At 34.2% G+C, this 72089-nt stretch overlaps 6 protein-coding genes and 1 pseudogene across 10 annotated transcripts; 5 read left to right on the top strand and 2 right to left on the bottom strand.

The window, feature by feature from the left end:
* Nucleotides 1-613, top strand: part of LOC120151649 — a 4912-nt pseudogene extending 4299 nt beyond the window's left edge.
* A 1044-nt stretch (nt 614-1657) lies between these two features.
* LOC120151639 (guanylate-binding protein 3-like) lies at nt 1658-7267 on the top strand. The gene is made up of 14 exons (XM_039164022.1): nt 1658-1906; nt 2549-2710; nt 2802-2867; nt 2956-3099; nt 3224-3337; nt 3512-3613; nt 3767-3952; nt 4031-4120; nt 4204-4338; nt 4441-4563; nt 4886-4971; nt 5071-5683; nt 5801-5878; nt 6156-7267. Exons 1-14 carry the CDS (start codon nt 1658-1660, stop codon nt 7194-7196), a joined length of 3189 nt encoding a protein of 1062 aa, XP_039019953.1. The 3' UTR covers nt 7197-7267.
* A 3618-nt stretch (nt 7268-10885) lies between these two features.
* LOC120151658 (NAC domain-containing protein 73-like) lies at nt 10886-12482 on the bottom strand. The gene is made up of 3 exons (XM_039164035.1): nt 12109-12482; nt 11839-12028; nt 10886-11728 (listed from the first exon to the last, which is right to left on the bottom strand). The coding sequence occupies exons 1-3, from the start codon at nt 12280-12282 to the stop codon at nt 11193-11195; spliced, it is 900 nt and encodes a 299-aa protein (XP_039019966.1). The 5' UTR covers nt 12283-12482; the 3' UTR covers nt 10886-11192.
* Nucleotides 12483-16913: 4431 nt separating this feature from the next.
* Nucleotides 16914-17557, bottom strand: LOC120151656 (putative EG45-like domain containing protein 1). The gene is made up of 2 exons (XM_039164034.1): nt 17378-17557; nt 16914-17194 (listed from the first exon to the last, which is right to left on the bottom strand). Exons 1-2 carry the CDS (start codon nt 17475-17477, stop codon nt 16914-16916), a joined length of 381 nt encoding a protein of 126 aa, XP_039019965.1. The 5' UTR covers nt 17478-17557.
* A 6276-nt stretch (nt 17558-23833) lies between these two features.
* LOC120151665 (homeobox-DDT domain protein RLT1-like) lies at nt 23834-32770 on the top strand. 5 transcript variants are annotated; one of them, XM_039164043.1, is made up of 18 exons: nt 23835-24058; nt 24148-24540; nt 24762-24832; nt 25273-25557; nt 25640-25729; nt 25823-25987; nt 26107-26329; nt 26874-26974; nt 27140-27226; nt 27311-27463; nt 27538-27693; nt 28201-28419; nt 28503-29171; nt 29264-29824; nt 29929-30537; nt 30630-30734; nt 31246-31476; nt 31724-32770. In XM_039164043.1, exons 1-18 carry the CDS (start codon nt 23920-23922, stop codon nt 32396-32398), a joined length of 4932 nt encoding a protein of 1643 aa, XP_039019974.1. In that variant the 5' UTR covers nt 23835-23919; the 3' UTR covers nt 32399-32770. The 5 variants fall into 5 exon arrangements, with proteins under 5 accessions (XP_039019975.1, XP_039019974.1, XP_039019972.1 ...); XM_039164041.1 differs by having other exon boundaries at nt 31246-31491; XM_039164042.1 differs by having other exon boundaries at nt 23920-24058; nt 28210-28419; nt 31246-31491; nt 31724-32398.
* Nucleotides 32771-58888: 26118 nt separating this feature from the next.
* LOC120151638 (protein DEHYDRATION-INDUCED 19 homolog 4-like) lies at nt 58889-61069 on the top strand. Its single transcript, XM_039164021.1, has 5 exons — nt 58889-58995; nt 59113-59252; nt 60312-60389; nt 60486-60769; nt 60924-61069. The coding sequence occupies exons 1-5, from the start codon at nt 58905-58907 to the stop codon at nt 61042-61044; spliced, it is 714 nt and encodes a 237-aa protein (XP_039019952.1). The 5' UTR covers nt 58889-58904; the 3' UTR covers nt 61045-61069.
* A 5003-nt stretch (nt 61070-66072) lies between these two features.
* On the top strand, nt 66073-66869 carry LOC120151668 (ethylene-responsive transcription factor 4-like). The gene has a single exon (XM_039164049.1). The coding sequence runs from the start codon at nt 66117-66119 to the stop codon at nt 66831-66833; it is 717 nt and encodes a 238-aa protein (XP_039019980.1). The 5' UTR covers nt 66073-66116; the 3' UTR covers nt 66834-66869.
* The last annotated feature ends 5220 nt before the right edge of the window (nt 66870-72089 follow it).

Raw genomic sequence — 72089 nt, 5'->3', positions numbered from 1 at the left:
ACGAACACAGCTGGAAGCAATTGTACCAAAGCAAGCAACCTTTACGCTGTCAGAGATATGATCTTTGATGTTGCATTGTAATTTAGTGATGGAGGTGCGGAAGTGCGGGTCTGGAGTTCCGTCTACAGGGTCTCTAAAGACCGATGAATACGATACAATGGTGCAATCAGAAAGCTTAACTTTACTAGGACTGCTTATTATGGGGGAGAAAGGGTTAAAACTTATTCAGGATATGATTATTCAGCTGGTGGTTGGAGATTACTCACTGAAGTTTTAATTTTCTATTAACAATAATATTTGTTGTTTCGGAGAATTTTGTGTCGAAACCTCGAAGTATTCGGTTCTGGAGTGTTGATAAAGAGATGTTAATCCAGTTCCACACAACTCGGAGAGTAGTTTGCTTGAAAAATGTTGCATTTCGTGTGGTATGATATATAACTTGAAGGACATCCTGCTGGGGTGTGATTATTGCTATTAAAACAGAATGCATTTTGAGTTTCAAATTGTTCAAGTTAATCTGATATATATGTATACTGATGAAGATGATGCAGAAGCTAGTTGCTGATGTTGAGAAAGAAGATGCATGTATTTGCTGGAGCTGCATGTGTATTCTTTTTTCACACGTCCAATATATTATTCGAACCGGATATAAATTTTTACTCGACTCGTCCACAAACCATATAGCGAGCTTATTACACAGAATTCCAAATAGCCTCCTTCGATAGAGCCTCCTCCCCACACCAAGGGCCACGCCAATAGGAACACCTTCGATCCACTACCAACCTTCTAAGAGAAACACGACAGTCCTATGAAACCTCACACATTACCATCCTCAAATATATTGACAATCTATCTACTTCCACACGCACGACGTGATACTCGTCCCAACAGCGCTAACATGCCAAGACGAGCACTAACATCGTACTTTGATATGATCTGCCGACACGAACACGGCGACTCCCCATTTTCATATTTCCAAGCTCAAAACATCGTACTTCGATACAACCGGCCGACGGGAAATCGAGGAGTCCTCATTTTCATATTTCCAAGCTTACTTGGCCATCAACGTCTTCACCCCAAATACACAATTTCATTTGCTAACCAGCCACACTAGAGACACAGTTGAGACATTAGTGTCTCTCTCCCATAGTACCACACTTAAAACGTTTATTGTCGATATTATTACATCAATATTAGTCAAAGAATTAAATTGATCTAATTCTTAAATTTGAGGATTAAATCGATGAAATTAATTTCATTGGTACTGAAGTCATGAAGTAAGAATAAACTCTATACAAAATGGAGTAAAAGTCAAAGGGGAAATCCGTAAGGCAGCTTTAAAACCACGCAGCCGTGTACATTAACAAAAGAAACCGCGTACATCAGCGAAACTTAACGCCATTTCTCACCGCCTATATATATATATATATAAGAACAAAGGGCCAGATTGCCAGATACGTTTCCTTTCGCCTTTTCCCTCCCCAAATTTTAAACCGTTCTTTCTGTGGTGTAGAAAACCCAACGAAACATTACAAAACAGTCTTCCAAAGGGGAAAGAAAAAGAAATCTAAAGCTAAAATCAAAAGAAAAGAAAAAGCGAGAAGAGAAGAGAAATTAGAGAGAATATTAAGTGAACCACGGACGATCTGAGGAAAAGATGATGAATTTTTTTGGTAAAGGAAAAGACTCCGTCGTTGATGTGTCGCCGCAGTCGTTTGGTCATTCGGCGTCGGGGCCTCCGGTGAGCGGTCCCGCAAGACCGGTTCGGTTATTGTACTGCGACGAGAAAGGGAGGTTTAGGATGGATCCGGAAGCGGTCGCGGCTTTGCAGCTTGTTAAAGAACCAATTGGAGTCGTTTCGGTTTGTGGCCGGGCTCGTCAAGGCAAGAGCTTCATTTTGAATCAGGTGATTTTGTTTCCTTTTTCTGTTTTTCGTGTTTTGAAATAATTTGGAGGCAGTTTATGTTCTTTAGGTGTTCCCATAGGCGAAACTTTAGTAGTAGAAATGTTGCAAATTTAGGGTTGGAAGGGGACCATGTGTATAATGTCGAATATTTTGGTATAAGTTTGCTGTTTGTAGAAACCTTCATTGATTATATTCATAATCGGAAACTATCAACATCAAATTTAAGTTTCCATAAGTGCATTTGAGTTTAGATAAATAAACCTAACGTGATTGAGTACTAATGTATGCTTGCTAGAAACAACTTAGGTAGAGGCAATTATATATAAGCGAGAATGAGTAAAGAGAAACTCTTAAAAGTGTCCAATGCGAACATATTCTATCCATTAATGGGAGTTTCATGCGAATGTTATTATAAAACTTATTTGAATGAAACAAGTCTGACCAGCTGTATATCCTTTTTGAGAGACGAGGATTTAAAATGCATTATCTTGTATCCTTTTATTCTTCTTTTTGTAAAGCATTGGTTGCCATGAAATGATTGGTATCACCATTAAATGTTGTCTACTTACAAATATTTCCCCCAATTGATGCTTGTTTGATATGTTTTTTCGTCAGCATTTAATTTCATTTTTTGTGCTATAGCTTCTTGGAAGGAGTAGTGGATTTAAAGTGGCACCAACTCATCGTCCGTGTACGAAAGGCCTTTGGTTGTGGAGCGCACCATTGAAGAGAACTGCTCTTGATGGAACTGAGTACAACCTTTTGCTATTAGATTCTGAAGGAATAGATGCTTATGATCAAACGGTTTGTTTTTTCTATTTTTTTGTGGGAACAGATTGATTCTTGAGATACATTGGTTATTTTGACTTGTGCTCTTATCTTGCAAACTTGGCAGGGAACTTACAGCACTCAAATATTTTCATTAGCTGTACTTTTATCTAGCATGTTCATTTACAATCAGGTTGGCTTTTTTCTTTTTGTTTGGCTTGTTAGTAAGATGATTGTTTACCATGTTCCCCAAATTTTGACAGTCTACTTCTGATATTTAGATGGGAGGTATAGATGAAGCTGCACTGGATCGTCTCTCTCTTGTCACTCAACTGACAAAACATATACGAGTCAAAGCTGGAGGAAGAACAACCTCAGCTTCCGAACTTGCACAGTTCTCTCCAATCTTTGTTTGGCTTCTGAGGGTAATATTTGATTACAAACAAACACATACAATCTTTCTTGTTTATTTTCACGTGTTTAGTTCTTTCTTATGATTGTAGAACATGTTTTGTTCAAGTTCTCTTTTGTAAACCATTCATCTTGCAGGATTTTTATCTGGACTTGACAGAAGATAATAGGAAAATAACTCCCCGTGACTACCTAGAGCTTGCTTTACGGCCAGTTCAAGGTAGTGGGAAAGAAATAGCTTCCAAGAATGAGGTAAGTCTTAACATGGATTTTAATTTGGGAAACAAAACAAATCAATATTAGTTCTTTAGAGGCTTGATGAAAACTGAAAACAGTGTCTTATTGAGTGATATGCAAATTTCTTTGCATGGTTAAGCATGCAAATTATGTAATAGACACTGATTATGCATGTTTAACTGTTGATAGATCCGAGACTCTATTCGAGCTTTATTTCCTGAAAGAGAATGCTTTACTCTTGTGAGGCCTTTGAATGATGAGAAGGATCTGCAAAGGCTTGATAAAATTTCGGTTAGTATCCAACTGTTTCCATATGTACTATTCCCCCTCTGATTTTCAGTCACTCTTTTTGCTTCCTCTCTCTCCTTCCCTCTCCTACTCCTGATTTTCTTTTCTGTTTAACGTGTATAATTTGTTTACTAAGACCTTAGCTTTATTATGTAGCTTGAGAAACTGAGGCCTGAATTTCGAGCTGGGCTTGATGCATTGACAAAATTTGTTTTTGAGAGAACAAGGCCGAAGCAGGTTGGGGGTACAGTAATGACAGGGCCTGTTCTTATTGGTATTACACAATCATATATGGATGCTTTGAATAATGGTGCAGTGCCTACAATATCTTCCTCGTGGCAGGTTAGTTACTGTTATCTGGAAATGTTTTGGGATAAGTCATTCAGTGGAATCAAAGAGTGTTAATAGTGTTATTTTCAGAGTGTTGAAGAAACCGAGTGTCGGAGGGCATATGATTCTGCTGCGGAGATTTATATGTCAAGTTTTGACCGTACAAAGCCACCCGAGGAAGTAAGTGATATGTTTTTATGATAATTGTTGTGCGGCTATTTTGATATATATTTTTTATACAATTCAAATCCTGATGATCCTAGGTGGCATTGAGGGAGGCTCATGAAGAAGCTATGCAAAGAGCGATGGCTGAGTACAATGCTAGTGCAGTTGGGGTTGCTGCAACGAGAAAGAAATATGAGGAGCTTCTGAAGAAATTCTTCAGAAAGGCATTTGAGGTATGGAGTAACTTGAAGGCTACATATGTAGGTTAAGTCTATTTTTCTATGCTAACCAAATGCATGGTTTGCTTTGAATTATGGGATTGTTCATTTATGCAGGACTATAAAAGGAATGCATTTATTGAAGCAGATTTGCGATGTTCAAATGCCATAGAAACCATGGGAAAGAGGATGAGAGCAGCATGTCATGCTTCTGATGCAAGTATTGATAATGTTGTGAAGGTAAGTGGTCATTATCTACTTGTCCTTATTCTTCATGGAAAGGACTGCAACCTAGTTGTGCTACTTTGTTTCTTCTCATTAACTACGATTGAGATGATATTCCAGATTTAAATTTTACATTGCTAATATTGTAATGATGAAAGCTAGTTAATAATCCAATTTAGGTATAGCTATCTGCTTTTGGCTTTCCTTTTCAGTTACTATTTATTACCTCCATCTTGATTCTACGGAAAGTTGGTTATATGTTATCTATGATAGTATGTGGTATTGTCATTTACCAAAGGATACAATTCACTGTGTTTGATTAGAATGTTATTTGCAGGTTCTTGATCCTCTTCTATCCGAGTATGAAGCATCATGTCATGGCCCTGGGAAATGGCAGAAACTGGCTGTATTTTTACAGCAAAGGTTTGTACCAATATTTTTATTTATTTTCATTAAGATGGTTGTATCAATTATTCCGGGGCTTAAGTCCCTATTAATATTTACTCCCATCTTTTCAAACAGTTTGGAGGGGCCATTGCTGGATTTAACCAAGAGGCTTATAGATCAGATCGGATCAGAGAAGAGTTCCCTTATGTTGAAATGCCGTTCAATTGAGGATAAGATGAAGTTACTCAGCAAGCAACTGGAGGATAGTGAGAAATACAAATCTGAATATCTGAAGCGATATGATGATGCTATCAATGACAAAAAGAAACTTGCTGATGAATACGCTAGCCGTATGAATAATTTGCAAGGTGATAACAGTTCACTGAAAGAGAGATGTTCCAGTTTAACAAAAGCACTAGATTCTGCCAAGCAAGAAACATTAGACTGGAGAAGAAAACATGATCAGGTCTTATCAAAGCAGAAAGCCAAAGAAGATCAGGCCACCTCAGAAATTGAAGTGCTCAAGTCCCGGAGCACTGCTGCTGAAGCTAGGCTGGCTGCTTCTAAGGAGCAAGCTGAATCTGCACAAGAGGAGGCAGAAGAGTGGAAAAGGAAGTACGACTTTGCTGTTAGAGAGGCCAAAGCTGCTCTGGAGAAGGGAGCAATTGTGCAAGAGCGGTCAAGCAAGGAAACTCAACTTAGGGAAGATGCTTTGAGAGAAGAGTTTTCGCATACATTGGCTGATAAGGTAGTGCTCACTTTCTCGCCTCACATTCATATGAAGATTCCTTAATCGTGCTTTTGCAACTGTAATATGCAGTGAAAAAAATATTAATTTGTTTATATGTTGATGAATTTGTTGCAGGAAGAGGAAATAAAGGAGAAGTCGGCAAAGATTGAACATGCTGAGCAGTGCTTGACAACTCTAAAGTTGGAGTTGAAGGTTAGCTTCTTATGTATGTGCATATATGATTGTGCATTTTTATCTATGTATTCCATATTCGATGCATTGGAATATGATTTTACTTGATGAATTGTTAACTATGATTTACTGTGATCTTTCTATCAGCAACTGCATTTTAATAACTGATTTCGTAGGCATACAATTTTCTCTTTCTACTTTTATCTTTTGAGTTCTGTTGCTCGTGACCTTTGTTTCACCTTGGTTAAGTGCATTCTCAAAGGTTGCAGTGTTTAACGATGGGAAATGCTCTGTACAGGCTGCTGAGGCAAAGATTAAGAGTTATGATGTAGAAGTATCGTCTCTAAAGGTTGAAATCAGGGAGTTAATTGATAAGGTAGAAAATGCTAATACCAAGGCCCAGTCATTTGAGAGAGAAACAAAGATTTTGGAACAGGAGAAGATCCATTTGGAGCAGAAGTATTCTTCTGAGTTCAGGAGATTTGCAGAAGTAGAAGAAAGGTGTAGAGCAGCTGAGAAAGAAGCGAAGAAAGCAACAGAATTGGCTGATAGGGCACGGGAAGAAGCAGTAGGTGCCCAAACGGAGAGAAGCGAGATACAAAAGTTGGCAATGGAAAGATTGTCTCAGACTGAAAGGGCCGAGAGGCAAATCGAGAACTTGGAGAGACAGAAAACAGACTTGGAGGATGAACTGCGTAGAATACGTTTGTCAGAGATGGATTCAGTGTCGAAAGTTGGATTATTAGAAGGTAGAGTCGAAGAGAGGGAGAAAGAGATCGAGTCATTATTAAAAGCAAACAATGAGCAGAGGACTAGTACAGTTAAAGTCCTTCAAGATCTTTTGGACTCTGAACGAGCAGCACATGCAGATGCAAATGAAAGGGCCGAGGCACTCTCTCTTCAGCTACAAGCTGCACAAGCCAAACTTGATTCACTCCAGCAGGAGTTGACTTCCGTCTGGCTCAATGAAACGGCATTGGGTGGTAAGCTCAAAACCACTTCCCATGGAAAGAGATCAAGGGCAGATGATGTGGAAATGGGCGTGGGATCTGTCCAAGATATAGACACGAGTGACAGAATCAGAGCAAATAAAAAGTCCAGGAGCACAACTAACACCCACTTGTACTCGCAATCAGGTGATGGCGTGTCAGTATTCAAAGGCGGCGATGACAGCCAGAATCAGCAAAACAATCAAGAAGATTATACGAAGTTCACCGTGCAGAAACTTAAGCAGGAACTCACCAAACTAAACTTTGGTGCGGAGTTGCTTGCGCTGCGGAATCCGAACAAGAAAGAAATCCTCGCACTGTATGAGAAATGTGTTCTGCAGAAATCATAACCGTTGTAAGAGGGTATTGCATGTATTCTACACTTTGTCCATAATTTAGAGTGGTAGTTTCTTTTGTTTAATATTGATTTTAAACCGACAGTTAGGATGATGCCTTTTCTTTGGAATGTGTAATGTTATGTAACGGTGTGATTTTAGCAGTTGAGAATGCGTCCTTGAACGTGAGAAACCTATCTGAAGTAATATTTACAGTTTGGTGATGTTTTGTTGAGAATGCGTCCACTATACCACTCTATGTACATTATGGGTGTCTGGCTCTACTGACCAGCCATAAATTACATTATTTGTTGGAGTTAGTTTGACGACATCCCCAGCTGCTTGACATATTATTTTAATTTAGCCAAGACTCTTAAAAATTTAAAGAATTAATTCTACTTTTATCCAACAACTCACATAGCTTAGATGCTTGGCTAACCAAAAACTCTCCCTCCCTACAATCTTACCAGCCAAGGCATGGCAACCATCAATGGCTAACTTTGTAGAGACTAAAGGTAGCCCAAGATGTTTACTAGGTAGATTGCCTACTTTAAACCCAATATTTAAAAAGTCAATTTAGAAAATATCCCAATTTTGATAGCACTGAGCAAATAATTAAAATCATTGTAGTATGCACTACATCCCCTTACCTAATGCCTCCAGCACCTTTCAATTAACACATCAATCCTCCATTAAGTTCAGCCAACTGTATCAAAGGCTTTTTTGCAGGGTCTATTTATTATTATTATTATAGTATCTGTTTAAAAAAAACTCTCAATTATCTGACATCGAACGTTCAAATCTCTGACATTCATGGTACCCGAACCCGGGACCTCAAGAAATAACAATAATTCATTTACTATCGAGATTACTTGATTCGTGCGCAGATCTATTTTAAATGTGCTTCATGGAGAGATCTTCCTAGAATACATTCAAACTAGTTCATGAGCCAGCAAGAAGCCATCAATGATATTCCAGCTTGTATAAAAGCTGACTGGCTAAGATAGATTACATCTAGCAGAAATTAAGTTTTCCAACAATAATTTCCTTGTACACTTGCAAACTGTAGAGCAATAAGATATACAAAGTAATACGTTTAAAATTTTTATTAGCTTATAATTAGAGCCATATCGGACACTTTTGGGCCTTGAGCGGAACGAAAATATAAGTTAGTATAAAACGAAACTATATTCTATTACTTTGAATAATTAATTTAATATTATATTAATAAAATATAGAAAAATGATTAATTAGAGGTTTAGATTATAAAAGTAAAAAAGTACGATTAAAAAAAATTAGAGTCATCAATTATAAAGGTAAAAATTGCGATTAAAAAACTAGGGGCCTCAATTTTAAAGTAAAAAAATGAAATTGAAAAAAATTAAGGGCCTAAATTATATAAGTAAAAAGAGGGATTAAAAAAATTAGGTGTCTCAATTATAAAGGTAAAAAGTGAGATTAAAAAAAATTAGGTGCCTCAATTATAAAGGTAAAAAGTGAGATTAAAAATTAGGGGTTTCAATTATAAAGGTAGAAAGTGATATTAAAAAAAATTAGGAGCTCAATTATGAAGGTTATTGAAAAACTTAGAATCATCAATTATAAATGTAAAAAAGTAAGATTTGAAAAATTAAAGGAATCAATTATAAAGATAAAAAATATGATTATAAAAATTACGAACCTCAATTATAAAGATAAAAAATAAATTGAATAAAATTAAAGGATTTAATTATGAAAAAAAAAAGTATCATATAAAAATGAAGGGTTCTATAAAAGATGGGGCCTGAGCAGTTGCTCAAGTATGGTCTTTAGCACTCCCCATGGGTGTTTTTGTCAATAGGATAAACAATTTTATTAATTAGTTAAATAAGGTATATAAAAATTTATTTTTGAGATCTACGACATTTATTACAGTAATTTAAAATTTGTTACGTTTTGATGTATCGTGTTTTAATAAAAATATTTTTTTATTCAAATTTTTTACTTTGATATGATAAAACTTAATAAAAAAATATATTTTATTAAAACTCGTTACCTTGAAGTGACGAATTTAAATAAAAAAAATATTATTTGGATAAACTCGTCACCTTATCATTCCTTTAACACTATAATAAATACTGTAGATCTCAAAATAAACTTCTATATATCTTATTAGACTAATTAATAAAACTATTGGTCTTATTGGGGTGTGGGGGTGGTTTGGTGTAGGGGAACCTCCCCTATGAGAAAATGAGTTGCTTGACTTTCTCTTTAGCGACTCTTCTAACCAAATCATCCTTAGCCACATCAATAACAACAACAAAATCATATTCCTATATACAATAGGGTAAGGAGGAGGTAGGGTAGTAGGCTAACTTTAACGTCAGGTTACGAATAATTTTCATGGAAGACCTCCGACAGTCAGAAAATTACAAATAAAGATAAAATGCAATGTATGCATAAATAAATAAATAAATACATAGTTAAAACAGTCTTCAGATGCAGTGTAGCCACATCAATACATCATTTAGTTCAATTTGAAGTATTCCCTTAATGAAATCAGTAGAACAATCAATGGCAGTAGATTCGGGTTAACCAAGAAAGTCTTTGTAAATATTAACAACTTCATCAGAAACATCGTCAAAAGAATTCAGCCGCCGTCCACTTTCAGAAACCACCAACTTTATGGTACATTTATGCCTCTTAGAAACAACCAAATCGTGAAAAAAAATATATTTAAATTTTACTAATAAAATACTTATTAGATAAATTTAATTATCAAATGATCTTCGATTAAAAGAATTAAAATAAAATCTAACTTTATTTTCAATTAAAACTTGAATTAAAATCTCCCAATAGGACTCGAATATATCTACATCATAAAAGTATAGTTATCCAAAAGAAAAAGAAAGACGAGTGCTGAAGAAACTTGGTTAGTTCCAGGAAAAGATTGTAAGGTATCGTTGATTAAATAATCAATCGGACCTCCGACAATCAATGATATTGATGTCCAGAGAGATTTGACCCATACAAAATGTGGACATTTCCCCAAGGGAGCTTGAGCCTACGAAATATAGGCCATCACTTTACAAGTATGGTACCACATGGATGTAGGGTTCTTGAAAAAATATTAATTAAATTAAAATATCTTTTAAAAGAAATTAAAAAATATGTGAATGTTACAGTAATTGAAGAGTAACCAAAAACACAGTGCGCCTTTAACGTTTGAAGTGAGGATCATCGTGCTACTTTGAATAATTTTGAGGAGACACCATGATCTCAATGTGTCCTCCCTGAAATTACTTGAAATTGCATCATGCAAATTGCAATTTTGCAATATGTAAGTTGGAGGGGATTGAAGTACGACTTAGCTCAGGTTGTCCGAAGATACACTGTATTCCCTACGACTTTTTAAAAATATATTGTGTTTTCGACGACTTTCGACGAATACTGTAATATTCATACTGGACTCGAAAATAATTCTGATAAGACCCTATTTCAACCAATATTTTTTTCCACAACACCATAACAGCAAATCAGCCTGGTTTTGTTCAGTTGTCTAAAATAAAAATATTTCACAAATTTCTTCTAAAAAGACTCGGAAATTCTCTCGTAAAGAAAAACCTAAAGATGATCACAAATTTGATTGCAATTCATAAGTGATAAAACATAATACATCCATAGTCCTATTAGCAGAAAGTTTATAAGAGTCGTATATCTTGGTACAATCCTACTATGAATGACATCAAACCTTATAATAAATGACTAGAATGAATATAATATATGATTGTAGTAAAAACAAAGTTCTGCCAAATGACTAGTGTAATATATATCTCTATAGGGCAGCTGCTCCCTTGTCACAGACCTTGGTTCAAGACCATGCATGAAGACAACATACGTTCATCTGAGTTATTCTTTCATTCCCTCCTTCAATTCCTGAGCAAAACCACAATCCGATAATTAAGTTTGATTATTACAGAACAGCAAAACCAACAGCAACCAAATAAGTCGTCGTCTAAAAAAATGTTCTTTTCAGATTGATCTCCCTTTCCCTTTGCTTGTACCAGAGGCTACCCTAAAAAACGATGACCCATCACCTCGAACAACAAAATTAGGGATTATCTGAGGTGGGTTTTCTCTACAACGATGACTTCCATGATAAGATGAAACAAAAGGTTGATTGTAATACTCGACGTTAGGACTTTGAATGTTTTTTCTATTACCACTTGGACTGCATTGTCTAGGCTGAGTTTGGTAAAATACTTTGGAAACCACCAACTCGCCATCTTTCTCATCTTCCTCGCTCCCAAGGTGATATTGATGCATCACCCAGTTTGTCTTCTCCGGCTTCCTTTGCCGACCGTAGTTCGTGTAGAGCACTAGAATCTTTTTGAACCCTTTCACTGTCCCACCGACCAAAACTGGTCTGGTTTTGCCTGTTTTATGCCACCTCGTTTCGCTTCCGCATTCCTCATCGGTGTGTACTTTTCTTCTCTTCCTGGTCCCTGTTGTGTACGCCTTGGATGGTCGATGAAAAAAGTGTCGAATTTGGCCATCTTTGCTTACACCTGCACCATCACAATGTTAACAGATAAGAAACACATATCATACACAGAAACGGACGTCCTGCGAACTTGAGAATTTATATTAAAAATTTAGAGGGTGCGAAATTAGTTACCTGGAAGCCTCTCTGGGTGCGTATAACAAATCCCATTTTCTCCTTCAAGCGTTGGAATAAACTCATCGATCAATGGATGAAGCTTGTGCTTGTCCAATATTACCTTTGCTCCTAAATGCTCTAGAATTTCCTGATCCGTGGGATCAAATTTCACTCCTGCTGGTAAACCGGGCAGATCATGAATCCCCGCCTGAAATCACATAAAATTAGACAAAGCATCAGCTCATAAAAGGGCTTTACTTGTAGTGTAAGTTATGGTTCTGTATGAACCTGATCATGATAGGGCATGTTATGGCCACATGAAGGGCATGTCATGGTTGGTGTTTCGTTAATTTTGGTGGCTGAAACGTCTGCTTCTGAGGCGACGGCGGCGGGTTCATTGCTGGCGGCTGAAGTGACAATCTCTAGAGCCCTATCATCAACAGTATTATCGCACCATGTCATCTCTCTCGTTCTTCTGATTTTATTCCCATTACAAACCCGAGTTTCACTTCTTGTTCTTCCTCCACTTCTCCAAACACGTAAAACGCAAAAAATTCTAACAAGATTGACACGAAACAAAAGAGAAAAAAAAATTAAAACAAAGCTTTTGACTTGTAGAACACGTTTACAGTTACCCACTTTTCGTTCTCTTGATGTTTGGCAATGGAATTTAATTCTTCAAAGTTGTTTACTCTCCTTTTTTTAAAGAAAAAAAATTTTCGCTTATGATTATGTATAGTTGCAGCTGTGTGCTTAGATACAGTAATCAACAGAGAGAGAGAGAGAGGGGGGGGGTTTGAAAGGAAGAGCATGAAAGAAAGAAGAAGCTTTGGATTTATTTAATTTCAGTAATTATTTTTTCGGTTACAAAACATTAATAAATAACAAATTCTGGATAATTGTTGCTTGGACGTCAAGTTGAGTTATGTTATTCTACGTGCGATTCTATGATATAACACATGCAAATGAAATTATAAGTAGCGGACAAAATTCGACTCGACTCGAAAAATCGATTTTTTACTCGGATCGACTTGAAAAAATTTCAAGTTCAAATAGAGTTGTAAAATACAATTTGAATAACTCAAATTTTTTAGTAATTATTAGATTGATTTTCAAGCTTGAGTCGAGTCTCTTAATTTTATATAATATATGTGAATCATATATAAACAAAATATAAAAAATATATATATATATATATATATATTGTATATTGTACATGATTATAAAATATTATTTCATTGGAATTAAATAATGTCATAATATTGTAAATATTTGTAATTAAATTTAAATGGGAATTCAAAAAATCAACTCGACTCGATTTGACTCAAATTTTATAAACTCGACTCTAGTAAATTTTAAGTTAACTCCGAGTTATAAAATAGCACTCGTGAACTTAAATAACTCAAAAATTTTTTAACTCAACTTGACTCGACTCGATTGAATGCTCGCCACTAATTGTTGTTTTACCAAACCTTTCTGCTTTATCACCGTTCACATACTCATTAAGGTGGTGTTTAATTTTAAAGAGGTAAAAGATCTGCAGTCTGCGGACCACATCTGCAGCAGAAGAGGTGGACCAAAAGTCTGCAGTCTGCAAGAAGAAGACTGTTTGTTTTTTAACGTCTGCAGACTGCTAAAATAAACTGAAATATAAAATAAACTGATTTTTTAAACTTAAAAGAGTTTTGCAATACTGAAATTTAAATAATTTTAGTTTTATAATATTGAAATTTAAATAATCCATACAACTACAATAATAAATTTTTTTAAAAATAAATCAATTCATATTTTAAAATAAATCAATCCATATTTTAAAATAAATCAATTCATATTTTAAAATAAATCAATCCATATTTTAAAATAAATTTTTTCATATTTTAAAATAAATCAATCCATATTTTAAAATAAATCAATCTATATTTTAAAATAAATCAATCCATATTTTAAAATAAATTTTTCTATATTTTAAAATAAATCAATCTATATTTTAAAATAAATCAATCCATATTTTAAAATAATTTTTTCCATATTTTAAAATAAATCAATCCATATTTTAAAATAATTTTTTCCATATTTTAAAATAATTTTTTTCATATTTTAAAATAAATCAATCTATATTTTAAAATAAATTTTAAAATATATTTAAATGATTTTAATTTTCCCGCAGACTTTTGAAGACATAAAACCATGTCTGCACCAAGAAGAGCTCGCACAGACGTTTAAAGAGCTTCTGTCTTCTAAAAAACAAACGGTCTGCGAAGCCTAATGTCTGCACGTGGTCTGCGCGACGCAGACATAAGATGTTTGTAGAGTTTGCACAGTAAAAACAAACTAAGCCTAAGTGTCCATTTATGCATGTGACGTCTCAACTTGGACCACGCCTCCATCCTGGCATATTGTGAGCGAACTTGCTCACTCTGCACCCTTGGCTTGACGACTTTATCTCTCACTATCGCATCAGGTCTTTTCCTGTGCTCGACTACTTTGATACTTGCAGTCTCGTTACTTCTCGATCCTAGATTGATTACTTTGGAACTTATAGTCGCACCATACTTCCTCTTTGATTCATTTACTTTGAAACATGTAGTCTCACTAAGTCTTTCTCCTGACTTGAGGGTTTGGTTCTAATCTTGGTGAGTTTGTATGCTCACTAGGTTTGGATAAGACTTATTTAGTAGTAAAAAAGACCCAAAAATATCAAAAAGCGTTTAAGATAACACGTTTTATCATACCTTAACTCTGTCTAACCCCATAAATTGGGATGAATTTGTACCACCCAACACCTAATCCGACAATGAAATTTTTTTTCATATAAAGATTGTAATTATAAATTTATTTATATGATATCAAATTAATTACTACTCGAATCAATTCTATCTTTCTTTCTAAATCACAATCTTTAACGTAACTAGGACATATAATAAGACAGCCGACATGACATGTTAAAGGAGTCTGAAGTCATGTTGGAGAACTTCACTCATAAGCCACGAAACAACAACTACATGAAATAACTTCTCCATTAAGCTTTCAAGTTTCCCCCTTTTTTTGGGAATATTTTTTTTTCATAGTACGGAAATTTAATCAATAATTGATAAAATTATCACATAAATTCTAAAATACAATTTGATTTTGATCGGACAAAATTGAACTCTTACAAATACAATAAACAAACATTATAAATTCTATATTTTAATACTTATTATAAAATAATATGATACATATAATAAAAAGTTTTCTATAATATTTTTTTATGTTTTCTATTAACTTTATGGAATAATTCGATATAATATTTCGTTGTACAACTCATACATGTAACATTAATAAAATAAAATAAATATAGTACCTAATATATACTTACATCGGTATAAGTATGTACATCTCTCAATATCTTAGTACCTAACAATAAACACATAATTATATTGATGTAAGTATGTTCATGTGATTCAAGTGACCTAATTAACTAATCAAACACAAGATTCAAGTGATTCATAACACGAATTTGTAACATACAAATGGGATGAAAGAGGCTTGGAATAACCCTCATACCTCAAATCCTCTCAAAACCTTCTTAGCTAGTATAGCAAGCAAAGAGTGCAACATAACATAAGCATGAAAGTTCAATGTCTTCTAGCATTCAGAAAGGCAACATGAAATAAAGATGTCTTTGAGTTCAATGTATTTTCATTTTTCCCACTAAAATTTCAAAAAGTAGCAAATTGGTCACTGATATTTTCGATTTGTAATAAATTAGTTACTAATATTATTAATTTATAATAAATCGATCACTCGACGTTAATAGTTGTTAACTTGTGTGACGAAAAAATGATATGGAAAGTTAAATTGGTTGACTTGATAATGTTTGGTCGTACGAGACAACCACGTTGATTGACAATTTGACTCATCTTTTTGAAAATCCTTAAAAACTCATAACCTCTTACATCTTCCCTCTTCTCCGGATGAAAAAGATTGGATGGCAATAAGTGCTACAGGTTATGAACTCTCTTACTTACTTCTAACCGTGGGAATTGCAAGGGCAAGATACTAGGTCATTTCCCCTGATTGTCTCAGTGTAAGCATTGATGCTGGACTTTGTTCACAAGTTAGTGGATGCTTGCATTGAGACAATGGAGTCAGGGAAAATGACCAAGGATCTTGCCCTTTCAATTCCCATCGTTAGAAGTAAGAGAGTTCACAGCCTGTAGCACTTCTTGCCGTCCAACCTCTTTCATCCAGCGAAGAGGGAAGAGGCTATGGATTTTTAGGATTAAGGATCTTTAAAGAGGGGAGTCAGACAATCACCATGGTTGCCTCGTGTGGTCAAATATTGTCAAGTCGGTTAGTTTAACGCTCCACATCAGTTATTTGTCACCCACGTTAAAGACTGTTAACGTCAAGTGATAGATTTATTATAAACCGATAACGTTCATGACCAATTTGTGACAAATCAACAACATTAGTGACCAATTTGTTACTTTTGAAACTTCATTGGAGAAAACAAAAACTTACTCAACCATTAGTGACCATTTGTGTAGATTACCCTTTTTAAATTATAATTATATCTGTACTTGCATCTACTTAAGAAAACACATGAAACCTAAATCAATTCCTACAACTTATAAATTAGAAAACAAAATCTTGCAGGGTAAGCTCAGATTTTGCAGATCTGATAACTGCACCTTTTGCCTATGCTTGCTTCACTTCTATTCTGAATCATAGATTTCATAATAATTTTGTAAATTTAAATGTTATTTTATAAATTTGAAAGTTAATCTAAATAATTATTTGATCTTAATAAATTATTAATGTATTTAATATATTGCAAAATTCATTATTGTAATTAAATTTTAAATATAAAATTCATTACTATATAACTCAGAGATCTACAAGCAAAGCGAAGATATATTACTTTTCATCTCACTACTATAAATTTATTAAAAAAACTAAATATTATTCCATTGTAACAAAAACTTTGATACTCAGTCCATGCATTGCCAAAATTGATCAAATCCTACAAAACCAGAGAAAATGGTGTTATTGGATAACAAAGGAAGTTCAAACTAAGGAATCGATGGATATGTGATAAAGGAAATGTGTTATTCATACTGTTTATAGTCTATATTAATGATGCCGGCGACCGGGTCAGCAATAGTAGCAAAGGCTTCCCGAGAAAGATCAATGGTTGAAGGGCATCCCGGACAGTGATCAACGATCTTGACGGTAACACTCTTGCCGGTGCATGGATGCGGCACGGGATTTCGAGGTCCGGTGCAAGTCACGGTGAACATTTTTCCGCAAACTGCTCCGTTATTCCACAGTGCATCGCCGGCTGCAGCAATCATGTTACCTTGGGGCTTGTTTCCGTAGCATGCAGAAGCTACCAACAATCACAATATATATCATATAGTGTTCCAATTCAAAGTATTTGATTAAGTAAAGTTCTCTCGACACTCTTTTCTCCTTCTGTTGTTCTAATCGAGCCTCCATTCGATAGAGATATGAGAGGATTTTAACGAGGCCCTAATTACATTTTAAAAAAAATTGAAAAAAAAATACGTACGAACATAACTTGTATAAAATGTGGCGATTCCTGCTGTTGCTGAAGCAATGGAGACAAGGCAGGCAAAGATACCAACAAAAATCAAACTAGTGTTCCCCATTTGCTTAATTAGGGTTTCAAATTCTAAGGTTGTTGTCGTAGTGAGTACTTTAACATGTATGTATGGTCCAATTTTATAGGCTAATTGCCTTCCATATTCATTTATTGTAATTAATTCACCTTTAATGCTAATTCATAATCTTTTATATAAATGAGAAATCCATAAATACAAAAAAAAAAGACAAAAATGGATTTCCTACCAATTATTTTTTTTTGAAAATAAATGAGATTCAAACCAATTATATATTAATTAAATGGGGTTATATTGGTTTAGAGTTAGAAAATTAGGGTTTTGAATCATTTAAATACGTTAGATAACATTCAAATAGATATATTTGTAGAATTTAATTTTAAAAAAATATTCTAAAAATCTCATTTAAAAAATATTTATAATGGCCATTATAAACCTAAAACATGTTTCTTAATTTACTTAAGATCTAAATGCAGGAAACAAATTAGGAAAAATTAACAAATTGTGGCATAGAATGAGCTCGGTTATATTTCCAAATTTTAAGGGTTTATTGATCAAATATATATTAGTTTATACCCCTTTTTATGATAATAAATTCATTGATAAAATATCGATTTATCTTTTCGTGGTTCAATTTGATATTTGAAATCTTTTAAATAGCTCGAGTTAGAACATTGGTAAATTACGAGTTTAGTACTCAAACTATTAGTTTTAGTTCATTTTAATATCTTAACTTTCAGTTTTTTTTAAAATTATACTTAAAGTTTAGTTTTTGTTTCATTTTTCAAAATTTTATGTTAAATTTTGATTTTTTTTTTTTAAGTTTAGGTACAAAACGAGTCAAAACTGATAGTTTAAATACTAGATGCGTTAAGTTTTTAACGGTGGAGTACTAAAATGAGTGTCCATAACTTTACTTAATCAAATACTTTGAATTGGAACACTATATGATATAATATTGTGATTGTTGGTAGCTTCTGCATACCACGGAAACAAGCCCCAAGGTAACATGATGGCTGCAGCCGACGATGCACTGCAGAATAACGGTGCAGTGTGTGGAAAAATGTTCACTGTGACTTGCACTGAACCCTGAAACCCTGTACTGCATCCATGTACCGGCAAGACCATTACCGTGAAGATCGTTGATCACTGCCCAGGATGCCAATCAACCGATCTTTCCCGTGAAGCCTTCGCTCTTATCGCCAACCTGGTCGCCAGCATCATTAATGTCGACTACAAACAGTATGAATGACACATTTCGTTTATCATACCCATTGATTCTTAAGCGTAAAGTTCCTTTGTTCAATGCGATAACATCATTTTCTGTGGTTTTTGTAGGGTTTGATCAATTTTGGCGATTCAAGAGCTGACGTTTAAGTATCAAGTTTTTAGTGTTAATGGAATAGTATTTACGTTTTTAATAAATTTATAGCAGTGTGTAGTAATGAGATGAAATTATAAATTTTTGTTGGCGTAATGTACCTTAGCTTTGCTTCTAATATAGGAATTAAAGTGTAGTTGTTAAAATATAGGAAAATAAAGATGGCTTTTGGAAGTTAAGGGACAGAATATTCCAAAAACAAAAAAAATTTAGAGGGCAATTAGATAAAAAGGGTATACTTTAAAAGAGTTGAACTTTTTAAAAAATATTGATTTTTAAGCTCAACCGAATGTGCAATGGTGATCAATGGTCACACACATAATGGTAGATTACTTTGGTAATTACATAAGTGGTGTAGGAGCCATCTCGTGGTTATACACTTTATATACAATATGAGTTTATATTTTAGGGGATAATTTAATAAAAAAAGATATAGTATTAATTTTGAAGCTCAACCGGAGTTTTTTTTTATTGTGGCAAAAAAATGATTTTATTATCGTAATCGAAAAGTAATGACCAAAGTAGAATGATTCGTTAAAAACCTTTCTAACCCTAAATGGAAAAAAAGAGCATAATCTATACAACTATACAAAAACTAGAAGCTAGAAGCTAGAAAGATCAACATGAAGCAAAATAGCATCCAAATCCAACTGATTCGACCAAAACCCTACAATCTACCCTCTTGATCAGCAAAAAACACCAAGGTTACATAACATATCCTTACTAAAAACTCTCCAATCGACTAAGAATGATAATACTGCACGAGAACCCCACCTACGAAAACAAAAAGGATAATCACCAAGTAAAACCTATTACTCTCATGCTAACTATATACCATGGAAACGAAAGGCACTCTGGTGCAAAACAAAAGCCATTCAAATAACACCTCTAACTAATGCAATAACGAATTAAAAATTATCAAGATCCTAACGAAGAAATCAGAAGACAAACCAGAGGATAAGAGACGAAACAATTTCCATGGCCATCAAGACCTAACCTACCCAAACTGCCTCGTGGAAACTTCCAAAGATATCAAAATTGCTTGTAAATATATTGTTACCACCATGCATATTACAAAGCTTGTCGATGAAATCCAACTGAACTTTGATAATGTTCTTCACCAACCCCGACTACACAACATATTTGGATCCTCAAAACCAACCAACCCAGTTCCCATATTTGAATTGTAAGGACCCAAAATTCACATAAAAAACTCTCTTCCAACCATTACTGTTTGCATATGAGACTCAATAATGCAAAATGAACACTGCAACCTTTAAAACCGAAGGCCATCAAATTTGTTCACCAATTTTTGTGCGCAACTTTTCCCATAGAATTAACAGTTGAGCAGTGTTAAAGTACAATGCAAATTCTAGAGTTATTTAGTTTATATATATTAAGAATACTTTAGAATAATATAGAAATTATAGATGTGTAAAAATATCCATATAAAAATCTAGATAGATATTTGTAATATTTAATATTATATTTAGAATGATATATTAGAAGAATCTAGATATTTATAATATTAAATGATTAAGATGTTATCATGTGTCAACAATCTAATGGCTACTAGAATCTATAAATAGGGGTAAGATTTACCATTGTAGTAAGAGTGAAAAAGTGAGAAAAGTGTGCCAAAAGTGTGAGATAGAGAACGAGAGCTTAGAGGTAGAGAAAGTAAAGTAGTGGGGTAAGTGAGTAATATTGTAATTGTATTTTATATCAATAAAAATATTATCTTCTCTTAAGTTTCCCGATTAAGCCTTAGTTATTTCTAAGTTCTTAATGCACTTGTGTTAGTTCTATTATATGGCCGGCTCTGCCACCTGATTGATATATGGTCGGTTATACCGCCTGATTGATATATGGTCGGTTCTGCCGCCTGAGTGATATATGGTCGACCCTGCCGCCTAAATATTATTGTGCACTAAGAATTTTTAAGATAAAAGGCTAAGCAACATTAAAAGTGTTGGTGTAGTGTGAGTGGTATATCCTAAGTCTTCTATAGTAAGTGGGTTGGGCTCGTCAAAGTTTCCAATAAGCATCACTCAAGCAACCAAGATCTTTAAGCATCCTAAGGAATGATATATTGTAAAAATTTAAAAGCCCAAATACATTTCCCCTACACTGATCAAGAATTTTACAACACTCTTCATGAACTTGGTAAACACACTTAGAGAGTTTCTCAAGCCTCACTTTTTTTTTGAATGTAAAGGAGCCACCAGCACTAGTTGTCAGCTTTCGCTCGGATCACCTCTTGCACTTCAACGAAAGGAGTGCTGAATGTGCGTAAGCCAGGAGTCATCGATCGAGCCATTTTCGCCATACAATCAACTGTCATATTCCTCTCTCGAACTGTATGAGACAATTGTACAACCCAATCTCGACTAACAAAGATTTAATCATGAGAAAAATTAAAGCCTCATATAAATATATTTTAAGAATTATACCATTCATCAACAATGAATCGTAATTAGCAGATTATCACGTTTTGCTTCAATATAATATTAAAATTTATCGCATCTTTAATATATATATATATATATTAAAAAATATTTATAAAATATCATGTTATTTTTTATTATATTTATAATATTAATTATACTTTTAAAATTTATAAATTATAATTTTATTTTATAAAGTTTTAATATTTTAAACTAACAATATAATTCGGACTTATATATTTCTATTATATATTTTGTTAGATTTACCTATAAGAAGTGCTCAATATTTTGATATAAATAAAAAAATAAATTAAAAATGTCAGCTCTTGTGATTTGAGCCCATAAATAAAGAAAATAAATATATTATATAAATAAAGAAATATAATATATATATAAAATATATAAATCTATATCTAAATATATAGATAATATAAATATCTAAATTGCATATAAAATTTTAAAATTAAAATAAGATAAAGTAATAAATTATTAAAGAAATGAATACATAAAATAAATACAATAATAGATAAAACGAAATGCGACTTCCCCCTACATATTTTATACTTTCTCATACCAAAAAACTTGTAATGCCTACTCCATTTGTAATTCCATCGATTACTCGCCTATCAAAAAAATGAGTTAGTTCGGCTAATATTATAAACATAAAAATTATAACATAATAATATTATAAACATAAAATTTATTGGTTTAGTGGTAATGCATATTAAGATTTTTGGTATCTTTATTTTTTAAAAGAAACATTAATAATAAATTTATTATTATGATTTAATTTTAAAGTACATTGAAGGGTTTTAATCTAAATTCATTGAGTATTGAGATTATTTTTAGTGAAATCAAACACAAAATTCGTGTTCAAAAGGTTAAAAGGAGTGAAATACAAATTTTAGGATTCAAATATACTAGAGATGACAACATTTGATTAACCAACGGTGGCCGGTGGTGACGGTAGTGAGTGACAGCCGACGGTGGAAGACTGATTGAATTAGGGGTCATATTAATGTTTTATCTAAATGTTAAGGTTAAAATAATATTTTATCTAAAGTTTTAGGATAAAACTTAGAAATCAACTCTTTTTACTCACGTGTCACGCCGTCAAATTAACAAGAGTTGTCGATTCAGTGATCAAAATATAAAAATCAATAATATAAGTTTTTAAAATTAATGATAGAAAGTAAACATAACTAAAATGTAAATTATCATCTAGTAGTTTATCCAATATGATGTTAATCAATAAATCTCAACTATCATTATGTTCCTCTATGTTTAGGAAAGCTAATTTAATGTTTTGAAATAATATTTGTACTAATCACATTGATGTAGTTTAAAGGTAGGTGTAATAATTCTATTATTAAGCAGAAGTTTCATAACATCTATTAAAAAATAAATTTATTTATTGTACAGGTCCTTCTCATGCTAATATGAGTTTATTCTCAAACACATTTTCAATATAATCATTCATACACCAAAGTAATTATCTCTTATGAGGTTGATATAATGACAAAATTACTATTTAATATTTGTACAAATTGTCACTTTGTCATTTATTCACTTTTAAGAGTATTTTAATCATAACGTTTTAATTTTTGATCAAAATAGACCACGTTAGATAAAAACAATTAGTTGAGTGATAATCAACCTATGTAATTGACGTGGTATTTTCGCATGTATCCAATTCCTAATATATCACATGACATGTCATCCCTTTCGGGTGATATGACACATATAATATTATTACCTTGAATGACGTGACACATGTTATGTCATCGATTTGGATGATGTGACACATACTACATCAACAATTGAACACATAGAAAGTTATTACGTCAGCAACTTGAGTTGATCGTTAATAAACTAACGGATTTTATCCAAAAAGTATAGAATAAAATAACTATTTGTACGAATGTTAGGGTAATTTTATCATTATACCTAATTAGAAAAAATAGTCTCCAACAAATTAAAGCTAATGAATCTTAGTTTGCACCTCTATTTTTTTTTTTTTTTTGCTTTCAGAAGCAACCATCATAATAACAAGACAACATCAATTTGAGTTAGGAGTGTAGAAATTATTTTAAAGTGATTCGAATATGTTAAATCTTTAGAAAGCTTGTTAATGGGATGAAATCGTCATTTGATATTTTGTGAATAGATATGATCGAATATTTTTAAATTTGATCATCATGTATCTTATTATCCATTATTATATTATCATCATACTTCATCATTTATCATATCAATATCATAAATTATCACGTAATATCGTAATATTTAACATCAATTTTTATTAATAAAAAATAAATTATTTTTTATCAATTAAAGTTTACATTAAATACAATATAAGTTTAAAATCAAATTAATATTTTCTTAAAAATTGAAGGATCTTATATGGCATTAAACCAATGATTAATTAGTAGTTGACACAAGTCTTTGTTCCTGATTTCCCTATTTTATTTTTGTTGATTTTTTGTTTAATATTTTGATTATTTCCTTTAATTCGATAACAATCCTCGTCCTTTCCCTTAATTCAATTTCACGATGTCTCGTGTTTTTTAGGGCGAAGGAAAGCGGAAGTCCTTTCTGTAGCCCTAATTCCTCTTCTTGGATTCTGGGAATTGGAACTCTTCCAATGGAGTCTGGTTCAGAAGGAGAAACTAATCCAAGGAAAGTTTCAAATAAAAATAACAGTTCTAATGAAGGTTACGTTAAGCCTAAACGACAGATGAAGACTCCGTTTCAACTCCAAACTCTCGAGGATGCCTATGCTTGTATGTTTCTTCATCCGCCTTTTCTACTTATTGATTTTTCTTCTCACTTTCAATGATTATTATTTGTTCATTTTTTTTAAATGTTGTAGTGGAGACGTACCCGTCGGAAGCGACGCGAGGTGAATTATCGGAAAAACTAGGATTAACGGACCGGCAGTTACAGACGTGGTTTTGTCATCGGAGATTGAAAGAAAAGAAAGAAACTCCTTCCAAGAATCCTCAAAAAGGCACCACGCTGCCTCCGGATTCCCCTATTGATGATATCGGGGTCGGGCCGGATTCAGACGAGGGCTCCGAGTCTGGCTCAGATTCTGGATCCAGTCCGTGTATGGACTTCAGGAAGTTAGGGGGTAGTTCTTCTCGGGGCATGATGGAGTTCAGAGCAATTGCTTGCGTGGAGGCACAGTTGGGGCAACCATTGAGGGATGATGGGCCTATGCTGGGAATGGAGTTTGATCCTTTACCTCCCGATGCATTTGAAGGTAAAAGTACTTTCTCTTCTTTTAAAAGTAAGATGTCTGTCTATGTTGTTTAATAGAATTTATATTTTTTTGCAAAATGTAGACTATATTTGTGCTGTATTTTCATGGATTGATATATTAGACATGTTGTTTACTGCAGTTTATAATTTTATACAGTCGGCCATGTAGATTGTAATGCACGTATTTCTTTCTTTCTTTTTATTTTTATTTTTTTTGAATAGCTATTCCAGAGCTGCATAAGAGGTCTGGACAACCTTATGAGAGCAAACTATATGATCGCCACACAAGTAAAGTTGGTTTCCTGAACTCACATTTACATTTAACTGTCATTGTATCTAGAAATTATAATGCTTTGTGTGATTGTTATGGCGATTTGTGATTGATAGTTCGCTTAGGACTAGTTAGAGTCGCAGATTTCTTTAGGGTTTTTGATAGAAATTCTGCTTGGGGTTTTATTATTCTATATGTCCCTTTAAATATGGACCAGTTTAGGATGCGTAAATGGATATGCTGCTACTATTAAAAAAAAGAATATGCTGCTGGGATTACAATCTTTGGTATATATATATATATATATATATATATATATATATATATATATATATATGTTGATCCAGAAATTTTATGTTTTTAAATATTTTAAATGCTTATTTGTTGTACTTTGATGGGAAGGAAAAGTTAACATGGTTTATATGGGTTGACTTATTAAAATCATCTAAACTGTAATCCCAGGCTGCTGTGAGTGCTATTCATGAGTATCAGTTTCTTCCACATCGTTCAAGTCTTAGATCTGATGCATGCGGACAAGTTACTCATTCTCATTTTTATGACTCACCAGTCAATGGTACAAGAGGTGGAGCTATATTATTTGTGCATGGAGAGGAACCATTGTCCAGGGTTCATGGTATCCAAGGTCAAGGATCTCAAGTTCCTCAGTTACCTCAACAACACAATACGGGAATCATTTCTTTATCTTCTAAAGTGTTTGATGATCCACGAAACAATAGGAAGCGCAAGGTGCCTATCTTGTTAGCATATGTATAATTTATTTCTGTATCCTTCCATGAATTCTAATTGTATATCACCTTTCTTCTTGTAGAGTGATGAAAATAGAATTGCTAGGGAAGTTGAAGCACAAGATGACGGCATTTGTAAAGACCTTGAGAAACTAGATAATAAAAGGAGAAAGGTTTTCTGATTATTAATTTTTTATTTGACCATGAATTTGGCTTCATAGGGATTCCTCTTTGTTGTCTCATATTATGAAAATTGTTTTTATCAGAGTGAAGAAAAAATGAGAAAAGAAGTTGAAAGGCATGAGCGTGAAAGAAGGAAGGAGGAAGAGAGGTTGATACGTGAGAAGCAGCGGGAAGAAGAGAGATTGCAGCGCGATAAGCAGCGGGAAGAAGAAAGAAGACAAAAGATTTTGCAGAAAGAATATGTTAGAGTAAGCTTGAGAACACATTAGTCTGAGTTTTTGTGGATAATGTTGTGGCCTTGATCATAAATGAAGAGAACTCTCTCTTTTTTCTAGTCATTGGTTTTAGTTTGAGATTTTCCTTATAGGCTGAGAAAAAGAGACAAAAGGAAGAGCTTCAAAGAGAGAAAGAGGAGGAGAGACGTCGGGTTGCCAGGGAAAAAGCAACTGCACGAAAAATTGCAAAAGAGTCGATGGGTCTTCTCGAAGATGAACAGCTAGAACTCATGGAGTATGCTGCTGCTAGCAAAGGAATATCATCAATCGTTCATCTTGATCAAAATAATTTGAAAAATCTTGAGTCATTTAGAGGTAAATATCTGTTGAAATTTGTATTTTTTGCCTTAATTTAATTTTTACTTGATTGGTGCGTCTTTTGAATGAGAGGAAGAAAAAGCTAAAATTGTCACAATTTTTGCCTTTTTGAAATAATTGGCTCTAACTGAAATGGATTCCCTGATATCGAGTATTTTAAGTTAGTTGCTTCACAGTTTAAAAAGTACATTTGTCAGATACCCTTGACCTTTTCCCCCTTAAAAAATGAAACATGACAATCATAATATTGGATGCCACTAACATGATAAATGCTTTCCATTAGATTGGTTGGGAAAAAAATTATTGTCTCTTTATTTAAATTATTAGAATTAATTATTGGTTAGGGGGATATGATAATGTACTAATTGGTATATCTTTCAGTTGGATATGTAATAAGATTATTTTATGTTTCTCCAACTGTTTCTGATTCCTTTTCAAGAACTATTTGATTTTTACATTGTTTTGGGTCATGTTCTTTTGCAATCTATTTTGTTTCTTTAGTGCCTTCAAGTTGATAGTGACACCAATATTTCTGTTTTAGATTCTTTAAGCCTGTTTCCCCCCAAGTCTGTGCAACTGAAAAGACCATTTGCAATTCATCCGTGGATCGATTCAGAGGAGAATGTTGGGAATCTTCTCATGGTAGGACATACTTATCAGTTTTCATGTGCTTTAAGTTACAACCCTAATGCTCTTTCTTATGCACTTCATATTTTTGCAGTTTGTTTCATAAATGGTTTAAGCTAAAATTATACATATTCTAAGTTTCTAAGGTACTACTTCTGATGCTACGGTTTCTGTCATCAGGCATGGAGATTTTTTATTACTTTTGCTGATGTTCTTAGACTATGGCCATTTACCCTTGATGAGTTTGTGCAAGCATTACACGACTATGTAAGTTTCAAATGCAATATTTTGATCTCTAGCTTTGTTTTTATTTCGCTCACTATTTTGATATTCTTACCATTTTGATATCAGGAGTCAAGGTTGTTGGGTGAGATTCATGTTGCCCTTTTGAAATCAATAATAAAAGATATTGAGGATGTTGCAAGAACAACTGTGACTGGATTAGGGATGAATCAGTACAGTGCTTCCCATCTTGAAGGTGGACACCCTCAGATTGTTGAAGGGGTAAGTGGTGTAAAGATTTGTCATGGTGTTTAGTTTTGTTGTTGCTGAGCCATTTCACATTTGGTAAATTCTAGGCATATTCCTGGGGTTTTGACATCCGCAGTTGGCAGCATCACTTGAATCCAGTGACATGGCCTGAAATTTTCCGGCAATTAGCAATATCTGCAGGCTTTGGACCACAGTTGAAGAAACAGAGTGCTACATGGACATACACGGGTGATAACCATGAGGTTTAATCATCTATTTCTACTATTACATATTCAGCGTGCATGTTTGCGTGTATGTGTGTATTATCTGTGCTTGTATATATGTGTATATACACACACACACATATACACCTCTGTCTGTGTGGTGTTTCACAATGGAAATGCTTAAAGGCTGGATATATTGCTTGGAACTCTCCTCATAAGAATACCTGTGTCCATGATTCTTACAAATATCACTTCTGATGGTTAAGATGGAGATAAATATTTAATAGGTGATGTAATAGGAAAGCAACTTAGATGGCCTGTGTCATTGTATTTGTGGCAATAATTATTTTACATGAATTTGAATTGCTTTTTTGCTAATGTATTTTGTATCAGCTTGCTGTCGGGATATTACTTAATCATAGTAGGTTAGAGTTCCATGCTTATTTTGTATCATCTTTAATAGTTATTTGCTTCAGTGATTTGTACCGTCAGATTTTAAACAGCTTATGGATATTGGCTTATTGTCCGAGTTTATTATTGCGTCAGGACCTTCAGAGAAAAGGTTGTGAAGATGTAGTTTCTACTCTACGCAATGGTGCAGCAGCTGAGAATGCTTTTGCATTGATGCGAAAAAAAGGTCTGTTACTTCCAAGAAAATCAAGACATCGTTTGACACCTGGAACTGTCAAATTTGCAGCTTTTCATGTTCTTTCGCTTGAGGGAAGCAAAGGATTAACAGTGTTTGAACTTGCAGATAAGATTCAGGTGAGTTTGGATTGTGTTCCTTAAGGTGTCAATTTGGTTTTTATGGTTTACGCACTTGTTCCTAATTACATGTTTCCTACAAGAAATCTGGACTTCGGGACCTGACAACTAGCAAAAGGCCTGAAGCTTGTATTTCGGTTGCTTTGACGAGGGATGCTAAGCTTTTTGAAAGAACAGCGCCTTCAACTTATTGTCTAAGATCTGCATATAGGAAAGATCCTTCTGATGCCGAGGCCATATTTGCAGCTGCAAGGATGAAAATTCAACAATTTGAAAGTGGGCTTTTAGGTGGAGAAGATGCCGATGAAGTTGAAAAAGAGGAGGTCGAAAGAGATGAAGACTCTGAAGGTGATGTTGATGAGGATCCTGAAGTTGATATTGCTACTCCCTCAAATGCTAATAAGGATGAAGTAAACATTTGTTCAGGAAGTGAAAAAGTCCATACTTCATCAGATGATGCAGTAAATGTTCCAGGTATATTCGATAAGGATCTTCTATCTGTCCCTTCGAATAGCATGAAGGATTCCAATGGTACAAGTAATACTGCACATTGTGTTATTGGTAAGGAGAATGGAACAGGCGATCCCGATCAACAGAATATTGAAATTGATGAAAGCAAGTTTGGTGAGTCATGGATTCAAGGTCTTTCAGAAGGTGAATATTCTCATCTTAGTGTTGAGGAGCGCCTTAATGCCCTTGTTGCTTTAATTGGTATCGCAAATGAAGGGAACTCTATCCGCACTGCCCTTGAGGTAGATCTTTAACTACAGTTTAATTTGATTGTGATGTTGCTTTGACCGGCACTTGCCATTTTCCTCGCTCTAAATTGATTTATTAATTACAGGATCGTTTGGAAGCAGTGAATGCTCTTAAAAAGCAAATGTGGTCTGAGGCTCAGCTGGATAGAAGTCTAGTGAAGGAAGAAACCATTACTAGAGTGGATTTTTCATCCGTGATAGGAATGAAGCCCGAAGCTCATTTGCCTAATTATCCTATGGAGGGCAGTCAAAGACAATTTCCTTCTGCTGATAATAAACATGACGAGTTATCTCCAAGCAATCCAGAAGACCAAAAACCCTTTCCATGCTCTCAAAATTTTCTGAATGGCCTCAATAGACATCCTGCTGAAAGGACTATGGTACTTCAAGAGGCTTCGATGGGTCCAGATGATTTTTCTGCTCAGCAGCACGGATATGCTTTGAAAAGATCACGCGCACAATTGAAATCATACATTTCCCACAGAGCAGAAGAGATTTATGCGTACAGGTCTTTGCCTCTTGGCTTAGATCGTAGATGTAATAGATACTGGCAGTTTGTTGCTTCTGCATCTAAAAACGATCCTTGTACTGGCCGGATATTTGTTGAATTACATGGGGGAGTTTGGAGGGTGATTGATTCTGAAGAGGTATGCTTTAAATACTTAGAAAGGGAACTGTGTTTATATATATTGGGATGAATTATTAGAACGAGTCAAATAATTTCTTGTGTATCCAATCAATTTTTCTGTAGGCCTTTGATGCTCTCTTGTCAACTTTGGATGCACGAGGAATCAGAGAATCCCAGTTAAGGATTATGTTGCAAAAAATTGAAAGTTCCTTCAAAGAAAATGTTCGCAGGAACTTACGGTGTGTAGCAGCTATTAACCGAAGTGGAAGCTCCACTGAAAATGAGGCTTCTGAAATAGATTACAGTCCTGACTTTTATGCCAGTTTTAACATTGCTAGTGATGCTATATGTGGGTTGAACTCTGATGCATCAGAGGCATTATATTCTTTCAAAGTTCAGCTTGGAACAAACGAAAATGAGATGAAGTCAGCCTTGGATAGGTACCAGGATTTCCAGAGGTGGATGTGGAAAGAATGTTATAATTGCTCAACTTTGTGTGCCATGAAATATGGGAAGAAAAGAAGTGTGCAGCTGTTTGTTGTTTGTGATGTCCCAGAGGAGATGCACTGTTCTCACTGCCACCAGACTTTTGGCTCCATTAACAAGAATTTTAGTTTCTTGGAACATAAATGCAATGAAAACAAGAAGTTACACACCGAGTATACTTGTACTCTTGATTCCTCTATTCCCTCTGGAATTAGCTTGCTCAAGTCCTTGTGTGCTTTAGTTGAGGTGAACTAGCAACATCCCAATGATGACTTCCCTATATAAATTTGAGTTTTTGGTCTTATTATGTCTTTTGGTTTCAAAACTTCTCTTGGCAGGTATCTGTTCCGCCAGAAGCCCTTGAATCAATTTGGACTGAAGGCCATCGAAAGATTTGGGGCATGAAACTGAATGCTTCTTCTTCTGTGGATGAAATCCTGAAGGTTATCATCATTTTTAGTCTGGATATGTGCGCAAATTAGTATATGACGTTTGCACTTAATTTCATTTGAGGATCTAACCTATTATTTTGATCACTCGGGGACCTTTAGTTTATTAAATTTGTCTAACAAAAGAAATTTGGCATAGATGTTATTGGTTATATTTAATGGTAGATAGTTTCACTCGACAATTCCAAGAAGTTAATATTCCATATAGATCAAGGAATATAGTATATTCTCAAATGAAAAGTTCTGTAAATATAGGATCCTAAGTCGAGAATTTAGCCTAGTTTGTCGCATTTACCTAACCAATTTGTCACATTCTTTGCTCATGTTTCTCATTTTAATCATTTTTATTTTGCTGAGGTTCTCTTCTGAAAGAAGCTATAGCCTTTTCGTATGAGCCTGATACTATATGAGACCTTAGTTATTAACCTATGATGTTGCCCCTATTAAATGATCAAATATATAGATCTGATTTTGGTCTCACTCAAATGTCATATTGGTGTTGCAGATGTTGACTCACCTTGAGAATGCCATAAAGCAAGATCACTTATCGCCGTTCTTTGAGACAACAAGGGAATTATTGGGTTCTAATCTTCAGTCAGAGAGTGATGATTTTACTGATTCTGTCCTCCCATGGATACCCCAAACTACCGCAGCTGTAGCTTTAAGGCTTCTGGTGCTTGATGCATCCATCATGTATATAAAGCAGGAGAAAGTTGAACCAGCTGAGAACAGGGAAGCTAGAACACATATAGTGAGTATTTTTAATGCCTTTTTATTCCCCTCCTTAGCAAATGGGTATAATTTTGTTATTTTCTATTAACAGTTAAATGTTGGTATTTCCAGATGTTGGCATTCTGTGAATTTGCCTAGAATCTCACTAGCCACCTATTTTTCTCCAGTCATTTTACCATGTGTTTGCATCTTATTCGACTTGGTCATTTATTTTTTGAAATGTAAGCCAACTAATTTTGTCAAATATGTAGAAGCTTCCTTCAAGAACCTCTCTTTTCATCAAGAACAAAGGGCCTGTATCGAAAAAACTAGACCAAGATGAGCCTGTGAGAGCAGAAAACTTTGCTGACCTGAATAACAGTAAGTGCAACAAATATAAGCGGGGAAAAGGGGGTCGTGAGCGGGGATCTGGTAAAAAGTCGAAGAGGAGAGCTTCTAATTCCAAACATCGTACTAGCAAGCAAAGTACTAGAGAAAAGAATACTTTGAGTCTCCACCTGAAACAACACGACCAAAGAACACTTGGTCAGAATTCTGGAAATCATTGCCGGACAGTTGGAAAGAGAACAGAAAGGAGAGCTTCTGGTAATACAATGGTGGCTTCTCTGAGTGAGGTGATTAAACCTAAGGCCAGTGATGTATCTGTTGCAAGAGACTTGGATGAAGAATGGAGAGCTGAAAGATTCAAAATGACGCAAGTGGTAAATCCTCCTGATAGTAACAGCATGGAAGAGGAGTCGGATGATAATGCCCAAGGTGAATGCCATGAGCAAGGAAACTGGGAGCCAGATCTTAATGGTGCTTGTAATGACCGGAATGGAGGATCAATGGAAGCTTCTGATGAAGATGATGATGCATATGAAGATGATAACGGCATTAAACTACAAGAAGACAGAAGATTTAGATGGAGATTTGAAGGTCATTGATGCATCGGATGAAGTAGCGGATGATGATGGCTAGGAGCTCACAGCCCTAGAAGGGAGTGATTAATATGTTACGTTGGAGTTGCATCATGGTTTTAATTTGAGGTTGCAGCTTCGAAGGTTGGCAGCTCGGCCACCTTCTTTTCGATCGTGATGGCTGAGTCGAAGCAGATTTCGTATGTAATCGATGCAAAAGGATTGGCACAGCTTCAGTGGATGATCAATGAGAAATCCCATTGAGGCACCCTTTCCTTTTCATATGCATTTTTCCCTCTCTTTCTTGGGAATGGAAAGTTTATTTCAACCCATTCAAATCGTACCATGGAATTTCATTATCGGGGATATATTTAAAACAATAAATATTAGGTTTAAAAATGTTGTTTTGAAATTTAATTATTGCCTTTTTAGACATTGGCTTTCTATATATTTTTATTTGAAAATTATGGTCCTTTCGTCCAATTGGACTAGAGGTTAGCACGTAGTCAATTAGATTGAATAAATAAAATCCATTTAATGGAAATTTTGTAGTTTAATCCGCTTTTAGTTTATTTGGTTTTAGCGGTTAAATATAGTTTTATTTAAAAGTTACGGTTCATATTGGTATTACTTTCGAAAAACTAAAATGATTTTTTTTTTTAATTTCGAGAGCCAAAAATATCATTAAACTATTTCTTCAATGTAATATTTGTACTTTTCAAAAGTACAACACTCAGAGCCAATTCGGTATTACTTTCGAAAAGTAAGTTGAAAAAATACGATAAAAAAATTACTTTTAAAAGTGTTTTTAAAAAGTATATTTTTAAATTTAAATATCTAGAATTGTTAAAAAAAAAGTGATTTTAGAAAGATAAAATGTCAATTTTAGGTATTATGTTATAAATTAAAATTGAATAATTTAGGATAAAAATATAATTTCACTCAAAAGTATTTTCTACAGTAAAAGCTAGAAATTTGAGGTTAGATTGAAAATCATTTCACCAACCATGATTTTAAATGAAAAATCACTTTCCCAATACCAAAAGCATTCTAAAACTGGCCCTGAAGAATTAAATGATAAACCTAATGGATCAAATCGGTGGAGAATTTTGTTACTATGTTTTGAGGGACAGAATTGAAATATTCAAAAAGGTTAAGGGGTTCAATGAAAAAATCCAAAAAATTTGGGGCCTAGTCAAAATTTTGAAAAGATTTAATGAGATTTTCCTTAGAAAAATTGGTATCTAATTAAAATATTTATAAAAATTAGTATTGATGAGAAACTCTTGATTTTTGAATGACTTCTCCTAAAAAATTAAGGCTAAATTGATATTTTATCTAAAATTTAGAAGTCAAATAAGAAATTAAACATTTTAACTAGCATAGCATATCATCAAAGTAACGAAAAATAATGGCTCGATAATGAAATTGTAACAAATTGGCAACTTACATATTTTTTTATTAAGTTAAGGTGACAATGAACGCACAATCATCCTGCTGCAGTCATTGGTGCTCGAATCCGTGACCACTAGGAACAACAACGATTTCTTTAACCACTAAGGTAAGTTGGTTCGTGCGCAACTTACGTGATTAAAATATAACTTTTTGAATTTCGATGATCAAAATAAGACAAACCAAAAATAAAAATAACTTCTGAGATAGACTACCACTTTTATTTCGAAGAAGGTGAAAAATGAATTAGACAAAAATTTAAAGTTTATATTTTATCTCGTCAATATAACGAGAAGTAATATTTTAATAATTAAAATATAAAAAATTCATTTTTTTATAAAAACAACTAATTTTATTAAAAATAGAAAATATCCAAATTATAATAAAGGTTTTATGATCATAACCGTAAACTAGGCACATAATAAGAACATTTCCTTAAATACAAGAAAACTAATCACTTAAGATTATACAAGAAACATACAAGGAAAATGTTAAAAAATTAACCAAATAAACTCGAGCAGAAGGTAGATATGAACATATCTGACTGTATCGGAAAACAAACCATAAAAGGGAATGAAGCTATTGAAAGACTACCGAAAAATTACAAATCAAAATCGAGCGACGTGAAAAATACTATCCACGAACGTAAATCGTGTATCCAAATCCAATTCGAGAGTCCAAAGAAGAAAATATCATCATAATAACAACGCCAAATAGTAACTTTTGCCCCTATAGTAGAGCCACTTTATCATTTTCGTCCCTATCATATTTTTGCATCGATTTAACCCTCAAAGTTTTTTAATTGTATCATTGTATATCATATCTCCAACTTATATCTCTAAATTATAAACCTTAAGTTAGGATTTAGGGTTTAGGGTTTACAATTTAGAGACTGTGAGGTTATGGTTTATAATTTAGGGTTTTAAGTTAGAGGTAGGGTATAAAATGATGCAATTGAGCAACTTTGAGGGCTAAATTGATGCGAAAATACGATAGGGGCGAAAGAGATAAATTGGACCTGCTACAAGGACAAAAGTTACCTTTTTGCCTAATAACAAATAAGCGTCATGTTAATCACTCGTGACGATGTCGAATCCAACCCTAAAAAAAGATAAATGAAAACTAAAACCAAATAACCAAAAACGTGCCATAAAGGCAAAAGTAAACGTGTCATAAATGCATAACTATTAAAAATAAAAAAACAAGAAAAAAACAAACATACGCTATGATAAAGAAAAGGAAAAATAATTAATACCAACAGTCGACGACCAACACCAAAATTAATGACGCCGTTGATCATAAAGATGGACAAATTAATTATTTAAGGATTAATTTTTTAAAAGTTTGATGATCAAATAATAAAACCAAATTTATTATCATTTATTCTAAAATCTTTCTAAACTAGTGTTGTAATACCCTGAATCCTGGGTGTTGAAAACATTTTGATGTTACGATATAACAAATTAAGTTAAATGAATTTTAAGATTTTACAAAAGATTTTATAAGTATATTCGATGTAATTATTCGAATATCAAAATATTACTCCAAGTCTTTTAAAGTTCATTTTAATCCTTACTAAAGTGTAAAATTATGTTTTATACTTAAACTATTTTAAAACAATTTTACAAAGTATTTCGAGCTTTAATCGAGCCGAAAATATTTTCTTTTTAAAGGGTTTCAAGAAAAATCAGATTGTCCAGGGGTACAGATTCCCCCCAGGGGGAACAGATTCCCCCTCAGAGGGTACCGATTCCCCCTGTCTAACGGTCAAAAATAGATTGCACTTAGGGAACCGATTCCCCATGAGGGGGTACCGATTCCCCCCACGCTCCAAGTTGTTTTATTAATTTTATTAATTGTTTCTCATCCCTAAATGGCTCCAAAACATCCCCAACGACTATATACGACTTCAAACACATTCCAAGATATAAATACAAGCTAAGGACACTTGAAGAAGTAAGAGAACAACCATCCAAGCAATCAAACACAAGAGAAGAGTTTTTCATTCTTATTTCCTCTTTCTCTTGTAAATATTTTGTTCTTGTGAGCTTAATTCTTGTAAACACCTACCTTAGAGAGGTTTTCTTGTTTACATCTTTTATCCTTTTGTAAAGGGAAAAAGTTCTAGCTTAGCCCGGAAAAACTAGGGAGTTTGTAAGGTTACTCTTTATCCTTAAAAGAAAGAACAAATTAGTGAATTTGTTGGAAAATCCTTGGTGAGGAGCTAAGGTAGTGGATGTAGACTTTGGTTGAGAAAGTCGAACCACTATAAATCGCTGTGCAATTCTCTATCTTTCAATCTCCTTACTCCCTAAACACAAAACTGTTCCGACCCCTCTTTGTAAACCGTTCCGGTTATCGATTCGAGCTTCCGAAAATCCCAACACTGGGTCAGCAGTTCGAATCAACCCGAGACCCATTAGATCTTCAAAACTAGTTAAAAGGGGTATTGAGCTTAAGTTGGCCCAAGAGTAAGGAGAAGTGATGATTTTAATTTAGGATTAAAGGAGAGAGACTAAAATAACAATTTGACCATAGCTTGGTTTAAAGGATAAAAACCCCTTACCTTAAGTGTTTTCACATGTAACCTTACCCACCCAAAATATATTCCCCTTCTCCTCTTCTTTTCTCTCTTCCTTTCCTTCTCAAGAGCAAGAAAAAGTTGAGAGCCTTTGAGATCTCAAGATTAGTTTGAAGCAACCAAGGTAAGAGTCTTAATGTCCAACTCTCAAGCTTCATTTCAAGCCTCAAATCTTAGGTTTTGAGCATGGTTTCAAAATGGGTTTCTAAGAGTTTTAAGGGAATCAAAGGATTTAAGCTCTTTTTTAGTAAATAGTAAATTTAAGTTGAATATAGTGTTGTTAACATATTTTCAAGCCCTATACAAGTTATTAATTTCCTTATCTTGCTTTGGTTTAGTTAAAGAGGTGGGAGAAAGCTCAAAAGTAAGGGGTAAAGAAAAAAGTGTCTTCTAGCTAATTTGAGAGAGATTTTAGCATCCAAGAAATCAGGTAACACACTTACAACCTTTTCATACCATTTGTGAATCCTTAGAATACATTCAAGCTAGAAAAGATAAGTTGTAAAGCATGTATAGTTATCAATGGTAGATTTTAGCATTTGGTGTTATTTAACTTGTTTAAAGTCTCTTTATGACACATTCTATCATGTTTAAACTTATATTGGTCAATTAGAAATGCTGGAATGGTTTTTTTGAAGGTTTTGAAATGTTTAAACGCTTGAAATTTTGAAGTTACATAAGAGATTAACCCCCCATGGATGGTTTTGAACCTTTTATCCAGAATGTAAATTTTCACAAAGGTTTCGAAACCTCTACAGTATGTTTTGAAATCCCTGCCCAGACCCTAAAAATTTACACTGAGGTTTTGAAACCTTTACAATAGGTTTCAAAACCCCTACATGATTTTGGCCAAATAGGCCTAGAATAGTACACGGATGGTCGTGGACTTCTAGTATGCTTCTAAATAAGTAAACTTCTAATAAAACTTCAAATGAGAACAAAAACAATGTCTAATTACATTAGAAAATAGATAAATTAGGGTGACATAAAACTAGCCTTGCTTGAATACTCGGGAAAATAACCAGGACACCCGAGTTACTTTCGTAGGTGATAATAGAATCGATGTTTAGAATTAGTTTGGATATCCTTAGGTAGTGCACAAGGTACTTTAAACTGACTAACTATGGCCAAGGCCCGACACTCGTAAGGGATGGGTTAGTCGAGGGTGTTGACCGATAAAGAGTTTCGGGCATCATCCTCGGTAGACTATAGGGATGTGTGAACTCCGAGATGCAAAACCCTCAGCCACACCATGATGTCTACCATAGAGTAGAGAGTGAGTACACTAATGCAATATACTGTATAGCCTGAGCATTTTATTGATACGCTTTTATTATGTTCTAGTTGTTAGCGTGGCTCTGAGCTAGTTAGCTCAGCGTTTGGAATTTGTTTTCTTACGAAAATTAGGTGGACCAGTTGAGGAGCCGTAGAGTGACCAAGGTCCAGACCAAGAGCAAATTAAAATACATCTCAAGTTTTTTAAAGGCATGTATATTTATAAACCTTGTTGTAAAGTTGAGTCGTAAACTTATTTAAGAGTTGGTATGTATTATTTTTGAATGTATAAATTTATTTTTGGAGCTCCCTCGATGTAAAGTCTTCAATTATATTTATGGTTGAATTTATTTCGAAAAGGATTTTAAAATGGTCGTTTTAAATTAAAAGAGATAGGAAAAAGGTTGGTCCACTTCGGTGGTTTCGTGTAGAATCCTAAACAGTCGTATGAGTATCATACGAGTTTAGGGTGTTACAGATGTTACACAATAAGTATGGGTCGGATCGAATCAAATTTTCTAATTTATTTAAACTTGATTTAAATATTATAACTTTTACCCATTATCAAAAGAAATATTATATCATTAGGATGATTCTTATACGCTCGACGAGTAGCGATGAGCAGCACTAACAACGAGCACCATTAATTTAATTTATAAAAAAATAAATTCTAAAAGACTCAATGTAACACCCATAATCTGTATACGTTTCGAAATACGAATTATAGATATCACATCAAACATTCCTATTTTCTTTAAACTGAAACTCTTAAAATTTTGATCTATTTTAAAAGCTCAGATTAATAAATTATATGTCTCGATAATCGAGTAATGTTGTAAAAGAATAATCTATCATTAAAATCAAAATCGATTTTAGACAACAATTAGGCAGTGTAGTGCAGTTTCACAACACTTAAGGAATTGTATAAATGTTGTTGACTTTAAAATCATTGGGTTTTTTCTCTTTAAAACATTTATGATATAATACTATTCGATCATATTATCATATATAATTATGCTAAATAAAATAAAGTAGCCTTACTTTATTATTACATACCATTTTAAAAAGAAATCTATCAGAGCTACCAAATAGATAATTTATACATGCCACTAAAAATTAAATTAATACTTGAGATGTCTTACTGATAAGGTAGGTAGGTTAATTACCACAAAGATGCATTAGAAGCTCCACACTTCACGTCCTTTCCTTTATCTAAACCTACATTTGAAACCATCACATGCTAAGCAAACCTTAGTGAGGCAGTATAACTATTTAAGGTGAGTTAAATTAAAGTATCATAATAATAATTCAAAACATTAAAATTTAAAATTCAAACGAAAACATTAAAATTCTAAACCGACTTATTCAAGCCGCTTTTGCTCGTCAAAAACCTAAAAACCATAATCTCATTATTTTGTCAAAACCATGAAAATCAACATCAGACATAAAAATCATATTATATTATTTTCATTCGTATGTATTTCATGATTCATATCATTTACATATTCCTTTCTTTCATATGTATCATAACTTTCACATTTACCATTTATAGCCCAATGTATATGTAAGAGAATGCAAGGTACGTAAATCAGATGAGTGTGCGCAATAAGCACTTTAGTGTTATCATCAGAATCATAATATGCACGTGCACTCATATCATTTGCACCCACGGTACCAATCATAATGTACACTAATGTACTAGATCAGAATCATAATATCATAATCACTCCACCGTATGGTATGCCAATTGTACCTACAACTCTCAATGGAGCATACAATGGGCTTTCAGATTATATCATATTCATTTATAGATCAACATTCCAATTCAGAACCATTTTCCAATCATCATTACCAAAAATCATTACTTGGGCAGTTCATACCCAACAATCATCTGTTATATAAAATACTTTAGGCAATTTATGCCCAATAGTTTCTTTAGAATTTCATTTGAATAACTTCCATAAAATATTATATATATACATCTTGGGTAATTCACAACCAAAAATCTTTCATAAAATATTCATAAAACGTTATAGAAATTATTCCATAATCACAATTAAATCATACTTCTTGAAATAAAACATATGAGGTTGACTTATCGCAAGTTTTTCTCAATCAGAATAATTAAATAAATAAGCTGTACTCACCTTTGCCTAACTATTGAATCTTTCCTACGATGTTATCTTTTTCTTTTCGTGTACTTTATTCTTTACTTTCGAATCGCTAAAATCGGAAGATTTAATGTAGTCTGTACGACATCACATATATGCATCATTTTAAAACTATATGTTAGTATTTCACTAACATAATGTTATTCCGATGAAAATATAAATTATATAAAAGTGATCGATACTAAATTGTTACATAAACTAAATCATACTTCTGTCATAATTTTAAACTTCTCAAAATACTCATTCAATTCCATAAATATTTATTTTTATCATCAACCCTTCAACTTTTGCTAATTGCACGATCAAGCCACTAATTATGAATTCTTTCTAGAATTCACCTTAACTTTTCCATTAAATTCATAATGATCATACATCATTATGATCATTGCATATTAATTACGAAAATTTCCAGCACCAACAAAATATTCAATTTAATACTTTAACATTAAAAAACTAGCAATTTCACCCTAAACATTCTTAGACTTTTCAAATTCAACCTTCCACCTTTATAAACTTGCAATTTATCCCAACTTCATATTTAAACTAAAAAATCAGCATACTACTAAAATTTCCAGCCTTGCAATATTTTACCCAAATGACAGACAATCAAGCCTAAAACTTATAGGACCTTTTGGATTCCACGTTTAAATTCTTCCTGTTGGGATTTAAGAAGCTCAAAAATGACAACCGAAAATGTGCAAAGAGGGGTGAATTGGCAAATTGTGATTAGGGAGTAAGGAAAAAGAAAGTATAGACAATTTGGCTCAAGAATTTATAGTAGTTCAACTCCCTCAATGAAGTCTACATCCACTACTTAAGCTCCTCACTTAGGATTTTCCAACAAATTCACTAATTTGTTCTTTCTTTTCAAGAACAAAGAGATAACCTTTACAAACTCCCTAGATTTTCAAAGGCTTAGCTATAACCAAAACCCCTTTACAAAATGAAAAAGATGTAAACAAAGAAACCTCTAAAAAGGAAGGTGTTTAAAATTAAAGCTCACAAAAACACAACTATTTATAAGAGAAAGGAAATAAATATTGAAAAGCTCTTCTCTTGTGTTTGATTGCTTGGATAGGTGTTTTAACCCTTCTTCAAGTGTTTTGAACTTGTATTTGTATGTTGGAATGTGTTTCTTGTCTTTTCTAGCCGTTGGAGATGTTTTCTCTACAAAATAAAACTGCTCAGGACAGGGAGTATCGATATTTCATTAATGAGTATCGATACTTCCTTTAATATATTTAAATAAAACTAGTCGTTACTAGCCGTTGGGCTTGACGACATCGATACTGTAACCATGGTATCGATACTACTATGTAAAGTAGTGTCGGTACCCCTTTGGGTATCAATATTTATTTTGCATTATGGAATTTGAGCAAACTGGTAGTGTCGATACTACCTAGAGAGTATTTGTACTTCTCTTACCTTTGGTATCAATACTTCTCTTACCTTTGGTATCAATACCATATGAACAGTCTCGATATTGTTCATACAATATCGATATTTTAAGAACAGTATCGGTACTTCGTATGTGAAAAATTGTTTTTGTGCTCAAATTCAAGTTTTAACGGACTTTGAATTATTTTTGAAAACTTTTGAAAGCTTTGAAAATTTTGAACAAATTCAATTCAAGTCCAAAAAATATTTTGCCTTAATTTTTTATATCAAAACATTATAAAAAGTGGTTCAACACTTCCAAATTTGGAATTCAATTTCAACCAAATTTCTATCTTAAAATTTCAGCATTTCAATATCAAAACACCCAAAATATCATATTCTTGCTATAATGTCCCATAATTCTCAAAGCTTGCAAAATAGCCCTTTTTCTATCTCAATGTCCCAAATTGATCCAATTCTATTTCCAAAGTATGTAGAATTCATCTAATATCAATTCTAGACAATAATAAAATTTTCAATATTTCCCCCCTAATTTTCCCTTTATGGTTGAATACCCTTAATGCACAAGGACTTGATTTTCATTCAATTTCAAGCATGAATTAAATCTCCTAATCATTAAATTCATGCTATTCTAATCATCTTAACATCAAAATAAATCAAAATTCAACCAACCTCCACCAAACCCTAGCTTGGCCAAATCTTATATATATGTTTCCAATCAAATTTATTCACCACATAAGTTTGGAAATTAATCAACAACCTTAATAACATAAAAATCAAGCTTTAAATCACCAAAATCAAACTTGTTCATGTAAGCACGCTTCCATGATCTATTTATACTAATTGATAGAGAATTGCAAGTAGATTAATTCTCTATCTAATAACTTACCCCAAAAATCGATCGAATAACCTTAAAAATCAATTTGAAAATCTTACCCATTTAACTATGGAAGCTCACGACAGTAGCAGAAAGAAGGGGATGATTTCCTTGGTAATTATCAACTAAAACACTTGTCACCTTTTAATTTAATTGAAATTTAAATTCAATTAATGAGAAATTCTAATTTCACTATGATGAATTATGATAATTACCAAATGTCATTGATAATATCTTCCATTAAAATATTCATGGTCAAAGATGAACCAATATGAAATTGACTTTCCACTTTGGCCATGCCATTTTCAAAAATTTCACTTTAGTCACCAAGTTTCCCAATATCGGCTAAATAAGGTAAATTGACTTCAACTCTATTGATCCACCTTGAATTTCAAGGTTCTAAAATATAGAAATAATATTTTCATCCTTTATCTGGCATTCTTCAAATTTTCATGAAATTCTAGTTCGATCCGATTATCCGATTTCTTATCGGACTTTACTGCTTTATAAATTTTAATACAAATCCTGAATCAAAATTATGATTCACACGAAAACAATTTCTTGTGAACAAACTATTTATTTACTAACAAAAATATATAACTTTTAAAATAACATTTTTGGTCCCTGAACTTTTCAAAATTTATACCTTGGTTACAAAACTTATATTTTAGTCACTAGCTAAATTTTGGGGTAATACATTCAACTTATAATTATGAAGGCAAAAGTGTAACTTTTGCCCCCGTAGTAGACTCAATTTATCACTTTCGCTCCTATCGTATTTTCGCATCAATTTAGCCTTCAAAGTTTCTCGATTGCATTATTCTATAACCCTACCTCTAACTTAAAACCCTAAATTATAATCCCTAAACCTTAAACCATAACTCTATTACCTCTAAATACTAATTGAGGATTTATAATTTAGGGTTTTAAGTTAGGAGAAAGACATAGAAAGATGCAATTAAACAAATTTGAGGGCTAAATTAATGTAAAAATATGATAGGGGCAAAAATGATTAATTTGGTCTACTATAGGGACAAAGTTGGCCCTTAAGCCAATTATAAATAAGTTAAAAATTTAAAGATAAATTATTTAAAATAAAGGGTAAATTATACTAGTGACCATCTAACTATTGCCCATTTTTATTTTGACCAATATTTTTGAAACTTTAGGCAACTCAACTATTTAAATGCATTCAATTAAGCCACTTGCCGTTAATATTTAACGAAGAAACTGATGTGGCAGTTAAAATATTTGGAATAATTACACATTTGGTCACTGCTACTTATATATTCTATCAATTTAGTCTTAGTTTTAATAAATTAAAATAAACTTAACCCTTAAATCAAATGGTGTTATGTATAATGATGAATGCAACAACAATGATGAATGCAACGGCTGATCTAAGGGGCCAATTTGTTGACGAAGATTAAGTACAAGACATGGGGCATAAAGAGTAAGCACCACGGGATGAAGAGGGAAGGGAAGATTCGTATAGGTAAAGATGGCAAGATATCCAACAAGAAGAAGAAAGTTAAACTTGGACATACGTCAAAGAAGTGGAAATTGCAGAGTACTCGATATCTCTCTAGCATTATTGTAACATGATGATTACTTTAATCGATTAAAAATCAATTGTATTTAGATTCAGAAAATTAAAAAAAAAACACTAAATTGATTCTAGAGAGACGTACCCAATTAATAGGTTTAGGTAAGGATTCGAAGATACGCTTAATCGGCCTCAAGTATGACTTCCGTTGAAATATCTATGGATGCATAGATCTTTGTTATCTATAATAAATAAAATATTAACTGATTGAGCTAAAAAAAACTAAATTGGACTTTGATTAAATTAAACTAAATGTCTAAATCCAGTCCAATATATAATTAAACAAAAGAAAGTCTATTGTGTCGTAGATTGGTAGGGATTGATCAACTTATTTATAGTTTCCCAGTTCTTTCCATTCAATTTACATTCACGGGCTTTCATTTTTGTTTTCACTACTAGCACATCGTAATTGTAAGGACCAATTGGCTTATACACAGACAATTTAAAAATCAACTGGCTTTCCTCTGGTGTTTTTCTTGGATGGTAAGGATCAATGAATCTTCTACAATGGCAAACTGCCTTCTCCTATAACAATAAAGTTTAAGCCTCTGTTTTCTTAAGATCAAAGCTAAAAGGAGGACCAAATTGAGGGTTAAGTTTTTTTTTTTTTTTTTGAAAGAGGGTACTTTGTATTATAAAGGTTAACAAAGTACACCACCTCAAGGACCTCATTAAAAAACCTCCCTAATCCTAATTGGAGGAAAAAGAGTGTACGTATACACAAAAAGCTTACAACACACAATCCAATTCCATCCCTACAACAATCCCCCCAGTAGTACAAAAATAAGCTAAACCAGACAAACCATTATAAGGAATAGAGAACTAAAGAGGGACCAAACACAGACAACATAACCAATGGAACGGGCCAACACCTCTAACTAAACATCAACAGCGACCAGAGCATGAAAAAAACAATCACTAAGACCTAGAGAAACTCACTTAGCAGAAAATATACCACATCTCTCAGATTCCACAAGCTGCCAAAAACCTCTGACAAGAATAGATGAATAATTCCAGAGATCAAAGAATTCTGAAGTCTGCTCAGCTAACCCGATTCAAACTAAGCACAAGCGCAAAGGACTGAAATAAACACCACGATTAGAAGCATTAACAACTAACACCAAAGGAGAACGATTTCTACCAGGTTACACACAAATCGAACACTACTAAAATCAACAGAGGCCAAATGAAAATCGTCCAAACTCCAACCTACAACTTAACATTATGTAATATCTGATCAACCAACAAAGAAACCCCATTAAATCTGAAAGGAATACTATATTTCCAACAAACCCACACCATACCAAAAACTAAGATTCCAAAGATTCTGAACTGGCCTCCTATTTTCTTGTCGAAAATCCTTTAAAATCTTCTAAGGAAAAGCCCTCACAATTCAGAAACCATAATCCCCAGAATCATCATGACAATAACCATAACTCAATTCTATTAAGTACAAGATAGATCTATACGGGTTTCCTAACCCTCAGGCAATCCAAAATAAGACTGATAATGAAAAGTCCATAAAAAGAACAACCACCTACACAAGCAAAGACAGAGAACGAAATCATAGACTTCACTAACCAGATATCACAAGAGATTCTAACCTATGCAACGAAACGCTTCTCAGCCCTGCAAACTCCACCCCAAAGCAATGGCAACCGCAAGAGCCATCTCCTCTTCAATAGAATCGCCTTGAAGTCCCTCATAAAACACTCCGCCTCTGTCTCCAATATGATTGCGTCTGCTTCTAACCTTAGGCCCACCAACCCGACCACTATGATCATGGATTTTCCTCTTCCCAAAAATGAGTCTCGATGACTCTTTAAGATTTACCCGACTCGCCCACTCATGTTTGCCTTTGAAAATCTATCAACGTTCGAAATCAGAGGGATTATAGGCCTCTTCAAAGAATGCCCAGAACTGATAACACAATTACAGCCGAATGTTCCTTATCCAACACAAAGAGAGAAGACACCTCATCAATTGGCACGTCAAACAGCCTAGAGATGGTGGTGATGCATTGGGTCGCCCAAGCTAGATCCATATCCCTATTAATTATAATTAACCCATCACTTTCGTCGAAAACATGCTGCTCACCTGGCCCATTATAAGAAGAGATAGACACATCGTGAAACCCTGCTGCAAAAGCATCCTTACAGACCACTATATCATCTGCATGCTCCCACCCACCTTCTATAAAGCCATTGAAATTATCACACCTCTGACACACCACCTCGCCCTGTTTTTGCTCGACAATTCCCCCTTGAGACCACCTCCTGCATCACCCTCAACCTCGAAGAATGAGGAATTTGTTCCTTCTTCAACATCCGCACACCACGCTCCACCATCCACCTTGGTTCCATCGAAAAAATCTCTCGCCTCTTCCTGAATTTCGGTTTGAACTTTAATAGAGAATAAACGACCTTCAACTAAAATGAAGAATTTTTCTGGTATAGATGATTTGGACTGAACTTCCAATAATACTCTAGCAACATCAAACCTATCTCGATTGGAAGTTTCTTCATCTATCTTAACAACTCTTCCCCACAAGCTTCCAATATCATTGAAAAGCTGAACACTCCAAATAGAAAGAGGAACATCTTTCAGAGAGACCCAAACTTTAATTTTAAGCCTTTTTTCATAACCCTCCAATAATTCCAACTCATTAAACCATAAACGAATCCAATCATCTCTTTTTAACTAATAAGCCTGACGATCTTTGACATTCTTGAATTGGATAATCAACAGCAGGTCATGCCAAAAGCTAACCTTCACATCCAAGCCTTCTGCTCTGAACGCTGATTTAATAACATTCTCGTTAAACTTGTTCTTAACTTTTCAAACCAAGCTACTTTCCCTCCAAGATAGCTCATTCTTAGAGATTAGAACACTCATACTATCCACAGAAGGTTTTGAAGGAAAGCTTGCTTCGCAGTCGTCAACAACCCTAACATGAACAACTACAGTAGAACCACTATGAATCCCAGCCTGCTGACCAACATACTTCTGAACAGGTATCCCACCTATTACCAACGCACCTCCCTCAACCTCTTTAAACGACCTAGCGTCCCTTAAAGCTGGCTTCCAAACCTTATTAATACTTCTTTCCACATCTACCTTCTTGCTAAGCCTTTCAGTATTATTGTCATAGAAAACACTGATCTTGAAACCATCCAACACCCTACCATCAACTCTCCTAACCACCAAGTTGGGTTCAAATCTATTACTGAACCTAACGAAGCAAAAGTAGAGCCCGTGAATTTTCTTTTCAAACTCTTATACGCAATGAACACATCCAAAACAACACCATAGACCTGAAATACTTCATTAAGAGAAGAAACGTGAATCATCTTGCTAATAAAATTAACAAAAATCGTGAAGCTCGTATCTCTCAAGGTTTGGGAGCTCATCTCACACTCAAGTGAGTGTTAAGTTTATTTTAATTTATTAAAATTAGGACCAAATTGATATAATATATAAGTAACATGGACCAAATGTGTAATTATATCAAATATTTTAACTACCACATCAGCTTCTCCGATAAATATTAACGGCAAGTGACCTAATTGAATGCATTTAAATAGATGAGTGACACGATTGACAAAATTTCAAAAATATTGGTCAAAATGAAAAAGGACAATAGTTAGATGGTTAATGGTATATTTTACCCTTTATTATAAATAATTTATCTTTAAAATTTTAACTAATTTATAATTATACAATGAGTCTTTTAGAATTTAATTTTTTATAAATTAAATTAATTGTGCTCGTCGTTAGTGGTGCGTTATAAATTTTAAAAAAATATTAATATGAGATGGAATTGAAACTAAAATGTTGAATCCCATGTGAATTCATATGAATGATTAGTGATTCTAATTTCATGGTCACCCCTCTAACCCTTTAACTTAATTTCCTTTGACCTCGTTTGTGATGTCTCAGCCATCCCCACTCTCTTTCAATTACCCATTTTTTAATGCTCAAAATCAATCCAATTGCTCTAAAATTTCTCTTCCAATTTGTTTTTCCCCAATAACCTATTAATATTTATTTTATCTTTTACTCGATGTCACATTTTAAATTAATTAATTTTATATTGTGTAAATATTTTATATTTTTAATAAGATTATTAAAGAAGTTAAAATAAATGTACATTAATTGTAGGAAATAAAAATATAGGGTAAAGTACATAAATGGTCCTTTGGTTATAGGATATTGCTTTATTAAGTCCTCTAACTATTAAAAGTTACAAAATAGTCCTCCGACTATCGGGAGTTGCTTTGTTGAGTCCCTTGACTTTTAAAAGTTACAAAATGGTCAGTTGACTATTTATTATGTTCCAGACTCATCTTTTTCCGTTAAAAAAATTGACGAAAGTCTGAGATGTATGTTAACCTCCTGACTGGGGTATGCTAAAATCTTATCTCATAATCTCAAACGACTATCATATCTTAGTTAGCATGTTAACATCCAACTCAGATGACCGTTAATTTTTTAACATAAAAGGACGAGTTTGGAACATAATGAATAGTCAAGTGACCATTTTGTAATTTTAATAGTCGAGAGACTCAATAAAACATTATCCTATAGTTGATGGATCATTTGCGTATTTTACTCAAAATATATTAACCGTAAAAAAATAAGCTTTTTACATTCTTTCAATGATTCTAAAAAAATTTATGAAATTTGAAAGGTTCAATAAAAATATAAATTTAAAATTTTACAGTAAATATAAGTGAATTCAAACTCTTTAATTATTCATAAATTTTACTCTCTCGTCCATTAAAATTATTTCTTTTGTGTTTTAAATTTGTCCAATATTAAATTGTCTTTTTGAAAAAAAATCAATAACTTTTATTAGACACATTTTCTATCGATGATTTTCCCTAAAAATCACCCTAGGGACCTTTATTTCCCTGTCAGGCACCGTTCAGACTATATTTCCCGATCTAAGACTCTTTGCAGAAAGGCGCGCCCCTTGCAGTGCGCTTTACGCTGATCTAGCGCCACGTGGGGTAAGGCGTGCCCCCTGAAGCACGCCTTATGATGAGTTGGATACACGTGGCTAATGCGCGACCCCTGGGGCGCGCCTTACGCCACATAGGGATATAGCGCAGGGCAGGGGCCGCCCCTTTCAATTATCACACATGCATAATGCAAGGCGCGGTGCAGGGATCGCGCCTTGCATAATTTACCTGAACTTCTCGGCTTTTAAGCATTGTCTCTCCGCTATAAATAGCCCCCTCCCCGTGAACTTTCTCACAACTCCCTCTCAACCGAGAAATTAATACAAAAATCCTTTCAACCAGTAAATAACACCGACAATCCTCTTATATTTGATTCAGAAGTTCGTTCGATCTTTCGTTATAAGGTAATTTTGTTATAATATTTTTTATAATTATATATGATTATTTGAAAAAAAATATTATACTAATTGTTTTCAATTAATTTCTGTGTTTGTAAAAATGGAAAGCGGAAGCATACGTCGAAATATTTTTACGGTGCAGGTAATATTATAAAATTATATTATTTAAATTATTTACGTTTATGTGTAAAAATTTTATTGTGTTATATTTTCGTTCATATATTATTTATTTAATTAGGTTTGTTTTAGTTGTATTTTTGCAAATATAATATTGTCGCACTTTTAAACTCTACGAATGGCGCGACTTTCAGCTATTGTTTATTATGATGAAGAAATTCGAGAAGATGAAACCGATGTTGTTTTCGTATCAAATGAGCGTGTTAAAATATCATTTAAGAGAAACATAACTCTTGAGGAGCTGATAACGAAGATTTCGAGGAAGGTTCATGTTGAAAGTAATAGAAGAATGTTGTTGTTGTAGTAAATATTTCCAACATCATTGTTGCCATTAACTTATAATGCGTTCGAACTATCGAACAATGATGATGTTGAAATGATGGTTGATTCTCAAAGTAATTATTCAGACGGCGATATTCATATGTATGCAAAGTTTGTTCAAGTGCGTGCTAGTCGGGGTCAGTCATTAAGCTCCCACAATGGACTGGCTGAACAAGTTGATCAAGTTGACAGCCTGACTACAGTAATCTGTAATGATTTTAATGCCATAATGGAAAATTCGCATCATTGTTCCGTCACATCAACTTAAATGGGGAGACAGTCATCGGTAACTCCATATGATATGTACCGAGGTGGGTCCACGAACAATCTATATGGCAACATCGCGTCCAGTTCAAGGGGAAGGCATTCATCTGCAAATTTCTTTGACCTTAATATGGAGATGCATCGACGCAACAATCTGTGCAGTTTCTATTTGACACGATGGCTCAAGCTCCAGGGGGAGGCATTCGACTGCGAGGTTTTTCGATCTCAATGTCGATATGCCTTCTAGTTCAAAGGGAAGGCGTGCAAGTAGTAGGTTCTTCGACCTAAATGTGGAGAGCATGGAGGAACCATTATCTCCACCAGAAGAACCGCTTCGTGAGCCTAGTGCAGATGGTGCTGAGACTGGAGTATTCATTCAGCCAGAATCACCGCAATTCAACTCCGATGATGATGATGATGTAGATTGTTGAAAACATTTTGATGTTTCGATATAACAAATTAAGTTAAATGAATTTTAAGATTTTACAAAAGATTTTCTAAGTATATTCGATGTAATTATTTGAATATCAAAATATTACTCCAAGTCTTTCAAAGTTCATTTTAATCCTTACTAAAGTGTAAAATTGTGTTTTATACTTAAACTATTTTAAAACAATTTTACAAAGTATTTTGAGCCTTAATCGAGCCAAAAATATTTTCTTTTTAAAGGGTTTCAAGAAAAATCAGATTGTCCAGGGGGTACAGATTCCCCCCCAGGGGGAACAGATTCCCCCCAGGGGGTATCGATTCCCCGGGAACAGATTCTCCCCCAGGGGGTACATATTCCCCCTGCATGGTTTGGCTACGAGAAATAACAGATTACTCGAAGGGAACCGATTCCCCCCTTGAGGGTACCGATTCCCTCACTGTTCATCAGCCCAACGGTCATAATATTTGAATATTATGAAGGGGTATCGATTCCCTATGAAGGGGTACCGATTCCCCCCATTCTGGGCAGCCTATTTTTACAGAAAAATCATTCTCAAACGGCTCCAAAACATCCCCAACGGCTAGATATGACTTCAAACACATTCCAAGCTATAAATACAAGCTAAGGACACTTGAAGAAGTAAGAGAACAACCATCCAAGCAATCAAACACAAGAAAAGAGTTTTTCATTCTTATTTCATCTTTCTCTTGTAAATATTTTGTTCTTGTGAGCTTAATTCTTGTAAACACCTACCTTAGAGAGGTTTTCTTGTTTACATTTATTATTCTTTTGTAAAGGGGGAAGGTTCTAGCTAATCTCGTGTAAAAACTAGTGAAAGGTTCTAGTTTAGCCCGGAAAAACTAGGGAGTTTGTAAGGTTACTCTTTATCCTCAAAAGAAAGAACAAATTAGTGAATTTGTTGGAAAATCCTTGGTGAGAAGCTAAGGTAGTGGACGTAGACTTTGTTTGAGAAAGTCGAACCACTATAAATCACTGTGTAATTCTCTATCTTTCAATCTCCTTACTCCCTAAACACAAAACTGTTCCGACCCCTCTTTGCAAACCGTTCCGATTGTCGATTCGAGCTTCCAAAAATCATAACATAGATGAAGTTCCCTCAAATGTGGCACAAACTGACACTCCAGCACACATGTATGAAGTTGATTATGGTCCAATGTACGGGCCAGAATTTACGGATATGCCTCATCTCAGTGACTATGGATATTACTCATCAATAAATAATGGTGAGTTATCTTTAGGCATGGAGTTTTCAAGCAAAGAAGAAGCGATGATGGCTATAAAAATTTACAATATCCGTAATTCTGTTCAATCCAAAGTCGACCGCTCCACGACAGAAAAATATGTATGTCACTGTGCCCGACATGAAAATGGATGCAATTGGATGGTTCACATATCGAAGAGGAAGAGGAAAAACAATAGATGTGAAATAACAGTATACAACGGTCCTAACACATGTTGTGCTGGAGGGATCAACCAAGATCATCCCAACTTGGACTCTGAAGTGATCTGCCAAGCCATCATGCCCATGGTAAAAGCAAGCTCTTATATAGCTATTGTTGTGTTGATTTCAGCTATACAATCACAGTATGAGTATATTGTCTCCTACAAAAAAGCTTGGTTGGCAAAACAAAATGCCATTGCCAAACTTCATGACGAATGGGATACATCTTACAACGAACTTTCAAGTTGGTTTAGGCTGGTGCGGAGGTTGAATCCTGAGACAATTGTGGACTTCGAAACCTCCTATACATACCATAATAATCGAGTTCTTCGCGATCGATGCCAATTCTACCGGGTTTTTTGGACTTACCCTCAGTGCATTAATGTTGTCAAATACTGCAAGCCTGTGGTCCAGATCGATGGGACTTTCTTGTATGGTAAATACAAGCAAGTTTTATTATTGGCAGTTGTCCAAGATGGTAATCGCAACATTCTTCCAGTTGCTTTTTCTCTTATTGAAGGAGAAGATACAAATTCTTGGGCTTTTTTCCTCCGAAACTTACGTGCACATGTTATCACGATGGAAAAAATATGTGTCATTTTAGATCGCGGAGCTGGGATCAAAGCAGCAATGGAGTCTTTGGGTCCAATGTGGCAACCACCCCTTGTCCAACATAGGTATTGTATCCGACACATTGCTGCGAACTACCATCGAAGGTACAAGAAGAATGATGAGCATCAATTACTTGTGTGCATGGGTAAGTGAAATTGATGTAGTTTGTTTTCATTCGATCATTTTAATTTTGCAAAGAAACAAAGTTAGTAAGTTCTACATTTTTTGATCGGGTTACGAACTACTTCCTCAAACATTTGAATCCATGCTTCAAGAATTACAGGCGGAGAACGAGGAAGGATACGATTACATCAACCTCATCGATAAAGAAATGTGAACAAATGCATATGATGGTGGATATCGATATGGACACATGACGACCAACTTGGTTGAGGCAATCAATTCGACCTTAAAGGGTGCACGTCACTTACTTGTAGCGGCTTTGGTAAAAACTACATATTTTCATTTGGGCCGCTTTTTGCAAAGCTCGGGGGACAAGCTCAAACCTGGATACAAGGCGGTCATGTCTATCACCCTAGATTAGTTGCAGATCTACGAAAAAATTGTTGCATCAAATGGAATGTCTGTAACAAGCTTCTCTAGAACACATGCAATGTTTAGTGTCACAGAGTTACCGCGACCTCTTTAAGGGATTGAAGCTACGTCGTTAAGAGTAAATCTACAGGACAGAACGTAGGACTGCGGGTTTTTTCAAGCTCTGAAGTATCCATGCTCTCATGTGATAGCAGCTTGCTCGCATACCCATCAAGACTATAACCGTTTTTAGGATCCCGTATACCTACTATCATAAGTTTTAACGAATTTGAGTTCCCCCCATAGGTAATATCAAAGACCCTGATGAGGTTCAGAATTGGATTCCGATTATACCAAATTCGAGTTTATTGAGGGAGCGTTGTCGTCCAAAATCCACTCGAATTCATTGTGATATTGATATTCTAGAAACAAATAGACACGACAAAAAGTGTGGACATTATAGAATCTCAGGATACACTAGGAGAACATGTCCACTTCTGTTGTCATCAAGTAACAATTGATGAGGAACTGATGTAGTTGTTTATCAAATAATAATTCGTGTACTTTAATTTGTATTTACTTAAAGTTAATGTCATTCGATAACTGCTGATGAAGATTAAAAAAACGATACAAGAAAATGATATTGGACGTTGGCGTTATATGTGATTATAATAAAAGAGATAATAAGTGACAAACTTAAGAAAGTTATCGAACAAAATTATTTAATTTTTATCAAACTAATAATAATTCGGTATTTGAATATAATTCTAACTACAACAAACTTAAAATAAGTATTAAATGGTAACTAATAACCAAATTACAATAACTGATATTAAATGGTAATAAAAAAAATTATCAAAATAAATTAATAAAAAGTCCAACAAAATAAACAAAATAAAATTTAAAATTATCAACCAAATTAACAAAATAAAGTAAGTATTTAATGATAAATAATAAAAAAATTACAATACAAAAAGTCCAATAACCAACTAAATACAAATATAATAAAAAAATAAAATATATCGATGTCTGCGGTGCGAATGTGTTCTGCAGGGCGGTGGTTGTCGGTCTCGAGGAGGATTTCTTCGTATAACTGGTTGTGAGTCCTCGATGTCATCATCATCATTATCGTCGTCGTCGTCGTTGTTGTCATGAGCATATACATTTTGTTGATGAGGAGCTGATGACGATGTAGCACCTCCATAGAATAAGGACCCTGGAGGTGTATGACCGACTATCCCACCGCTTATAGATAACTGCGAAAACTCATAAAACCCAGACATCGCGCTGTGTGAAAACTGTACATGAGGTGTCTACGCGGCGACCATGGGTGATGAGGCTGCACCCGCCAAATAACCAGTATATGAACCCCAAGTTAGATATACAAATATAGACTCATAATATCCTCCATGAGGGGTCATATAACTCTGTGACGGTAGCGGCGGCGACATCGGGTAAGGGAATGACGGTGGCGGCATCATATATAGCTACGGTATGTAAGTCGCTGCAGACGGTGGCTGCTATGAAGGTCCTGCTGGTGCAACTGAGGAGGAACCGGAAGTACCTGCTCTCCATCCACGAGTCGGGGGACGATGGTGCTGTAACGGTGAACGTCTCTATCGACGTCATTGAAAGGTCCGCCCTCGTGCAGCCTCAGAAAGCAGAAACGATTTCCCGTTACTGTTGAACCACTCATAATAATCATCAGCAACCGTCAATAAGTCATCATAAATGGGCTCTCTATGGGGAAGTAGCCGATGTCGATCCTCCCACAACACGACCCACGCATGATGCTTCACCAGCCAATCTATATCCGACTTGCCGCGTCGATTTGTGTTATGCAACTCGTCCATATTGCGAAGTGCTTCCAGAATTGGTTAAAACAACCAAATTGCCAGAGCACGCGATCAGTGGAGTGCCACTCGACGATCGCATAACAGATCAAAGGGATTATCGCCATCTAAACATCTAATGGGCCCCTCAACTCAGGTGGGATCGCCATCCTCACATCATCATTAGAATATGACACTCATTCAAACTAAAATAAATATATATAATTTTTATCAAAATAATAATCTAATTATATAACTATAATCTAAAATTGATTTTTAAATATTAAAATACATACTTGTGTGCCAGCCTTCTGTTCGATTAGCACCCTAATTTTTTCTAAATCATCAAGTAGCTCCTGATGATTTTTCCTGTCAGTAGACCACCTATTCAAGGAAAAATATTTATTATACACTGTATAAAATGATTAATATATGAAATCAGTTTTATAATTACCTCAATAGTAGCGGAAATACAAATGAGTTCTTCACAACGGGACATAAAAAGGGCAATCGATACCATACCCAAGACTGCAGCAGAAGGAAACATCCGTCGATAGCATTTTTCCTGTAGTCAATCGCTCGACACATCTCCCTATACAGGAAAGCCAAAACTACCGAGCCTCAACTGAGTGATCTGGCCAGATGAAAGTCGCCAAGATGTCGCAACCACATACAGTGAGCTTGGTTGCGCGATTTGTCCAGCATTAGTAACCCTCCTATCAGCTGCAGTATGCATGCCCGTGCATACATTTTAACTTCATCATCAGAGGCGTCATCGCTTAACTCCCGAAAATTGGCATCTAACCAATTTAACTGTACCTGACCACCGTTAAAACTTTTCGGGACACGTCCTAGATAATCCCGGCACAAAGCAGTCCAGGAACCGTGCGACATCCCTGATATCACATCTCTATCCACCGAAAGCCTCAGGTGCATAGAAACATCTTCAAGTGTAATTGTGCATTCTCCGCATCGAAGATGGAATGTGTGGGTCTCCGGCCTCCACCACTCCACTAAGGTAGAAATAAGGTCTGGTTCTATCTTACAGTGACATTCATATCTACCTATGTGACTGAATCTAGCCTCTGCTAAATACGGCCAGACACGAGTAGGTATCGCTAACGTAAGGTTCCTAATAAAATGATATAATATACGGTCCCTCTCCTAAAATATAAATAATTATAAAAATTAATTCTTAAACTAATAATCATGCATTAAATAAATAAATAAATTATTACTAATAATTTAAATTATATTAAAATGTTAAAATGTTACCGTATCAGCAAAATGTCGAGATATATGATTTTCATCCAAGCGAAGTAGATCGCCTTTCATTTTATATATGTAAAAAAAATTAATTAAATAAAATATTAAAAAATTTAAATTTAAATAAATTACTAACAAAATACTAAATATAATAAAATATAACTTAAACAGTTATAAGAGAATATAAGAGTATTTGAGAGAAGTTGAGAGGATTTGGTGTGGTGAAAGTGATTGAGAATGGATGTATTTATAGGAAAGGATGGGGTGTGAACGGCTGGGGTAGTTGGGTAATTATAGCTAGGGCGCGCTACAGGGGTGCTCCTTTCTGACGCGTGTCAAAATTAAAGGTAAGACGAGGCCCCTGCCCCTCGCTTTAGCCACGTGTATCCAACTCAGCATAAGGCGCGCTTCAAGGGTGCCTTATCCCATGTGACGTCAGATCAGCGTAAAGCGTACTACAGGGGACGTATCTTTCTGCAAAAGGTGTTAGATCAGAAAATATAGGCCGAACGGTGTATGACAGGAAAATAAAGATCTCTAAGGTGATTTTTTTTTTTTGGAAAATCACCTTTTCTATCTACTGTTTTTAGTTTCCCAAAAATAAAATTTAACTTTTATATGATAAATTGTCATTTTAAATTTTTTTATAACACACCTGTTACATAATTTTTTTCAAATCTTCAAACTCTTTTTGCCTTTGTGTTTAAGTCGTGTGCCATAGTTAGCCTGAAACTCTCGAGTTTGATGACAAAGTAAAAAAAGAAGGTGGTGAAGTTAATGATTCTAACAACCTAAATATCGATTGATGTGAGATAGATCCATATTTCATGTTAAAGGTTCAAACGCCACCCATCCAAGCATTTCTTAATCTCTTGCTTCAGCCATGGCTGCCGAGGTATCATAATTTTCATGGCTTCTCATTGTTTTAAGCTTCTGCGTTTTAGTTGCTTTATATATATGTTTTGAATTGATGATTGTTGTTCCCAGAATCACGAGACGAGCAACGGGTGGCCTCTGGGTCTACAAATAATGACCACCAAAATCCGATTACACTCTTCTAACCGATCCTCCACGAGTTTTTCTTCTGTTTCCTCCAACCTTGACACCGAGGTACGTTCAGTAATTCAAAGCAGTTTTTTTTTTCGCCATTGTCGAGGAGGTCTCATCGGCTTGTTTCTTTCTTCCACGGCATGGGCGGTCAGTCTCCGGCGTCGTTTTTCCAGGACAATAGCGTTTCTCTGGGTAAGCTAATCGGATTCAGACAACAGGAGAAGGGAACAACAGTACCGTACATCCAAAACACAATCTGTGCTGAACGAAGCAATTGGCGACCGCCTGCCGGTGCCGGTGACTACGAGGGTGGATCGAGAGGAGACTGCAGAGATTTGTGTCGGCTGGGAATATGCTTACCGGGGATGGTAGGCTTTCTTGCGAAGAATAGTAGAAGGTCAAAGTAAGCGATAGTTGAGGGTAATCAAGAGTCCTTTAAAAACAAAGTACCCTAATAAGAAAGAGTTTTGCTTTTTTATTTTCAATATTTAGAGTTAATACGTTTGATATAAAATATAATTAGGGTGCTATATTATCTCAAAATCTGAATAAAACAATCTTTATTACTTAAGGTAGTTTTTTCAGGCAGTTATAGAAGAACCAATTGCTTCGAATTTGATCAAAGATGTTTGAAAATAATAACAATAATAATATAGATATTTTATTCGAGCATTTAAATTCAAAGTAATTTTTATTTTTGTATTCTTTTTAGATTTAAGGACTAAACACTAAATTTTAAAAAAAATAAAGACCATAGAGTATCTATGAGGATAAATAGTAAACTTGATAGACTTGATCTTGTAGTCTTAATCTAAGCTGCCTATATTGAGATGGACTTACGAAATTCCTTATGTAAATGTGAATGATTAGTCACCTTCTATGAAAGATATTTTGTCACCTTTCTAGAGTACTTATGAGCGTTCTAATGCATATTCTTTATGTTTAGATAGACTTAATAAAATTACATGTAAATATGAAGGATTAATTGTCTTCTACAAAATAGATCGTGTCATCTTTTTAGATCACTTATTATCATCCCAATGCATATTGACCAAATTGTTGAACTATCACGGAACTTAAATAGATACGTGATTAGTCACGTGTTTTGAGTTAATTTTCATTTTAACAAGTTCAAGATTTATTCCCTTGTTAAGAAAAGACTTGTTTATCTCATTATGTATTAGTTTAAATCTAAAAGTTACTAGTACTTAAACAATTAATTTTATTATTGTTCTTTTTTCATTTAAAAAAAATTAAAAATAATTTCTCGATTATAGGATGTTACTTTATTGAACCTATTGTTATTAAAAGTTACAAAACAATCATCTAATTATTCATATATTCTAAACTTATTCTTTTCTGTTAAAAAAATTACTACAGTTTGAACTGAACGTTAATTTATTGATTGAGTTATGATAAAATTTGATCTTGAAATCTTAAACGACTATACATTGTATATAGCAATATTTTATTTAATAAACAAAATATTTTATAGATAATAACTTTAAAATTAATCAAAATTTGTGCGATTATTTTATTTCAAATTTAACAATTCAAAAGGATTTAATATTTTCTAATATTTTATAGATAATGACTTTAAACATATATCTAAATTGAAATTTATTACAACACCACATAAGACACCTAAAAAGTAGGGAAATATTTAAGCATAAAACCAAGCGTCATCAATTATCAACAGAACTCTCTCTCTCTTCGAAAGCTCGTTGAGATCAACGAAGCCAAAGGTTTCTCAAAGTCAAAGAAAACTCGGAAACATATATATAATCAAGAGGAATAGAAGAAGAAAAAAAATCCAAACTTCATCAGATTCTTTGTCTGAAAAATCCAAGCATTGGTGTTTCAATGGATTCCGATTTCTGGACATATCGTCTTGCGGCTGCTAAACGGCAATATAATTTGCAGCAGCAGCAGCAAAATCAAAGCTCTCTTTTGGGTTCGTTTTTATTATTTCATTTTTCAATCTTTGATTTGGGTTCTTTTTTGTTTTCCCTTTTTTATCTCAGTTTTTTTTATAATGTTGGCGTTTCTGTTTTATAAACGATGAACAAAGATCGTTTGAACATCGATGATTTCGAGGTTGAGAACGAGGTACGACCAGATTTCCCATGTCCCTACTGTTACGAAGATTTCGATATCGTGTCTTTGTGCTCGCATCTCGAAGATGAGCATCCTTGCGAATCAAAAGTTACGGTAAGCAAATTTCAATATATCTGAGCAAGCTTCATTGTTGGGGGGTTTTTTTTTTTTTTGCCTCTTGAATATGATTAAAAAGTGATGATTAGACCACCATTTATCCAGTTTTGTTGTGTTAAATTGTGGGGGAAAGGTGCTTGAATTGAAGAATGGTCGAGATTGAGAGCAGGAATGGATCGAGGGTTTGGCGAGTGCGGTCTCCCCTCAAAATTTTAAATTTTCATATAATTTTTTTTTTGTATTTTCTATCGATAATCTAAGTTGGGGAAACTGGGAATGTACAAGGTTATAGTTTCAATGACTGACGATGGTATCGTTGATTATGTTATTAACAACCAGATCGAAGCAATGTCAATCGGTCGAGATCGTTGCTTTATCAAACAAAATCTTAGGATGTGTTCATATTTACCCAGTTTTTTATGGGGTAGGGGAAGAAACAAAACCGAAACGCTCAATTTAGGTGGTATGCTAATATGGCATCTGCCTTTGCAGATAGAATTTGAGGCTTTTTGGTAAGAAAATTTGGTCATTTAGGCTGCGGAAACTTGTGTTGGAACATTTAACTGCCACCGGATATGGAGGACTGAGCGGGATGGGATGTTTTATGTTCATGCTCTTAATGAATGCTACATGCAACAGATAAACGTTGAAAGTGGACATCAATGGAAACGGAAATAAGCTAGAGGGGTAGAGAATGTTATGTTTTCGAACAAGCATTTAGTATATGCTATTGCAACGGTGGAGGATCCGATGGCTAATCATTTCCTATGTACGAAAGAATATATAGCTAGCCTCGTCCTTATATTCCAGCCCGGATGATTGGAGATTTCCCTCCCCCTTCCTATAAATCCCCCGCCTACTCTCAATTTCTAGCGGATACCGGTTACAACCTATGAAAGACGTTTAACGACTAGCACCTCATGCAAGTCTCATAACAGAGCTTTAGTAAATCTTGGTTGTAGTTCTTGTTGTTCGGGGTTCATGGTGGGAAAAAGAAGTTCCGATGATGTTTTTAGTACGAAAGAGTCTTATACTGCATTAACCTTTCTGTTGCAGATTTGTCCAGCTTGCTCTAAGAAAGTATCAAGAGACATGCTAAGTCATATCATGCTGCAACACGGACATCTATTCAAGATATCCTTAATAATCGAACTTTGTACAGTTTCTTAGATTATGTATTTACTCGGAAAAGTCGAATTGTTAGGATTGTTTCCCTTAACAAAAGATCACTTGCAGAGACGTCGCAGGTTACGTAGAGTTGCGATTCCCAACAGCCAGGCACTGTCTCTCTTGGGTCGGGATCTCCGTGAAGCTCATTTGCAAGTACTTTTAGGGGGCAGTGCATATAGGTCAAGCAGTACTAACGTGTCGAACGCAGCTAATGATTCGCTCCTTTCTTCACTCATTTTGAACTTCCCTGCATCTGAAGCCGAAGAGCTTACTAAATCGATTGTAAACAGCGCGGAAGACATTGCTGCCAAAAACGTCAAACCAGCTCATGTGTGGAAATCCAGGTAAGTAGAACATATTCAATAATGCTAGGTCTGATCATTGTTTAGAGAGACCGCAATGCGGTTCAAATGAAGAACCTCATCATGTATCAACCTTATACGGAAACCGTCCAATATAATTCAAAACCGGCATCTCGTTTCTGTTTACGTCATGCAGTTTCGATCCTTCTTTGAGCAGCGAGGAGCATGAAAAAAGGATTCGGCAGGCCAGGGGGAGAGCCGGTTTCGTCCAGGATCTGGTGTTGTCGACTCTTGTGAATGAGGAACAAAACCAGTGACTGAAAACGTTGGTGAAGATGCATTTCTGGGTGGTATTGCATCTACAAGATGTGTGTTATCATACGCTAAGAGAATTATGTACAATAATTACAATATATTAATTACAATTAAAATAAATAAATTTATTAATTAACTGAATATAACTTTATCATTAACAACGAACATTCAAGTTTGCAATATATATTTTTTTTGTTAATATAATATATCGTTTAAACATTAGTTAAAGACCATTGAACTGTGGTATGGGGATTAATTTACAATGGGAATCATAATTTAAGGATGAAATTTAAATATTTAAAGTTTAAAAATTAATTTAAAATGATTAATTTTAAAGAAATAATTAATTAAAAATCTCAAATATAAACTGGCATCGTTGTTGGTTACTTGGTTTTATTGATGCTCTTCTAGCATTACTCGCGACACTTCTATGTTCCCTACTACTCCAAGCTTTTGTCAAAATGCAATGCCGCCAAGACCCTATCTCCAGGCATGCAAATCCATGCCCATTTACTCAAATTCGGGTCATTCAAGGACCCTAAAACCAGGAACTCTGGCCGATTTTTATGCAGAGTGTGAACTTTTTGTCTACGCCGGGAAACTGGTTGATGAAAGTCCTGAACCAGACTTGGTTTCTTGGCCACTTCGATTTCCGGGTATGCCCAAAATGGGTTTACCAAAGAAGCCATTTTGACCTTTAACGAGATGCATTTGTTGGGTCTTAAGTGCAATGAGTTCACTTTTTCCAGTGTTCTAAAAGACTGTACTTCTACCGAGGATTTGGGGTTGGGGAAGCGAGACAGGTTCATGCCATTGTGGTGGTTAACGGGTTCGAGTGTGATGAATATGTGGGTAACAGTTTGGTTGTTTTCAGGGGCGGACCCAGGGGTAGCCCGGGCAACCCTCAAATTGTGAGGAATATTGATCAAATGATACTATTTCAGTATTTTTATATATATTTTTTTTGTTTTGTCTACTTAGTGTTAATTTTTTCTAATTTTTTTAATTAATATAAGTGTCACTCTTAATATTGTGCAACCCCTAAAAAAATTTATAAATTTTTTTGTATGCAACCCTTGAATTTTTGTCCGAAGTCAACCCCTGGTTGTCTTGTACGCGAAATGCCGGGCATTCGATTATTAGAGGACGCTCTCGTGGGGATTATTGGTGATTTTTTTTAAATTATACTTAAATTTATATTCAAGTCATCTCGAGTTAGATTTATACCGACTTCGAGCTATTTCATTTTAAACTTATCTTAAGCTTAAACTATTTTGAACCAAATTCATTTAAACTTTTGAGTCATTGAAGAGTTAAATTAAGAGAGTTCGGATTCGAGATTCTTCAAATAAAATTTTCAAATTTAGATAAAAATTGAGTTCCATAAGTTTATACCCCAACTATATTTATGAGCAGGTGCAAATGAATATGGTTTGAACGAATAAAGTTGTTCGTGTCTATTTGTTTATTTTTTTAAAGTGTTAATGTTTGGTTCGTATTCGTTTATCTTGTTAATATTTTATTCTTGTTATTTTGTTTGTTTTTAAGGTGTTCGTATTTAATTCATTTAGTACTCTCGAATATATTTATTCAGTGTTCGCAAACATAATTAATCAAAAAATAATCAAAATAAATAAATAAAATATGTTCTATTCGGGAGATTTTAAACGAGATTTTTGAGATGGTTTATAATTAACTCAAGATCTAGGCGAAGGGGAAAGGGCGGGGCTGATCTAATGCCAAGGGGGAAGGATGGTATCCTTTCAGTTGCAAGTAATATAAAAAAGATGAAATTACATTACTAATCCTTAAATTTATTACATTTCACAATTTGAACTTTAAAGTTTAATGTATATTTAATTTAGTTCCTACTTTTATTTAAATATAAAAGAAAAAGAAAAAAATAGAATAAACGAGTTAATAATTTAATAAACAAATAATTCATCGAACATTATGGACCCTTACCCTTACTTTTTTTGACATGTTGAAGCCATCACAATGGCTTGATGAGACAGCCGACCATCCAAACCCCCAGACATGTCGTAAGAATCTACCTCATAAGTTGGGTCCGTTTGATTTCCCGTGGTCTGAAACTGTATAATTCCATCTACGATGCGGTACTCTTAATATATAGTTAAAAAATAATATCGGTTTTATTATTATTTTAAATAATAAAATCGGTAAAAAATAATAAAATCATAGCGTTTTATCGGTTTTGTTAAGAAATTCGGTAAAATATCTAATAATAATAAAATCAGTAGAAATAATAATGCTTCAGGTTATTTTTTACCGATTTTGTTATTTAAATAATAACAAAACTGATAATACATTTTTTTAATCGTATATTAAGGCGGCACACGTGATCATTTTCCAGTTCCAGCCAATGCTCAAAGTTTTTCCCGTGTTCTAATTGTAATTCGTCTTGCATACGCATGACATAACCTTATATTTGATTCTATTTAAAATGGTTAAACCATTATCAACCCCTTTAAAAGGTCGACATCTCTTACGTGAATTTTCTAAAAGAATCAGGTATGTTTCAATATCTAGCCCAAATGCATCCAAAATTCATCTTTGACATTTGCTTTGAAAAGCAGCCACAAAATCGCATTCAGTTCACACTGGGTTTTCAAATCACGATCCAAAAATATGATAGCGTCCGTGAAATAACGGTTTCGCCGTCATCCGAGTTACCTACTACACCTACAATAGTGCCCAATAACACCTGCAACGGCTACAATTCCGATAAATCTAAAATGACCGAAAATACGATCATAATTTAAAATCCAGATTCACACCTGACTTTTGAGATTTCACAAAACAAGAGACAGACGATGAGATGGTGATGTTTTATTAAGAAAAAAGAAAACATGGGAAACAGACAAACACGTTCATCTGTCTTGTAATCAGGACGCCGCTTATGTTAAAATAAAATTATAATTATAATTATAAATACATTTAAAAAATATTTATTGAAAAGAAGGAACCAAAACTGTTATTATTCAATTTAACTAAAGGAGCCAGGACTGCTTGTGAATGAGATAACAATATATAGGATTCTAGACGAGATGAGATATCGCGAGCTATCGAGTGTTCGACTCGATCAAAGTTCTGTCAATATTCACATCAAATATATTTGATTCGAGTTCTTACCGATTCGAAACGAACTACTTGATATTTAACTAAAAAAACTCAAAAGCAAATCGGAAAAAATAATATATTAAATTTTTATTATGTAAATTAAATTATTAATAATATTACATTTTTAAATATATATATATATATAGTATAAGTGTTTCATGTTCTTACCGATTCGAAACGAACTACTTGATATTAGTTTTATTCAAGCTAAGTCTAATAATGTCTTAAGTTCAAGTTTTTCGATCTCGAGTTGAGCTTCAAATTTTTTTTTTGAGTCGAGCTTGAAAAATTTAAACTCACGACCTTTCGAGTAGAGTCGAGCTTAAATTTCTGATTTTGAACACGAGTCGAATTTGATAATTTTAAACTCGTGAGTTGTTGAATCTAATCGAATTCCACTTTAAACTTTAAACTTCTTGAGTCGATTCGAACTCAATAATACTCCGACTTCTAGCAATATATTCATAAAAAAATAATAATAAATTTTATAATTTACTTGGAATCCCTGAAACAGGGTCCGTAGCTTTGTCCATGAGTAAATCTCGAGTAGGGATGGCTGGAAATGGGAATAGACCGGCTGTTGTGTCGAGTCAACGTGATTCATGCTCATGCATTTTAATTACTTGGATTGGCCATCCTATTCCTATTCCTATTCCTATCTTATTCCACCTCCGGCCTGCTCTTTCCCACGTGAAACCCCACTCCTCTGTAATCCTACCCTCCGTCCAAACATTTTTAATATTCTTTCAAAATATTCTCTCTTTCTTTTCAATGGCGTTGATATAGATACTCTTCTTAGGTGGAGAGAGTAAATGATAGAATTGTCCCCCAATAATTTTTTAAAAAATAAATAGAGTAAAAAAGTATTTTAATCTGCTATAATAAATTACTTCAAAGGTAGCTAAAAATGGGTGGTGGTTGTCTTTTGGGGAGGGCGGAAATTCCATGGGCACCTCCTAGTCTTTGTCCCCACACAATGATGTCGTATATTTTGAAACAAGATCTTTTATACGTGTTTGTAAGAAGATTTTTTTCTAATTTATTTAATCATTAAAGAACTATGGACACTATTTTACCTGTTATTCAATCTCTTCTCCTATCATTCATTCATAAGCTGACCAAGCCAAAAATAAAAATTAAAAAGAAAAGAAAAGAAAATTATTTGGAACGTGTGTGAAAAGGGTAATCGTGAAAGAGGAGAGCGTGTGACTCACGTAGGGATCGCAGAAAGTGAGGAAGAGAGCTGTCGGGTGAAAATGATACATGTGGGCAGGCAGGCAGGGGATTGAGTGAGAAACCTTTTTTCTTTTTTCTCTTTCCTACGAGTGTTAAGTTCCAATCAACACGCGTTAAGGAACAAACCAGACGTGGCAGCACGTAATTTGACGTATTGGTCCAAGCGAAGGTGACGGTCCTAAAGGCGCTCTGTGGGGCCCGGAGCAGCCATTGGCTCAACGCCACCCATTCCTCATTTATCGTATCGGTTAACATTAAAAAAATTCATCCAACGCCACGCGGTGAGTTTGCAGAAGCCGACAATTTTTTTTTTGAAAACTCACTTTCCTCATTTCTCACTTACCATCAGTACCACACGCGCTTCACGCCCCACTTTTATAAAAGACGTGTGAAAGGACGCGAGTGAGATGGAGAGTATAAATATAAACGGAACGTTCAAAGATAAACCCACGTGCCACGTAATCTTGATTCGGTAATTTACGAAGCTGCCGCCCACTCAATTCCACCAGCCGCCCCTCGTCAGTCAAATCCCAGGTTGACTGTGTAAGCTTCCAATTCCCATTAGACGCCGCTTTCATTCCTCGCCGATTCCGGTCTTCCCTTTCTATAAATTCCTCCTCGCTTTGCCCTCTGCTTTCACTCAACCCCACACAAAATCGCCATTTTCAAAACCGAAAGCACTGTTTTCCCTTTTGAGATGGCACCGAGGGAGAAAACAGCGGCCGTCGAAGGTACCGGCAACGATGGTTTGAATAATAATAATGAGGTTCATTTCAGAGGAGTAAGGAAGCGTCCATGGGGGCGTTACGCTGCTGAGATCAGAGATCCGGGGAAGAAGAGCCGTGTTTGGCTTGGAACTTTTGATACGGCGGAGGAAGCAGCCAGAGCATACGACGTCGCCGCTCGAGAATTTCGCGGCGCCAAGGCTAAGACTAATTTCCCTGTCCCTTGTGAAAATCCCAACAAGGGGAATGAGTGTAAACGTAACGGTAACAACATCAACAACCGTAGCCCAAGCCAGAGTAGCACCGTGGAATCCTCGAACCGTGAGCCGGCTCTCATGATCGATACTTCGCCGTTAGATCTTAACCTCGTACAAGGCGAGGCGGTTACCGGTTACGTACCCACGGCTACTAGGTTTCCTTTCCAGCCAGCTTCGCTGGTGCCGTATATTGCGGGGCGTAAAGTTTTTTACTTCGACCCGTTTGTTCGCCCTGGTGTAGTGAACGGCCAGCAGTTTCAACGGCTGGGATTCGATCATCTCCATCGTGATTTTCATGCGCCGACGTTTAATGGTGGTGTACAAAGCGACTCCGATTCATCTTCCGTCGTTGATTTGAACCACCACGAGGTCAAATCGCGTCCACTTCTGAACATCGATCTCAACCAGCCCGCTCTTCCGGAAATCTCTTGATTGTTTTTCATATTCGCCGATCGCCCAGCCGGAAAAGCTATAAAATTTTAATTTCCCGTCCGTTAACCAGTAAGGAGATAAAATTACGGCATATTTTGATGTGATCGACGGTGACAGCCGTCCGATCTTGAAATTCACGGCAGCCCAGATTATGTGAATAGTGTAGCTGAAGAAGTAGCCTTTTTTGCGGCAGAGAAACATCAGTTTCTCCGTTGTTTCATCAGTATTTACTGTATTATTTTTAGAGAAAATAAATTGATTGAAAATATCTTATAATATATGATTTTAATCTATTTTTTTTAAATTTACGAAAATAACCAATAAATTCGTAACGTGAACTCTAATTGCGCAACACAGATTCTAAAATCGCAACACATAAGTCAAATTCACAATGTTAATTATCGATATAGGTAAACAGTACTATCGCAACGCGAATTTTATTTTCGTAACGTTAATTACCTATATCGATAATTAGCTTTGTGAAATTTGAGTTGCGAATTTGGAGAATTCGCGTTGCGATTTACATATTATCGTTGCGATTTACCTATTCGCGTTGCGAATTACATATTATCGTTGCAATTTAACTATTCGCGTTGTGAATTTGACTTTTGCATTACGATTTTGACTTTCGCATTGCGAATTTGACTTTCGAGTTGCGATTTTGACTTTCGCGTTGTAATTTTTGAACCTGTGTTGCGAAATTAGAGTTCGCATTGTAAATTTGTTGGTCATTTTCATAAATTCAAAAAAAAGATAATTAAAATCGTATATTATAAGATATTTTCGGTCACTAAAATTATTCTCTTATTTTTAATTTCCAGTTAATTAACCGCTAAAGATTTCCTTCAGCCATTTTTGTTACTTTATTCTATACGGGTTTTATGATAATAATTATCATCGCCGGAATCTGAGAATATAATTCCCGCAATTCTATGTATTATTGTCTTTAAGATAAAGTTTACGTATATCGCTGCTATATTATGTTATAAGTAATTTGTTTTTATGACGGTGATTAAAAATTGATTTGGGATCAACTTTCTTAATTTGTATTGTTGAAAACAAATTGAACTTCCTTAATCAGAAAAATATAGGCTTAAATATTTTTTCCTTTTACTTGTACAGAGAATTATATATTAATTAATTATTTACTTGAAAGATTCTAATCAACTAATTTTTTTTCTAATTGTAATTATCATTTGTTGATATTCATCTAACTGATAAAAGCTATTTATAAAATTTAAATTTATAAAGATAATTTTTATTATAAATAATTTAATAATTATAAAAATATATCAAATCTAAAAAATAACAAATAATTTTATTTTACATTAAGCTAAGATGCTTATAAAGTAGTAAATATTCTAAATACTCCCAATCACCCATGTTGCAGTCGTTGATGCTCAAAATCGAAATCTCTAGTAATAACAACAATTTTTCTAACCATTGAGATAATTTATTGTTATTATCATTATTAAATAGTCATTTTAAATATATATTTATTAAGTGATTAAAAATTAATACATGTGTATCATTATAACCATATGGTTTATACTCATGCAAATATATTTTTAGACACATACCGGACACATTTATTCTTTTTAGAAAAAAAAATGCAACTTTTATTCATTTTTTTCCCTTTCATTTTAATTCAATTTAAGCTTATATTGTCGTCACGTAAAAAAATGATTTTTTTTTATATAAAAGCATATTTATCATACGTCAAACATAAAAATATCAATCCAAAAAATAATCGAAAATAAGAATTTAGTCCTCGCACTTCAGTTTGAAGTCATTTTTGTGGAATGGGTTGGAACAAAAATAAAGAAGGGGACTAAATTCTAAAATTGAGAATGGTACAAGGACTGAACAAAGCTTTTTACCTTGGTAATGGGAAGCGAGGACAGGTGGCAAGATATGCAAAGAGTATGGGCCATGGTTTGGGTGTCAGATATGAAAACTAGTGGGGCGAGAGATTGTGATATAAAATAAAAGAGAGAGTTTTTGGTTAGGAAACCGAAAGGTAAAATTCCGCACGTTGACTGTATTTATAGGGATTCGTGTCGGAACTGCACGTGTTACGCGACCGTCCGATCCTTGCAAGTGTTTGTGTCCTCATCCTAATTGTCTTTTGACAAAACTTTTGAGATAATGTTTTAGAAAAAATTAATTCACGAGATAAAGTACTCCCAAGATTAATTGTTCAAATAAGGTGAAATTCACAGTGTTGGTTGTAGGTCGCCATGTCTTCCAGGCGAGCTACAAGAGATTGCATGTGCCATGCACGTCCCAACACACTGGGCATCCGAGGCCATCCGACCAAGGCCATCCGAACGAGCTATGCGAGGGCAACCGAGCGAGCTATGCGAGGGAATCCGAGGGAAGCCGAGCGAGGGTAGGTCGCCCGGAGTGCATGGCGAGCTAAAAGGTCGCCTGGAGGGCATGATGTGTTGGGATGTGCATGTGCCATGCAACACGTTCATTCTCTCTGTTTGAGCAAGGGTAGGTCGCCCGGAGTGCATGGCGACCTACGGCCAACACTGTGGATTTCATCCTATTTGAGCAATTAATCTTAAGAGTACATTAACTCGTGAATTAATTTCTTTCAAAACATTATCTCGAAAGTTTTACCTTGTCTTTTTTATTTTATTTCTGTAAATAAAACTATTTCATCCAAGCGAAAAAAGAGAGGGAAAGGATACAAAACCGGGTCCCACGTGAAGGCGTTAATTTTTTATAATTATTTTTATATAATATATTACAATATTTGCTAAATATTTTGGTAAACTATATCATTGACCACTTAACTATTTTACTATTTTATTTTTGCCATCAATCTTTCAATTTTATCAATTATACCACTTAATTATTTAATTATAAATCACTTACCGTTAATATTTGACAGAAATAGTGATGTGGCTGTTAATAAAATTGATGTATTTATACATTTAGTCCTCAATTTTATAGATTCTATCAACTTAACACTAATTTAAATAAATTTAATCTCTCAATCAGAATATGATGAAACTTGTCATCACTTAATAAGTTTTATTTTAATATATTTAATTTAATATATTTAAAACCCAATCAAAGGGTGACACATGTCCCCTTTAATTTATTATCATGGCGTAGCTTTAACTAAAATATATAAAATAGTGGTGTGCAAATTCGGATATCGGATCCGATCCTATAAAAAAATTCGGATATCCGAAATTTTGAATAGTTGAAATAATGATCATAATCCGATTCGAACATGTCAGTTAAAAAGTCTAACTTTTTTTTCAAGTTTAAAAAACTAATTTAAATGAAGAGAAATGTGAAATTTAGCTTTCTCTTTCTATGTTTAAAATTTAAAATTTAACTTGGAAAATCCAGATAGTATGTGTATATGCATGTATCTGAGACAGAGAGAGCGAGGAATACTGTTGGTATAAGCTATTATAGATATATTATTTTAATAATAAATACTTAAATAATTATTAAAAATTATTTAGAAATCTTTATAAATAAGATTGCATATTATATTAGTCTTATATATTTATTATTAAAATAATATGTAATATTAAGAATTTATAGCAGATAAAATTCCCTTGTTTACTGTCTAAAATTAGATGAAATTTCGAACAAACAAATTGATCCATGAGGACCCTTCGTTTCACTGCAGCGTTTATGAGTTTATAAATAAGATTTACAGCAAAAAATATTAAATAAGGTAATTAATGGCCCATAAATACAGTGTAAGGCTTGAAAATGTCTCAGCTATTGGCCAAAGGCTAAAGGCCCATTTATTTTTCAGATTTTCGGACAATCCAAGATTGAGATTTTTTCAATCCGTAACCGATCAGATTATCTGATATTTTTACCGGATATCCGATCTGAATTATCCGAAAAAAATTCAAATCAAATATCCTACTATTCAAATCGGATCATCGGATAAACGAATTGGATAATTCGGATCGCATATTTTTACACACCCCTAATATAAATTATTGTGTAAACCATAATACAAATATGGTGCCTGGTTGAGTGGTTAGGCGCGCATATGCTTCTATGGTCCTAGGTTTGATTCTAGCTAACTCCATTTTTTCTACCTTTTTGATATTTGATTTTCCACCCGGATGATACCACGTGTCACCATCTGGTTGGAAGATAAATACATAAATAAAAAATAATTAAATTATAGAAAAACATTTAATCTAAGAGTGACATGTGTCACTTAGAATTTAAATACTCATGTTGTTGAGTCAAAGCCTTGGTCATAATGTCAGCCTCATGTTCGTGTGTCGAGATGTGCTCTGTTTAAATCATCTTTACTTGTATCTTTTCTCATACAAAGTGTCAGTCAATTTCTATGTGCTTTATACGCTTATGGAAGACCAAATTTACTGCAATTTAAAGTGTCGTCTTGCTATCACAATATAACTTCATTGGTTGTAAGTCCCTTATGTTCAATTCATCAAGAAGACCTTTTAACCAAGTTATCTAAGCTGTAAACCTCTCCCCTGGCTACAAAAACCCTCAGGTACATCCATGTAAACCTCTTCAACAAGGTCACCTTGCAAGAAAGTGTTGAAAACGTCCATTTGAAACAATGACCAATTGAAAGCACCTAGTTAAGGCCAAAATTCGAATAGTGACATCTTGGCAATTGGAGAGAATGTATCAACGTAATCAATCCTCTCCTCTTGATTGTAACCCTTGGCAACGAGGCGAGTTTTATATCTTTCGACCTCACCCGATGCCCTGTACTTGATCCTATAGACCCACTTGCAACCAATAGCAATTTTTCCTGAAGGTAATGACTCAACAATCCACATATTATTAGATTCCAAGGCTTGAATCTCCTCAGACATGGCTTGGACCCAGTGGGGATCCTTAACAGCCTCAGAGTAAGAGCGAGGCTCAGAAACATTAGAAATATAAGTTAAAAATACTTGAGTAGGTAGAGACAAATGAGAGTAAGACAATGAACTAGACTGACCTGTAGATAAAGAAGATTGGCAAGTACAAGTGTAGTTTTGTAACCAAGATGAATCAACAATTGTGAGAAAGTAACGTTGACCACTATGTGTTGAGATACGATAGGGACCCCATAAATCAAGGTGAATCAAGGCAAAAGGACTTTCAGCTCTAGAGGTACTGATAGGAAAAGGTAACCTTTTTTTTTTGAAGGAAGGAAAAGGTAACCTTGATTGTCTAACAAGAGGGCATATGGAGCAGTCATGAACAGAGTTTATATTAATAGAAATACTATGAAAC

Source organism: Hibiscus syriacus, unplaced genomic scaffold (assembly GCF_006381635.1).
Source record: "Hibiscus syriacus cultivar Baekdansim isolate YM2019G1 unplaced genomic scaffold, ASM638163v2 tig00111064_pilon, whole genome shotgun sequence".
In the NCBI taxonomy this organism is placed as follows: Eukaryota; Viridiplantae; Streptophyta; class Magnoliopsida; order Malvales; family Malvaceae; genus Hibiscus; species Hibiscus syriacus.
The sequence above is the reverse complement of the archived record's forward strand: the minus strand, read 5'-3'. Positions and strand labels throughout refer to the sequence as shown.

Bases quoted from the DNA above. Each gene is read 5' to 3' on its own strand.
- LOC120151638 (XM_039164021.1), top strand. From the start codon at position 58,905: ATGGATTCCGATTTCTGGACATATCGTCTTGCGGCTGCTAAACGGCAA. The intron at 59,253-60,311 runs GTAAGCAAATTT...TTTCTGTTGCAG, and splicing joins CTTGCGAATCAAAAGTTACG to ATTTGTCCAGCTTGCTCTAA. The intron at 60,390-60,485 runs ATATCCTTAATA...ACAAAAGATCAC, and splicing joins AACACGGACATCTATTCAAG to TTGCAGAGACGTCGCAGGTT.
- LOC120151656 (XM_039164034.1), bottom strand. From the start codon at position 17,477: ATGGGGAACACTAGTTTGATTTTTGTTGGTATCTTTGCCTGCCTTGTC. The intron at 17,195-17,377 runs GTACGTATTTTT...GATTGTTGGTAG, and splicing joins ATTTTATACAAGTTATGTTC to CTTCTGCATGCTACGGAAAC.
- LOC120151639 (XM_039164022.1), top strand. From the start codon at position 1,658: ATGATGAATTTTTTTGGTAAAGGAAAAGACTCCGTCGTTGATGTGTCG. The intron at 3,614-3,766 runs GTTAGTATCCAA...TTTATTATGTAG, and splicing joins AAAGGCTTGATAAAATTTCG to CTTGAGAAACTGAGGCCTGA. The intron at 4,972-5,070 runs GTTTGTACCAAT...CTTTTCAAACAG, and splicing joins GCTGTATTTTTACAGCAAAG to TTTGGAGGGGCCATTGCTGG.
- LOC120151658 (XM_039164035.1), bottom strand. From the start codon at position 12,282: ATGACATGGTGCGATAATACTGTTGATGATAGGGCTCTAGAGATTGTC. The intron at 12,029-12,108 runs GTTCATACAGAA...ATGTGATTTCAG, and splicing joins ACATGCCCTATCATGATCAG to GCGGGGATTCATGATCTGCC. The intron at 11,729-11,838 runs GTAACTAATTTC...GTGATGGTGCAG, and splicing joins GCACCCAGAGAGGCTTCCAG to GTGTAAGCAAAGATGGCCAA.
- LOC120151665 (XM_039164041.1), top strand. From the start codon at position 23,920: ATGGAGTCTGGTTCAGAAGGAGAAACTAATCCAAGGAAAGTTTCAAAT. The intron at 25,730-25,822 runs GTTTTCTGATTA...TGTTTTTATCAG, and splicing joins TAGATAATAAAAGGAGAAAG to AGTGAAGAAAAAATGAGAAA. The intron at 28,420-28,502 runs GTGAGTTTGGAT...GTTTCCTACAAG, and splicing joins AACTTGCAGATAAGATTCAG to AAATCTGGACTTCGGGACCT.
- LOC120151668 (XM_039164049.1), top strand. From the start codon at position 66,117: ATGGCACCGAGGGAGAAAACAGCGGCCGTCGAAGGTACCGGCAACGAT.